This window comes from Euprymna scolopes, chromosome 36 (assembly GCF_053919585.1).
Source record: "Euprymna scolopes isolate OS-2025 chromosome 36, ASM5391958v1, whole genome shotgun sequence".
Classification (NCBI taxonomy): domain Eukaryota; kingdom Metazoa; phylum Mollusca; class Cephalopoda; order Sepiida; family Sepiolidae; genus Euprymna; species Euprymna scolopes.
The window spans coordinates 49,648,442-49,720,530 of record NC_136517.1 but is presented as its reverse complement, the minus strand read 5'-3'; the positions used below and the strand labels follow the sequence as shown (position 1 = coordinate 49,720,530).

Here is a 72,089-nt window from a genome sequence, read left to right as displayed (position 1 = left end):
ACCTCTCTCTCTCTCTCTGTTTTTCTCGTTCCTCTCCCCCTCTCCTCAAACCTTTCTTTCTCCTCTACCCAACCCATCCCTCTTTAGCTGGACATGCATACACATACAACTCTCCTTTATATGATAGATTCCTGGAAGAATACGTTTGACATTTTCTTTCAAAATAAGTGCATAATAATTCTGTAAAGTGGATCCCTCCCCTACGAAATGTGGCCCAGTTGATCCCCAGAAAATAAAGCAACAGTGATCAAGAATATACCAAACTTTGTGGATCTTTGTTTTATAGCTTTTGATTTTTAGTTGGATATCCATTGATATATACATACATACATACATACATACATACATGATGATGGCAGCAAATTCGTTTTCGTACATTGGCATTACTTGATATAGCACAAAAAAAAAAGGTATACAGAAACACAAAAACATTCAATGATGGGCCACACGAAGGTGGCTTTTAAGCCCTGCCAAGCTCTGGCATTCCTTGGCACACATTGTGCAGACATGTGCGCCACTAGCAACACGTTCTTGATGTTCTCTTCTATGTATAATCAAATGCCGCTTCAAACCACCTGCTGTTTTGTACATCCGCCCGCAGTTGACACAGGTTAGCTCTGGCAACACAAGACTGCTTTGTGGCCCCACTGCGCCAATGAGTAGTCTGGTGGCTCATCAGCCCAGTTCTGCTCAGACATAATCTTCCGTACACCTCACACTCCAGACCAATTTGCGCCCCCTGCCCATCTACAGCTCTTTTCGCCCTCCCTTTCTGGATATCACACTTCAGCCGCTCATACTGGGTTTGATCTGCCTCAAACTTGCCCACACCTCCCTGCAAGGTCCTTCTCCACTCTCTGTGATCCAAAGCAAGACTCTCCCAGGTTCTTTCATCTATCTCACATTTTTTTAAGGTCGACCTCAAACAATTTTAGGATTTTGAGCCATACATACATACATACATACATACATACATACATACATACATAGACAACTGTCTTTTATATAATAGATATGCAGGAGAGAAATGAAGGTAAGAAAGAACGAAATATATGTTGTGTCGCAAATAACTGATATTTATGAGACTTAACTTGCCATGTGGATGTTTCGTCTAATTAACAGTTATTGAATTCTACATATTTTCTGTGATACTAGATTATGTGAGAAGAAAGCGTTTTCCTCAATTGCTGCTTCTACCCAGCAAATTCTCCACATGCAGCGTGCCATCTCCTACATCAACTCAATAACACACATGGATAAGCATGACATGGGGCAGAGAAGACCGTGGAAAACCTGGCTTGAATGCTTACCAAGTGACTTGACTGCTTGCAGCATGACTGGTGAAATCCTATCCATTGGACTGCATAGAGAGCAGGCATGAGACATTGCCTGGTGTTTCCCACTCCAGAGTCTGGGATACACACAGCATCTTAAATACCCAAAACCGGTTGCTGCTGCTAACGATGATGATGATGATGATGATGATGACGACGTTGTTTTCTGCAGCCTGTTGTCCAGTCGTAGCAATGTTGAGCTAACTTACAAGGTACCTTCAATAAGTTTCCAGACTTTTTTTTTTTTTCGTATTGGCACTGTTATTGATAATAACACATGAAACTCTAGTCCCCTTCGAAATAATCTCCTCCGGCTGCAGTGCACTTGCTGTACCGTTCCAACAACTTCTAGAGGGCCCATGGAAGTCCTCTTGTGTGAGTTTGTCAATGACCCTAGTAGTGATGTCAGGACAAAAAAAGGAAGAATGTTTAAATGTGTGCAGACTTTTTTTGACCAAGCTTTAAGGTTGATTTCTTCATCAGGTATATAAAAATAGAATGACCTTTGGAACCAATGCCAGTGAAAAGAGGTTAAATTCTGTTTTGCATTTATTTTGTTATTTTTTACTTATTGCTAAGTGGCCCGTAATAAGTTTTTCCCCAATAAACCACAAACATCATTACAATTGGGCTCATTAAAACGAAATGTCTTGTAACGATTTTTATAATTTGCCCAATTTTGTATAATGTCCTTTTTTTTTTATTGTATTTTACACAGATTTTGTGAAATGCTGGACACCTATTTCTTTATATTGTGCAGCATTGGCACAATAATTAGTTGTTGACGTGATAATGATTTTGTCCTTGAGTTTTTATTTACTTGTCTTGTTTGCTATGATATCTCAATTCAAAATGGCGGTTTCTATGCTTTTTTTTGTGCCTTTTTTGTCTTGCCGACATATCGGTAAGATTTTATCATCACTCATTTCAGCAGGATTGGAACAAAAAATGAATACAACGAAACTATCGTTAAAATGAAGGGCGGTAAAAACAAAAAGTAATGATTTTTTGGATATGGTAGATTTTCTTTTCTATTCTTCGAAATATGATTTAAACTTCTGTAAGATATGAATTAGTTTTCTGACACCATTATAAATTCAACATCTGCAATTGATTTTTTCAGCACAATCCTACTACATATTTATTAAATTTCTGATGTTCTGTTTATCCGCACATGACAAATTTGTGTTCCAGAAATGTTATGTTCCTCCTTATTACACAGTGTGTGTCGAATTTTACAGTTTAAAGAGGACAGATCAACAAGAACTTGTTAACATTAGACTTGAAAACGATCATGCTGTAGTCGACTGGGAAGCAGCCCCGTGGTATTGCATTTCGCAGTTCTTGGTAAGAAACTCTGCTCATGGAAGTTCAGCTTAGCTTACGGTACACAGAGGAAGAAAGGCAATTCCTAAAAATGGTTGTATAGCTAGACGAGTTTGTGCTGTGAATGTTTTAAAGCAGACATTGGAGCTCAGTCGAACACCTACCATTAAAATGACGATGGAGTAGAGATAAACTAGCAACGTCTCGTCTGTGAGAAAGAGGCTGCTTTGATGAAAATTACACTCCCTCCTGATCTCATGATCACACAGAGTGCATTGCGGGGTTGGTCATTTATTCCACTCATTTCTGCAAAAGGGCACATCCATCATCTCTGGTTCTGGTTTTGGTTCTGGTTCCGGTTCCGGTTCTGGTTCCAGTTCTGCCTTGTCAGACGAACTATAGCCAATATTCTCTGGCGGAGGGGGTTCACTGATCGCGTTAGTCAGCAGCTCATCACTAGATGAGTCATCGCTTTCCTCTGTAGTTGTATGATGTATCTCGGCAGTCGGGCGAAGGTCGCATACATGGCAGTCTACTTGCTGTGGCGTGTAATGATATTAAAAAAACAGGAAATGGCTCGAGAAAGTTAATATGTGGGTTCGCCACAGATATTTTTGTAGAACTTTTCTCAGCTGATTCTTTTCTATAATCCTTTTTCAACAGATGTCTGTAGTAGAACTCCTTCTCAAAAGATGTTTTAATTCAACACATCTATAAACTAGAATCAGTATCTGTTGTTAATATTGTTCTTAATATGAGGTAATGTTTAATTATATTTCACTAGTCATCTATGGCACATATAGGCCCATATTCTTAAAAAGAGAAAAATTATATTTCGAACCAAATTTAATATTTAATCGTATCGACTTTATTTTTGACTACTGATATTAAAGCGATAGTAGGAGAATATTTTCTCTCCAATGAAATGCTATAGCATAAAATACACAGAATTTTTTAAAAAAATAATTTAATTACAGAATTAAATTCACCTGATTGTCTTTTGGATAGTTTAATCCTTTGTTCATAGAAGAAAAAAATAGTAAGAACGACCTTGTAAATTCAAAAGGAATTTGTAAGCATTTGAACTGGCAAATAAAAGTAAATTTCTGTCTTTAAATTCTTAGCAAATCTTCATGTATTACAAATTAGGAAACTATTTAGATCCAGTAAATTTAAACATAGACGTTAAAACATTTAAGAAAATTAGCTTTATAACAATTTGGTCCAATTAATAATTTCATAACTAAACGGTATCGTAATAATCAAATTTAATCGTCAAAATCTTCTGTTCATCTGACGTCACTTTTTTCTCTTGTTCAGGGGTCAGACGCTTTCTGATATTATGCAACTTCATTTCTCACGTTTTAACAGGTTAGTACTCTTCAAGTTCCACTGTATGTGATCTTGTTCAATCACTTACTTCCAAATTTTCCTTGGCCGGCTAAGCTTCCTGCGATTTAGGATATTCATGCTTCTACAAAGTTTTATCCGAAAGAATGAATGTTTCAACGACCATCAGTTCATCCTTAGGATAACATGGGCAAATGTAGTGCTTTCAGCAAATCCTTTCACCTGATGTGTTGGGTTTGATCAGATTTCACATTGCAAATCCTCATGGATCTGCCATTGTGCTGCAAAGAGATGAGAGAAGATTGGACAAGATCATATTTAAAACAAGTGAAGCATGCATAGTCTCCCGTGAGTGCACGGTGAAAACAAGGCATAAAAAATTACTAAGTTCAGCACCCCCCCCCCATTTAGCCCTAAACGTCCCCAAGAGGACGTCAAGTCCAGGTGAAAATGAACAAACGGCCCAATTGTAGGCCTTAACATATGTAAATTTGAGTTCTGCACCATGCAAAAAAAAAAAAGAAATGACTAAGTCCATCATTTACCCCTCCCCCATTTAGCCCCAAAAGTTTCCAAGGCCGTAACATATTTAAATTTGAGTTCAGCACCATGCAAAACTGCTAAATAGACATACACAGAAAATTTTGGACAAGTATGGTTAAATAGTCCCCACTATGGAGTGTTTTTATTAGCTCTAAAAGAGCCCTTGGGGCACACCTAAGAGTTATCACGAAGTATAGACAAACAAAATTATATAGAAATCAGTTAGTTACAACTTTTCAGAAAGTTTTATAAAAATCCAAGATATCAATTTTTTTTTTAATAAGCACAAAAGTGACAATTTTAGCCATTTTAATCTGAAAGGCACCCCTATGGGGGCAACCAGAGTTTTCCCGGAAAATCTGTTCTGTTACTTTTTTTTACACATATCTAGTTTAATGATTGTGCAAAATTTCCAAACATTTCAAGACGTAGTTATTGAGAAAAGTGCAGACAGACAAACGGACGAACGGACAAGGGTAAATTTACAGGTCCACCTTCCTTTTTGTCAGGGAACCAATAATAATCTATATATTAATATGATAGTGTGTGTGTTATTTTGTGTGTCATGCTTATGTCTTTTTCTTCCGAGTTACTTTCGTTTAATTCTTATGGATTTCGATTTCTTGTAATAAATAATTTTACCAAGAATTCTTCATAAGTTTTGGTTTTGGTTTCGATTATAGCTGATGGCACTCAAGTCATCTATTTTTTTAATGAATACTTTTAGCAAGCATTCTTCATAAGCTTTGGTTTCGGTTTTGATTATAGCTGAAGAAATTCAAGTTATATATATATATATATATATATATATATATATATATATATCTTTTTTGTCATAAGTTTGGGTTTCAGTTTCGATTCAAGCTGATGCACCCAAGTCATATGAATATATATTTTTTATTTTTGAAATCACAACTTTATACTATATAAGAATCGATAGAAAACAGACTCTATAATAATATATATGAAATCTGCATATATTAAAATATCATAATTAAGCATACTTTAGGACCAGGCTATGTGGGGTGTCCCTGCTAGCTTAGATAACTACTTTTGCAGTTTTAATAAAAGAGCTACAATTATATTAGGGTATCTCCATTTACACTGAAAATCCACAGAATGCCAACATCAATATATTACATGTGAAAGAGTCTGCTGTGGAATTTCCACAGGTCCCGCTAATAATAATAATAATAATAATAATAATAATTTGGTAAAAAAAATAAACAAAAGAAAATGGAAATAAGAAGATTTCCAGGCAATGCCAGGTAGCACAGCTAGTTTATTCTCTCTCTACCATGCTAGGAAATCACTCACACCTGAGAGTATCCTATACCTCTGCAAAACCAACATTCGCCTGTGCATGGCATGTTATTACCACATTTGGGCCACTAGTTTCTCTCCCTTAGGCAGTCTCAAATTCAATCTCGCACTATCGACTCAGCTTCAACCATCTGTCCCATCACTGCAATATTGCATACCTTTGCCTGTTTTACAAGTACTTTAATGGAATGTACTCTGATGAACTCATAGCACTTATGTCTCCTCAACGTACATACTCACGACCAACCCTACAAGCAGCAAAATCCCACCTCTTCACTGTTGAGGTCTTTAGATGCCAGAAAGTTTTCTAGTAGTTTCTTACTTCGGACAGTTAGATTTTGGATTTCCCTTCCTATTTCCTGCTTCTCTGACCATACTGCCATGCAGAAGTTTAAATGTAATGTGCACAGACATCTTGCTACTCAACTTCCCACAATTCTCTGTTAGACATGATCCCAACTAGTAGTTCCTCATGTTCAACTGGCAATATGCCTTGTTTGGGGTCAATATCTATATATCTATATATCTTTTTTTTTAAATTCATCATTCAATAAGATAAAAAGCTATAGCAAACATCTAAATGAATATTTTAACCATAGTTCCTGAATTCAAAAAGCGAAAAATTAAAAGATTCATCTGCCTTACTTTTAATGCTAGGTTTATTTATGGTGTCTTTTAAATTCAATAAAAACCCTTCAAAATTTACTGACGAGGAGACCTTGCTTATTAAAAAACTATATGTAATTATTGTACATAACTTGATGTATACCACAATAAAAAGCATTGTTTTCCGAAACGATCATACAGATAATTGATTTTGTTATTGTTCCTTCTTATGAAACGGATTTTTAATTTAATTATAATTTGATTTTTAAATTTTAAATTATCAATCACATTACTTAATATTGAATTAGCTCTAGGACATTTAACTATCGAGCTTATTATATATCTAAATTACAACGAGCACTTTCTATTTCCTGTATTTTAATTAAACTAGTAATTTCACTGTTACATTAAAATACACCCAGCTCTTTAGACTATTGTTCTAATCTCCTTTAAATTATATATATATATATATATATATATATATATATATATATATATATATGAAATTTTTGTGGCAGGAGGTATGCAATCTCCAAGGTGGCAAGTGAAATGTATGTACAGGACGGCTGGAAACAAATGCCGAGAATTCCCAAATGGTCACCCATCTGGTACTAACCAGGTTCAACGTTGCTTAACTTTGATGATCTGATGAGAACTGGTGTGTCAACATGATTATGCCATATATGATGAGTCGTAGACGACGAAACACGTGTCAGTGGATAATTACATTTTAAAAATAATATATACTGCTCCCCATGTGGGAGTACCAAATTGGTTAAAAGGGAAAATTATTCCCAGCGCGCATTTAGGTTAAAATGCGCTTTTGTAAATAATTTAATTCATTCAAAACATATCGCTAAAACCAAAACAAACACCATATATATATATATATATATATATATATATATATATATGAATAAAATCATCAATTTGTAGTAATGCACCACATTGATAATCTTAATATATCGATGCAGACGTGGTCAACTCAATTTGAAATACCTCAAACAATAATGGAGGCATTACTAACTAGGCTGACAATCAACCATCTTAATCCTCTTAGTGCAGCTGTGATAAAATTATAAGTCAATCACCCCTAACATCAGACGATACTGCATGTGCATTTTCTGCTAAACTGTTTTATTTGCAATATAAAAAAGAACATCCCAAATATGAACAATGAGAAGAGTTTGCTTTCGGCTGATGTAACCTTCGACCTTCTTCAGGTGTATCTTGTTATCCTTATACTCTGGTAGTTTCTTCTCTTGGACTGCCAGACTTTGTAATTCTCTATCTATTTCCTGCTTCCCTTTACTGTACTGACATGCAGAAGTTTAAAGTCAATGTGAACGGACATCTTGCTATTCAACTCCCCACAGTCCTCTGTTAGTCATTATCCCAAATAGAAATCCCTTACATTCAAGTAGCAATATGCCTTGTTTGAGTTGAAATACACACACACACACACACACACACACACACACACACACACACACACACACACACACACACACACACACACATATATATATATGAACAAATGATTAATAAAATATGTTAAAAAACATCTTGAAAAAGAGTTAAAAACATATTTAATTTTAAAAAGGAAGCACAAGATAAGTGGATAGTCCTTAATCTGCGGAGTTTTGAAGAAATACTCTCCTTCTCATCAGAGGGCAAGGATTAGCAAAATGCGGGATCGGATTTTGCATGTAAAAGTATTTAATGAAACCACAAGTAAGTCACAGATCTTACTTGGTTAAAAAAAGAGTGAGGTAAGGGGAATAGGAGGTAAAAGAAAAAATGATAAAAAGATTTCACATGAATGGATAGTCCGGTGAAGGGTAAAAAATCCAAGAATGGTAAAATCCAAACACGGTCGAATTAAAAACTTCCAATCCAACAGGTAAGTTCTAAAGGAATCGCGTAACTGGAAGATGGTCCAAAATGATCCAAAAGGCAGAATTCCTTGGAAAAAATCACAAATGGAATGAGTTCAAAATCATTAAAAGAAAAGTTCAAATGTGCACAGAAAAGCACTGGAAAGAATATTTAAAACACGTCTGCCAAGGCCGGAAGAATTCTTTTAATGATTTTGAACTCATTCCATTTGTGATTTTTTCCAAGGAATTCTGCCTTTTGGATCATTTTGGACCATCTTCCAGTTACGCGATTCCTTTAGAACTTACCTGTTGGATTGGAAGTTTTTAATTCGACCGTGTTTGGATTTTACCATTCTTGGATTTTTTACCCTTCACAGGACTATCCATTCATGTGAAATCTTTTTATCATTTTTTCTTTTACCTCCTATTCCCCTTACCTCACCCTTTTTTTTTAACCAAGTAAGATCTGTGACTTACTTGTGGTTTCATTAAATAGTTTTACATGCAAAATCCGATCCCGCATTTTGCTAATTCTTGCCCTCTGACGAGAAGAAGAGTATTTCTTCGAAACTCTGCGGATTAAGGACTATCCACTTATCTTGCGCTTCCTTTTTAAAATTAAATATGTTTTTAACTCTTTTTCAAGATGTTTTTTAACATATTTTATTAATCATTTGCTCATATTATAAGCTCTTTTTCCTTTTCAGTTTTATTGAGCTTTTACATCTGGTTGAGATTACTTTACTTGTAAATATTAACTCTTTAATATTTATAATATATTTTAAGTTTACCATTTTGATTACCTTGGTAAACTTATTGTAATTTTTATTTCTTTTATATATATATATATATATATATATATATATATATATATATATATATATATATATATATAAATATGAATAAAGCCATCAACTTTTACTAGTGTGCCACATTAATCATCTTAATGTGTCACTCGGTGTAATTGTAGTTCACTCAGTTTGAAATACTTTGAACAATAATAATAGTAGTATTTGCAATATAAGACACAAAAGCACAAATATGCACAATTAGGAGAGTTTGAATTACCTACTAGACACCATCCTCGGTCTCTCTGTACAAGGGAATATGTGACATAATAGCATTGACACACCGGTTCTTATTAGATCACCAAAGTTAAGCAACATTGAGCTTGGCCAATGGCAATGGGTGACCATTTGGAAATACCAGGCGCTGTATGTAGGAGAATGTCGACACTACTCGGCAGCTCCTATCTCGACCTTGTTCTGCTGCTGAATCAAGAGACGAGAGTGTAGGGCTGGCTCTGCACAAACCAGCTTCACTTTAAACAAACTCGCAGCATCTGTCATCCATCATTTAGAGGATGGTCCTCGTCATTCTAAAGAACGAACTACTACAAGCGTTTGTCAGGACAACTTGACACGAGGATATTTCACCCTACAAATAAACTCTATATATATATAACTATATAATTAATTTCTCATATTAATTAATTGTGGCCTAGGGGTTGAATATATATAGATGCTGTAGAGTCAAAGGTTACTTTGCAACTGGGTTCAAATCCTTCGACCAGTTTATACACCAGGCGGGAAGAGGTAAGTCATGGTGTACACCTTCTCTCCTCTGGAAGTGACACAATAGTCATGACAGAGGCTAACCATGGTCAACTATCAGGCCTTGATTAAAAAAGAAGCCAAAGAGCAAAAAATTCTTCTCATGTTGACACAAAGAAAACATATGCAAGGTTGCTAAAGAGAAGGTTTAATTTTTATGGAGCAATTCTGGTTTCTGATTGGTTGCTAGCAGAACGTGAATTAATTTGATTCGTCAGTTTCTAGCATTATTGTTTATAAATAGAATCTCCCGCTTGTGAGGGACTATAGCCCTCATTAGTAAAAAATATTGCAACATCCCTATCATCACTAATTCTAGCAATCAAAAAACACAACATTAGAGGGTTAAAAGCTAAACTATGGTCAGTTGCAGAATAGCTACCACTATTTAAAGTGAGAAGTGGAGCAAAACTTCAAACGCGATCTTACTGAGAAGATAAAAAAGTAACTAACCTTCCAGAAGACAGCATTAAACATTGGATCTGAATGTTAACAAACCCAACTTCCGTATCTTGGAATTTGGAACAAGTTTAAGCCTTAAATTAATGGTATTTCACCAATAACTATTTAATAAACATGTACTCCGATAAGTTCGTTCTTCTTTTGTGTGTATTGATATTAAAATTAAAAAAAAAACTTTTCTATTTATTTGTGTATTTATTTGCTTCCCCACGAAAGCAAATTAGACACAAGGTCGTTTTTAATGAGGGGGTTAAACCAGCTCCCCTAAAACAAGGGTAAAAAGGGTCAATCTGGCAGTATCCAAAAAAATAGTAATTGTCTCAGTATAAAAGGTTTCCCCTACATTGACCAAGAACCAACCAACTCATGTGCAGCGTCTGCAGAACAGACACTACACCTCGATCCCGGCCCGAATGCCAAGAATAACAGAAAAAAGGCAACCTTTTTTTCTATTTATTTAAAAAGAAAATACAATTTTCTTATATATGGGTTGTGGAATTGCATTCACTAGCAAAAGATCTAACTAATTTGCATATTCTTTTAAACATTCATTTTAATTAATTCTCTATTAGTTTTTTCGGTTTTCTAATGGGATGATCATCTTTAGTTTACTGTTACGTGTTATTATATTCATGCAGACATTCTACATGATTTATAATTGCGTAATATTTGCGTTAAAAATTTATAGCAAACACAAAATTGTTTCCATATATATTTATGTATGTGTATATATTTTTGTTTAACAAATTTTGCCTACCCAACTCCTCCTAGAGTTTTTGGTTTACAGACATGAAACTTCATATATAAGGTATTTGAATCTATGCAAAACTTTATATTTGGGTTTTAGCCCAGAAAAATCGGTGCAAAAGTGTGAAAATTAAAAAAAAATGAAATTTGCCAGGTGAAGGTCGAACGCCGGCATTACGAATGCATAATGTAGTAGCTATTGGTTCATGTTTTAATTTTTAGCCTTGCAATAAACATGTTTTCATAGCCCAGTCATTGGCGGCAGAGGCAAAATAAATCATGAGCTGAACGTTTTGGTTTTGATTCTCGGTGGTGGCGCATGAGTCTTTTTTTTTTTTTTGATACTTTTTAAATCATTACTATATATTGCATCCAATCTATCTATATATCTATAAAAGTTAAAATATCTGTCTTTCTTTTCTCTATGGTTGTTAGGGAAGACTATTATACAGAAAGGCATTACTTTATATATTCATACTTTTTAATATATACCTATGCACATAATCTTATGAACAATACATAGCAAAGCCGGGCGGAACTGCTAGTGAAAATATATTTTTAATACATTTTATTAAGTTTTGGATTGTCTGCCTTACATTGTTTGTGAAGTTTATCGCATTTTTCTAAGCTCTGCCTTTGAAGTACAAAATGGCCGGTCGTCTATGAATATTTAGGGAATTTCCCTAATAAAATAAAATAACACAATTCTATGAACAAATGACAAACAACTTCTTCAACTTAACAAGGGAAAGGTTTATTCGCAAAGCGTACTTTAGAAAGAAAGGAAGGAAGAAAGTAGAGTCGGGTCTCCACTGCCTTACGAGGTAGTTACAGCCAGTGGCTGTCGTCAATACCTTTCGTAGGGGCAGCGAAGCGAACAGACGTCTAGCACCGTCGAAGGCTGGTAGCGTAAGAGCGAGAGTTTTCTTCTGGGACCGGAAGCTGTCTGGTCCCTAGGGGTTAATTCGTATTCATGTGCAAGTCGTCAGATTGGACAGTTTAAGGCCGCATCACTCACTCAGAGGAAGCGAATGCGCGAGAAGAAAAGGGGTCTATTTGTGTCTGCTACAAATAGATGGTATGGTTCTTTAGGGAACAGTTTTTTTTTGTGGGAAATGCATAAAAAAGTTTTTATACTTTTTTATTCTTTGCTGGTGATTTTTTATCCAGAAATGATCTGATAATGTTCTAATGAACTGCACGAACGGAATATCCTTGTAATTAGCTAGTTATCCTTGGTTGTTCGTTTTTGAGCGAAACAATTGTGAAGAGCTGCATTGTTGTTGTTATTTTTTAATTCGCAAGCAAAAAATATGAATAAAGAAATCGTGGTCATTGGAATTTAAAAAAAAATACTATTGTTGTATAAGCAAAGATGACATTCGGTAATCTGAGACCTATTAACACGTGTAATTTATTGTCGAGACAGACCACTCTCATTCTCCCATTAATATATTTCATCCCCTCCTCTTTGAATCACAGATGTAAGCACATATATCCAACTAAAACAAATTGAAACACACTTTATAGATATTCAAGAGGCATAGATATATATAGATATACATACATCATGTAAACATATACATTATATAGATATGTGCATATGCGCACATTATACTAATATTCAAGTTAGAATATCCCCACATTTAAATTACTGGGTAAAGGAAAAAGAAAGAAAAAAAAAAATGAAGAGACCTTTTTACATCAAAATTTCACTACAAATTCTAGATTTTCCCCTGTATTTAAATTAATAGATTATATATATATATATATATATATATATATATATATATATATATATATATATATATATATATATATATATATCAATGTGGTAAATATATATATATATATATATATATATCAATGTGGTAAATATATATATATATATATATATATATATATATATATATATATATATATATATATTAAAACGAGTATAAATATTCATACTAATATTTATAGGGTAATCCTAACCAGATGAAAAAGCTCAATATTCGATAAAAAGCACTGAAAATCAACTTAATCTTTGTAAATTAGAATTTACAACATTTATTACTGCGACAAGGAATACAAGTTTAAAATTTTAAATTTCCTTATTTCATGGAGTTTCAAAGAATGGCGCTTATCGTCAGAGTAAAAAATAGTTAGCAAAATAATATTTATAGGCAAACTATAATTTTTCTGGTTAGCACATAAATTGAAAACTTCGTCATATTTCTATAAAATCTGCTTCAATTTTCTGTCACTTTGACATTTTATGCTTAGCGAATTTGTTCTAAGTATAGAACGTCTGTCTCTCCCCTTACCATTCCATATTTACTATATTAGTTTTAACATAATTCATTTTAAATTTCTCGTTCGATGGAAAAGTACCAGTATTTTTTTTTCTCCCAAGTTTGTGCGACCAACAGTAAATTATTTCGTTCAGAACCAATTTTCCAGTGAAAAATTCTTTTAATGCACCATTAAGAAGCCATCTCTTCCTCTGAAATTTCCTGGAGCTTACCAATTGACTTTCAATCATTCTGCTTATTACAATTATTATTGGACGCTTTCGCTCGCAGTTTTTTTTTGTTTTATTTTTTCTATTACATTTTCACCCAAAACAAGGCAAATTGCCACTTTGGTGTAGGGGGCTACTATCAGAGGCAACAACTACTGGGGTACTATGTAGGGATTTGGGCAGCAAGATGTCGGTTCACGTTACACTTGAACTTCTGCACGTCAGTACTGTTAGGGAAGCAGGGACCTGGAATGGAATTCCGGAGTCTAGCGGTTCTGGGGAAGAAACTATTGGAGTAAAAAGATCTTTTACATCTAGGGATCTCTACAGTGTGGGGGTGAGATTTAGCAGCCTGTCGGGTTTGTCAAAGGTGCTCCCGTCGTGGGGGCACAAGTGATTGCAGTTCGTCAGAGCATTCACCACTAAAATACTTGTAGAAAAGGCAGAGGGATGCAACATTTCGTCAATGGGACAGAGGCTGAAGCTTAGATGCCAGTTCAGGGCCTATCAGGTTTGCGACTGTCTTTTGAACCTTGTCAAGGAGCGAGAGACTAGTAGCAGATGCACCAGCCCAGATGTGGCAGCAATACTCCATACATGGGCGAATGGTGGCCTTATAGAGGTACAGGATACTTTCGGGTGTTAGTAGTTTTTTTTGTTTTTTTACAAGGGAATCACCACTTATCAAGGCCCAGAGGCCACTCGAAGATAAGGGTTAAAGAGAGTACAGTGGTCAAAAGACAACATGTTATATAATGGTGTACCAAAAACGGCACCAAATGCGTTATGTTATCTAACGTATACGTTTCCTGTTTGTTTGTGACGTATCGTAAATGTGTTACTTTTTTTTTTTTTACATAGGCGTCACCACTTATCAAGGCCGATAGGCCACTCAAGGATAAGGGTTAAAGAATGTACAGCAGTCAAAAGGACAATATAGTAATCGATAGTAATGGAAATTCGGTAAATTTGTTAAGTTAAGTGGAACGGCTCATCAGAAACTTGTTCACGTTGGACTTGAAGATAACCATATTATAGACAGCTGGAAAGCAGGAAAACTAAATGTCTATTAGTGGTTCTTTACTTTCTGAACCCGTTTTACGTTTCCTGATCGTCTAATGTTCATATGCCTGCGTGTTGGGTCATATGTTTATCTTTGACATACCTTTATCTTCTCTGCTCACTAAACCTGGTCCATCCTGACTTCATCTTGTTCTTGGAGGGGGCTGGAACCTTTTGGATGAAACACATTGACTCCAAGACGATGATTGGTTTTCATATTAGTTTTTTTTTTTTTTTTTCATTTTCCAGGATGTTGCGCAGAAGAATAGAAAGTGAGTTTCTTTGTTTGTTGTCTTAACAGTCTACATTTAGAGACACGTCACTCCCTCCTATGAGGGGAGGAGAGACAACCGTAAAGCTGAACTGCTCTGCTTCAATTCCAAGTTCCAACTCCTCGATCTCCAGCTAACCTGATCACATGACTCACACATAGATCCAATCAGCTGACCAGACCTTCCGGTAAACTTGTCTATGATCTAGCTTTGTCATATTTTGACAGGTTTTATGAAAACATCATCATATCTATCTCTTGTCTAACTCTCCAGTTAGATAGATAGATAGATCGATAGATATAATTTATTCTGTTCTACCTATTTCATAACAAATATAGTAATCGTAGAAGCGTAAATTTGGTAAATTGGATTACTTAAGGGGAACGGCTCATCAAGAACTTGTTAATGTTGGACTTGAAGACGGCCATATTGTAGTCAGCTGGAAAGAAGGCAAACGAAAGAGAGTTCCACAAGTATGCAGTTCTAAGAAAGAAGCTTTATTCATTGAATCTATGTTTAGGTTTAGGCACAGATAAAGAGTGGGGGAAATTATTGACAGTGTTTTCAGCCAAACGAGTGTTTCTCATGAATGTTTAACCAACCACCAATACTAATTCCTTTGAATTGTGCCACATTTTTCAATTTTGTTCATCGAACTTGAACTTCATTTGGAATATCTATTTGACATATGCACCAATGCATTGTCATCAACTTTTATAGAAATATAACTTATCTCATATTTTGCATTTTATAAGTTACCAATAAATATTTTGTTAACTATTTTTCCTCTGAGGATAAGAGCCAATTTTTGACACTTCATGGAATAAAGAAATTTTAAGTTTTCAATTTGTATTCCTTGTCGAATATTAAATGGTCTTCTGCATTCGAAACTATTCTATTTCAATTTATATTCCTAAATAAAGGTTTTATCGTCTTTCAAATTGTGAGTACATTCTTACACTTTTAAGGCACTCCATATCACACCATTTCAGTGTTACTAGACTAGAACCCATGCCAAACTAGGAATCGAACCTACAACCATGTAATTGATAATCGGCAGTTCTACCCCAAGGTCATAGGATTAGCGCTTGTAAATCATCTAATTGGTGTCTTTATGTAAACATTGACCACCATTAAAGTGCTCTAGTTGTACTCTACCAAAGAAGGGAGCTTTTATAATCATCTACAGACGGACTATTTCACTGTATCACAGCTGTTCTGTGCAGCTAGACTAGCACCAATCTCAAGTCTATATATATATGTGTGTGTGTGTGTGTGTGTGTGTGTGTGTGTGTAATTTAACAATTGTGAACAGTCAGAAAAAGACCACACCACAATTGAAATTGAAGCCCTTCTTCCGTCCACATCATGTACAGTGGGCTTCTAGAAGGCGGGAAAGAGTATCAGTTGCAATTCTATGAGATAATAAGTAACTCAATATCTAATGAATTGGACAGTATTAAGAAAAAATGTAAACATGACAAAACAATGTAAAACAGACAGATAAACTATTCTTTTGGGTTTATCTTATATATCGTTGGATTATCGTCTGACAGATTCCGTTTTTCGTTTTTTTATTAATGTTTCAAGGCCAAAAGTCTCTCGAGGATAAGTGTTCATGAGATTTTCAGTTGGATGATGGAACAGTACTATGAAAAGATTGAAAACTATCATGTTGGTGCAAAAGTTTTTATCGGTTTGTGGAATAGACATTTTAAACGATTGTAATTTAGTTATTGTATATTATTATTATTTAAACATGTCACCATAATTAATTTATAACTTTTTTCTTTCAGATTATTAAAGCATCACTAATATTTTTCATGTGGTCAGCGGAAGCAAAAAATAACAAGTCAGACAACCCTCGGCAGCTAAAGTCAATTCGGAAAGAAATTTTCCACTCTAAATAAAGTCAACAGCCGATGTATTTTCTTTATATCCGAAATGATATCAAGTCGATGCATAAGTTTTTGCCAGTTTGTAGAAGGGGTATTTTAACCCATGGTAATTTATTTTATGCATCTTATCAATACTTAAACATATCACCATGATTAATTTATAACTTTTTCTTTCAGATTATTAAAACATTGTTTATATTTTTTCTGCAGTATTCTCGCCAATGTTGACCTGAAAACGATCTTTTTATAGCCAACAGAAAAGGGGGAGGGAGTCATCTTCCAGCATGATAATGCTCGGGCTCTACTGATCAAAGATCTAGAAGAATTTTGTTGGCAAATCTTTCCTCCTCCTCCTGCATGAATAGTACAAGGGTGATACAAATAAATAACAGAAAAGAAATGCAAAAGTTGTAATTGTAAGGGGTGGTGTAGATAAATAAATGACCTAAATAAAGAAGAAAGCAGTAATCTTAAAAGTAGTAGTAGTAGTAGTAGTAGCAATATCGCAAAAGAATAGTGCAAGAGTGGTGCAACTAAATAACAAGAGAAATGCGGAAGTAGTAATTGCGTAGTGAAGCCAAGACTACTACTACTACCATTACAGTATACCCTCGCCATTTCTCTTTCTCTCTATCCTTCCCTTTTCCTTCCTTCCTTCCTTCTTTTCTCTCTATGGGACCAGAGGTTTAAGCCAATCAGGATGGAGGACAGTTCTGGAGGAAAAGAGAAGAAGATATAAAATACTCGCCAAATTATGGCAGTTACAATGATGTAACTTTTGTTGGGTAGGTCACCATTTTGGCGGGTCCCCCTGTTGAGGAGTCGTCAAAATCAAAAAGAAGACTAGAGTGTCGGAACGGTCTAGAAGCAGACCTGAGGGTAATAATAACAAAGAAACAAGGCATTTCAAAAACGAAACAGTTTTTATATACGTTTCAGCATCCAGAGTTACAGTAAGCCTGTAAGTCGTATCGGGTCATAGAAAGTTAGAGATTTTTCATTTTGTGTAATGACTCGGGAACAACTTGTCTCTTCGTCTTGGTTTCAGCCGCCGTAATTTGGCGAGTATTTTATATCTTCTTTTCTTTTCCTCCAGAACTGTCCTCCATCCTGATTGGCTTAAACCTCTGGTCCCATAGAGAGAAAAGAAGGAAGGAAGGAAGGAAAAGGGAAGGATAGAGAGAAAGAGAAATGGCGAGAGTATAGGTCTCATACTAGTAACCAAATTCCAGCCTCCATCCCATGACTAAAAAGTGACATCTCTGTTTGACAGATATTTTAATGGAATGTGCTCTGATGAACTCAAAGCATTTGTACCCCTTTAAATACCCCCAACAAATCCGACAAGCAGCAAAATCCCACTCCTACATTGTAGAGATCCCTAGATGCCATAAAGCTTTCTACTCAATAGCTTCTTCCTTCGGTCTGCTAGACTTTAGAATTCCCTCCTGGATCTTTGCTTCCCCGACTGTATTGACATGCAGAAATCCAAGTGTAATGTGAACAGTTATCTGGCTGCCCAACTCCTTGTAAATTTGGTCCCAAATAGTAGCCCTTGCGACAAAATGGCACTGTGCCTTGTTTAGAGTATATATATATATATCTTGAGAAACTTCCGCTTATTATTTTCAAAACTGTATATAAATTCTGTACCTCTAAACATTTATTTAAATATATATATGGATGACTATATATATATATATATATATATATATATATATATATACTCGGGTTTTTTTTTATATTCAAAAGTAATGGACTAATGAATTCAACGAGGTTGTTAGATAGTGCTCAATAAAAAGAGCTGATAATACTTGTTTATTGTTATATAAACATGCTCACATCCCGCTGCTACAAATAGCCACTTGTTTCAATCAAACAACAGATATCATCAGGCAGCGACTTGACTATTCATTGAACTTTTGAATAGTCAAGTCGCTGCCTGATGATATCTGTTGTTTGATTGAAACAAGTGGCTATTTGTAGCAGCGGGATGTGAGCATGTTTATATAACAATAAACAAGTATATATATATATATATATATATATATATATATATATATATATATATATATAGTCATCCACATAGAGTACTGTTTCACTGTTTCACAGCTCTTCAGTGTGGCTAGACAGGTAACTACTAGGTGTGTCAGAAATTTCGTGAAAATAGTGAATAATTCCACCTCATCTTTCCAAGCTTATAACTCTTCGAAAAATGAAATTCAAGCCCTAATTTTTTTTTTCAATTAAAGGAGCAAGGACCAAGGTTTCATTAAAAAAAAACAAAACAAAAAAAAAACAACGTGTTTTAAAAAAAAAAAAAAAAGTTTTAAACTTCGGACTTTACAGGTAAATTTCTAAAAAACAGTTCTTTTTTTTTTCTTTTAAATTTGAATATATTATTTATTGACCTTTTCTCTTCAATTTGTGATATATAAGACTTTGGTACATAAATTAATTATTTACTTTTTAATAGACATTTCAAAATGGGAGGCGTGAATTATTCGACCCCCTGTCTTTCCCAGCTTATAACTCCTCGAAAAATGTAATTCAAGTCCTATTTTTTTTTCAATTAAAGGTTCCATTAAAAAAAAAAAGAAAAAACAAATAACGTGGTTTAAAAAAAAAAGGTTTTAAACTTCAAACTTTACAGGTAAAATTCTAAAAAACACTACGTAAAAATTGTCTTGAAGCTGGCTGAATGGTACTTTGACCAGACCCAAAAGCGATGGCAGAAAGTTTTGAAAAATAATGGTCTTTATTTTGAGGATTCAGTTTTTTTTTTTTTTTTTTTTTTTTTTGTTATTAATTGGCGAGTAAAATTTCAATTTTTGCAAGTGTTTACAAACTTTTGGGACAACCTAATAATATATATATTTCATAATTTCTTTAAATTTACACAAAATTTTATGTAGTAGCTCAATGGTGCACTATACTAGAGCTCTTAATTTATTATCATGTAATAAAAAGTTATTCAAAAGACATTCTATAGCATTCTATAGCATTGGCGCTACTCCAAAACACTTTATTATCAGACAGTTTAAGATACCCTGCAAACGTGACTGATTATGATATTTTGTATATCATGAAAATGAATATTTTTGAAATAGGCAGAAACAGAAATATATATATATATATATATATATATATATATATATATATATATATATATATACAATTGTCAGATATAAAGGTGTTGTGGAATGAATAATTATATATATATATATATATATACTATTTCATGTATACACATACTATATTAAATTATATTATATTGTGTATAGATTTTCAGTATTTACTTCAACCTGAGCATAGCTTAGTAGTAGTATGAAAATATACTATAGCAATAGGCTACATTGTGTAGCGTAACTGCCATCATATATATTTCATACTTTAGGGTATATATATATATATATATATATATATATATATATATATATATATATATATAAAGTTGATTTTTTTTTTGCTCTGATATTGAAAAAGCCTACTTTTTCTATTTAAAAACTATTTAAACGGGCTTCTTAATATAGTCAGTCATGGATATGCGAGCGACTACATGAAGATTAATTAATTTGCATATCCTTTGAAAAACGAGCATTAATTAATTACTTATTCACTTTTTATGTTTTTTTTTATTAGATAATTGGTTTCATCTCACTATTAAGCTCAATTCTGTTTATGTTTAGTTTCTACATATTCTGGTTTCGATTCTAACTTTTGAAATCATTACTATACATCTATTATATTATAAAATCATATTCCTGTCCGTCTGTTTGTTTGCTTTTTCACAATTTAATTAATATATACAAAAGGTACACTGTTTAAAAAATTAATTTTCATACTGAAAACGGACTTGAATACATAGTTATTCCAGTGTGATTTCTATGTATATTATTTATTCAAAAGAAAATCTACATTTAAGAAGTAATCTCATTTGCATATTATATAAAAGAAAATCTATTTTAATAATTAGCTCCATGTTATTAATTATTTTTTTTGTAATAGAATTGTTTTAATTGTTCTATTTAGAAATATTATTTAAAGTTGATATATTTAATTTATTTTGATGTTAATTTATATTTAATTTAATTTATTTTTAAGTTAATTTATATTTGATTTAATTTATTTTCAATTATTATTAGCCTAAAACCAGTTGCCTTTAAAAACGGAAATAAATAAGTTTATTTATTTATGCTGTGAGAGTTAGTTCCTCTTTAAGCTATGAGAGTTATTTCCCGTTGAATTTTCATAGACAAAAATTGATGTGTTTTATGCTTCTATAAATCCAATGTGGTTCACTTTCAGGAAAATCGTAAAAAGTTAGGATATTCAGTGTATCTATGGAAATTCGACAGCGAACTCTTTCCTATGTAATATATTGATGTTGGCATTCTGTGGATGCTTAGCCTAAATGGAGACGCCATGTAGCTCTTTTGTTAAAACAGCAAAAGTATTTATCTAAATTGGCAGTTCCGTTCGGCATAGCCTAGACGTAAAAGACGCTTAAATATGATATTTTAATTTATGCAGATTTTTTATATATTATTATAGAATCAATTTTCTATCGATTCTTATATATTATAAAGTTTAGATTTCAGAAATAAAAAAAATATATCCATATGGCCTAGGTGTATCAGCTTGAATCGAAACCGAAACCAAAACTTATGAAGAATTCTTGGTAAAATTATTTATAAAAAAATAGATGACTTGAGTGCTATAAGATATAATCGAAACTGAAACCAAAACCTCAGGAGAATTCTTGGTAAAATTATTTATTACAAGAAATGGAAACAATTAAATGGCAGTCACTCAAAAGACAAAAAGATGTAACACACGCGCTATCGTATTAATATATAGATAATAAATAGTAAATTTGCATGCATTAAAATATTTTTATGCATATTTTACGACCAGGCAATGCTAGTATATATATTTCAAGGTACAGCACAGAGTTGGTGCATCAGAAAGTTAGGCCTGAGTTAGTTGACTGTTAGGGTCAGTCAATAATCTGCCCTGGTAATGATATGTGCTGACCATTAAATGGCAGGAATGGAAAGACTGTTGGTCATTCACGACTGAAACTTAGTGGACAAGTAAGGCATAAACTGAAGTTTTTATATCACTGACGAAAAGATTGTGAATTTTATTAATGATTCCCTTCAGGACATTTTTTTTTTGGGGGGGGGGAGTGGTGATAATAATGTCATCCTGTAAATCTGTATAACTCTTTAAAAGTGGACAAAACTTTCATTACAATATAATATATTAAAAAACGATTTTCCTTTCTTTTTCTTCTTGCTTTGTTCAAATAAATGTAATTATAATTTTATTATTGGATAAGGAAAATTAGCCCTATTATAAAACCTAATTTTATTGCCTAAATGGTGAGATTGTACTTTAGACCTGGTATGATTTTGTTGAACCAATCATCGAAAGTGTTGTTTTTTTGTTTTGTTTTTTTTTAATTTTCTGTATCGTAACACAATTAATTTGATGTATAATGTCACATAATCTCTAATTACATCGTTAAAGTAGGTTCTAAAAAGAAATAGAAATTTCGAATTTAGGAAAACTCGTCCCCGGAAAATTAATTATTAAAGAAAAGAAGCTTAGTCTTTGCAGCATTTCACCTTACCATCCATTAACATCCTCATTCTACTACAGGCTGGAGAACTTCCTCTAAGGTTTTAGTAATTTTCTTAAATATTTGTTCATTCGTTTTCCCCTCATATTATAGAGCATGGTGCTATCAGCAAATATACCCGTCTCGGAAACAATTTTATTATTTATTAGCGAGGGGTACCCGGCGTTGCCCGGGTGTTTGGGGGGGGGTAAAAATAAAAAGTAAGTATGAGGATCGAACCCGAACCGTTGAGGCAAAGTTGTGAAAAAAAAAAGTGCGACGTTAACCATTGCCCCACCGCGACATGCTTACGGAAACACGTTTGAATTTATTTAATTACTTGGATTTAGCAGGTGCGCGTTTTAATGAGTTAATGAGGTCAGTTTGACCGCGGGATTTCATTTACTGCTGAACGCTTTTTTCCTCACCCCCAAGATGTTATAGGAAAAAGACTAACCCACATGCGGTGAGCGACAAATATTGAATATTTATCTTCCCGAAATCGAGCAAATTAAATAGACAGGCGAACTTTGTTGATAACTGTGAGATATTACCATTTATATGTGATATAAAAAGTTTTAAAAAGTTGTGAACCGACCGACTGCTTCTCTAAAAGAAGCCTTTTGTAGACACCCAGAAAAAGCGAACACACATACATACATACATACATACATACATACATTTTTGTTGTTATATTTATAGATGAATATGAGGAATAATAAATGTCTGAGGATCGCTCCTTGTGGCACACCCACATTTATATCTTGTTGTTGTCAAGTACAACCATCGAGGATGACCCAGATTTTTCTCTTATTTAAGAAAGATTTGATTATGTTTAGTATTCATGCAGTAATACTGTATGATTTAATTTTCCTGAGATGATCATTGTGCCATACTCTGTCAAAGGCCTTAAATATGTCTAGAGCTACTTCCCTAGTCTCTCATGCCTGGTATATACGTTCACAGATTACAGTTAGCGTATCTACAGTAGAACAGGCTTGCCTAAATTCATACTGTCGGTTGGAAAGAATTTAGTATCTATGAAGTGGTGTACTAGTGCTTGATTAATTAAGAACTCAAACATTTTGGCTAAGAGAGGGAGGAGGCTAATGAGGCGTTAATTTAGTGGGTCAGTTCTTTTACCAAAATTCTTGAAGCAGTTTTCCAGCAGTCAGAAAAGCAAGATTCGGTAAGGCAGTTTGGAGAAAACTGGGGCAACCTCAGTGGAGCATTTTTTAAAAATTATATAGCTGGGATGAAATCAGGCCCACATACCTTTGACGTGTTTAGGTCTTTTATGATATCACTAACTCGTGAAGGAATGTGGCTTCTGTTCACAAAGAAAAATTTGGAAGGGAGTGGTTTGCTGGGTCCAAAGTGGAGTTGGAGGCAAATTACTTAGCCTTATTGGTTGCTGTGCAAACAACCTTAAGGTTGTTTGATAGTTGGGGAATTATTAACTGTCCATTATTTACTACATTGTTATAAATTTTACAAAGATGATGAGATGTATTTTCTGGTGATTTCGGTGTATCTTCTCTTGGTTGTGGCTCTTTCACTCTTACAATTATTTCTTTTTTGACTATTTGTACTGAACTTATGTCAGATATGTCTGCGAAATGCTTGCTGCCTTTAAGCAATGGTTGCTGTGAATTAAACCATTAGGGAGAATGAGGCTTGCTGCTATAGAACTTCTGTGTGGAAACATGTGCTTTAGTTGGTGTTTTGAACACTGTTCCGCAGGAAGAGAAAAGATACTACCCTATGGAGCATCTTTGATGTGACCTTTGATGGCTTCCCAATCAGCCTTCTTGGAGTACTTTTGAGCAATGGTTCTTCAACTTGGAGTTAATAGTTTAGAGTGATGTCTATCAATATCACAGCATGATCAGTATTTCTGAGTAGAAAATAGACATTGGTTACACAATCCTATAGAACTGTGGTCATAAATAGGTCTAAAAGTGAGGCTTGCTGATCCTGTCACTCTGGGAGATGGGGTTGGAACTGTGTCAGGGAAAGGAATATATAAAAGCTATGTGTGATATTACCAGCTGTGTCTGTGTAACTAGAGAAACTATTTACTGTGATAGACTTTAAAGTCACCAAATACATGTACTTGGGTGCTAGTATTTAGAAAGAACGTTGCATCTATGCTGTCGGAGACATGATTGATTAAAGTTAAGTCTTGGGTTGATGGGAAACAGTAGAGAAAATATAAGTAACTAACACTATGTTGCAGATTTTGTCTAAAGCACATGAAGGCCTGGTCGTTTGATTCTGGTTTGGATTCCCTAGTGAAGGGGATGGTTTTATGAATATAGACTCCAAGTCTATGCATGTGTCTGTCTGAGTTCTTACAGGAAAATGGGAGATAACCAAGAAATGTTAAAGTGGTAAGAGGAGTGTAGGTTAGTTTCACTTAGTGCTAAGATATCCTGGGAGTTTGCTAAGAAAAATCATTCGATATCATCTAAGTTAACGTCAAGGATGAGAGTTCATATAGAAACGTTGTTTTAATTTGAATAAAATCTGCATCAAGTGCGCTTGAAAGCCAAATCACAACGTAATATTAGGAAAACAAACAAATATTTTACTTGTTTGAAATTTATCACAAATATATTTCAGAGGTATACTCCATCTTCAGTGTGTTGTTTTGTTTCTTTTTTTTCCTTTTCTTCTTCCTTGCCATGTTGTAAATTTGGAGAAAGAAGTCTGTTTGTAAAGAGCCGCACGTTGTATCTGGCGATTATATTTTGAAATGTTTGAACTGTGTGTACAAGCAGACTTCTTTCTCCAACTTTACAACATGGCAAGGCCGATGCACGTGACAGCGTAACGTCACTTCCTGATTAACTTGTAGGTATAGAAAGTTTCCGGCATTCAACCACGTGGTCACATTAACAGGCATAAAAAATATGGCTATCGATTGTGTTACCGATTGTCCATGGCTACCAAAATGTGTTACCGATTGTCCATGTATGTTCTAAAGAGAAAGAACAATTCTCCATTTGGATAATAATTCTTATGATTGCACATTGAGATAATTTTAATCTAACAAAATATAGAAAGTGAACTTGTTTTTGAACTTTTATTTCTATCGGAGAAAGTCGACTATTTTTCTTTTTTTTTTTTTGCTGCAAAACAAACAATTTTTATATAATATTTTTCAGTCCGTTCTTTCACTGAGTATTTCCAAATATTTTAAAGTTAGCATTTTTCATGGCAGTTTTTTTTTTTTTAACGATCGGTGAATTTTCAATGTTTTAACACCGAGCGTAATTTATTTATTTGAAATATATTTAAAACTTCAAGTTTTTGTTCTTTATAACATTTTAACCGTAAATAATTTACAAGACAGGTTTGTTTTACTATACACATAGATTCGAAAAAGTTGTAAAAAAACAAATATATAACAAATAAATGTTATCCAAGGCAAGATAAGTTACTTTTCTACCAAACTGGATAAAGTTTTAGTATTTTTATTTAATTCAAAGTATTTATTTGGCTTGAAAAACATACAGTGTTTACTGATGCATTTGAAAAATGCAAATGGCGGCATGCTTGCTGCTGCATACGGTAAGTTTGGGAAAACGAGTTTAAACAAAAAAATTATACAAAATAGAAACTCGCTCAATATATGTTAGCGTGACATAGGCGGACATATATTCGATGGGTTTCTAACAGTATTTTGTATAATTTGTTTGTTTTAACTCATTTTACCAAACTTACCGAATTCAATAGCGAGCATGCCGACATTTTCTTTTTAAAATATATCAGTAAACATTGTATGATTTTTGAAGCGGTTACACGTTTTAAAGTGAGTAAAATCACTAAAAACCTTTCGAGATAGGTAGAAGAGTAAGTTATCTTGCCTTTGATGACATTTATTTGGTATATATTTGATTTTCGACCACTTTTTCGAATCTATGTGTATAAATAATACAAATCCCTAAAAACATATCCAGTTAAGTAGAAAAGTAACTTATCTTGCCTTTGATAACATTTATTTGTTAATTTGTTTTTTGACAATTTTTTCGAATCTATGTGTACAGTAAGACAAACCCAAAATTTAATTTAACTTGGAAATAATAGTTAAAATACACGTGCATACACTGCACAAGGACCCTTATTATTATCATAATAATAATAGTAATAATAATAATAATAATAATAATAATAATAAAAAACTGGTGTAGATGACATCGACTGGCGCCACCCCAACTAGTTGTGAAGGCTCAGGAAGGATGGAAAGACCGAGATGGGAGAGTGCTAACCAAATCTCCACTGGAAGTGTGCAGTTCAAATCTGGTACCTTGGGGAGGCATTTTGTCATCCAAACCTCAGGAAACATCAATGGCCGATGCCAACAAGAAATCAGTGACAACGGCTGTTGCGATAACATGCAATCATCTGCACAAGTGGTCAAGAGGTGGAGAACACTGGGAATCTGAGAAGACTTGTTGTCACTTGGTCTCCAGGGAACACCACAAGTTACTGCCAGTGAGCGATCACTAATGATGGCTTGTGAGACAACTGATACGCTACACATTTTGATGAAAAACATGGGAAAAAATGGACATAGAAGAACAGAAAACCAAAACTTTAAATATAATTTCTGTATTTAAAGTAATAGTTATTTAAATATTTCAACATATCTTGTTGGCAAAATCCAGCTTCCCAATAAGGGGCACTCTGGATAGGAACAAAAATAATCTCAGCCATGAAAGATTTCTCCTCCACCAACCGAGGACAGAAAAGGTAAAGTGTAGCATCAAAACAGATACTACACTGTGATCTTGTTCCGAAAGTAAAAAAATATTTGTGTTTAATGTTTCTTTAATTGTTTGTTCCCTAAATTCATAATTCAGTTTTATCAGTAGTAAATTGCTTTAAAATTACTTAATTTTACATAGATAATATTTATATTTTATATTGAATAAAGTTCCGTTTCAGTATTAATCGAACTGTGTTCCTTTTTCTTTTTAAAAATGTTTTATTGCTCTTTTTCAAATGGCCCTCATATAGTACTGACAGTCTGACAAATCTTACCTACATTGCCTGCAGACATTTTTCAGTTAACAGGCCTTCTTCTTACTCTCGGTGGCCGTGCTAGTACACATATATGAGTTAAAAATGAACAATGGGTGCTTCGTTTCCACATCCTACACGGTTCCACCCCATGCCCCCGCCCATCCCCCACCCCGTATCCAATGTAGCAATTCCTATAGAATAGATATTTTATGACAGAGGTGACATGTTTTAAATTGTAGGACTCTGAAATTCGTAGCATTGTTTAAGTAATCATACCGGTGAGGCTGTAAATATGTCACTAGACCTCCAACCTCCATATCCTCCAAACCCACCCCCATGCTCACACTTTATATGTGTTTGTTTGTTGGTTTAAGGAGTGGACACAAGTGAAAAAATAATACCCTAACCCAGCCCCCCCCCCTGCGAACACCACAAGGTTTATTATCACTATAACAATCGAGATGATGTATGAATGTTACTAAATATCATGTTGTAATCTATCAGTGATTGTGATAGCCATGGTCAATAATGATAATAATGATAATAATGATAATAATAATGATAATAATAATAATAATGACAATAATAATAATAATAATGATAATAATGATAATAATGATAATAATAATAATAATAATAATAATAATAATGATAATAATAATGATAATGATAATAATAATAATAATAATGATAATAATGATAATAATAATAATGATAATAATGATAATAATGATAATAATAATAATGATAATAATAATAACAATAATAATGATAATAATAATAATAATAATAATAATAATAATAATAATAATAATAATAATAATGTGAAAATTAACACACAGGTGCAACAAGCAAACTGCTGCAAAGGCAAAACCTGAAACACTACATGGAACCAAGAACACTGAAACCGCATATCTATAAGTTCTCTAACCCAACCCTACCCCCATCCCCTCATTGCCACATCACTGCCCCCCACCCCGAAAAAAAAAGAGCTAGACCAAAAAACCAAGTAAAGTCAAGGGGGAAAGAAAAACCGATGAACTGAACAGACCTCAGCAGAATGTGCAAAGAGAACTCGGACCTTGGGGAGGCTTATTGCCAATTCAAATTTCAGTCACGACCAATGGCCGCTGCCAGCGAGAAATCAATGGTAAGCGGCTGTTGCGATAATGCAAATTCATTTGCAAATGATATCAAGAGGTGGAGAGTACTGGAAAACTGGGGAGACTTGTTGTCACCCAGCTTCCAGGGAACACCACAGGTTGTTTTCAATGAGAGATCCTTTATGACCTGTGTGAAAGCTCCTTGTGAGCCAATAATAATAATAATAATAATAATAATAATAATAATAAACTTTGAAAAAAGAATGGGAGAGATTGGAATCAGAGGGATGGCTGAGAATATACAACAAATAACAATAATGAAAACTGCAGAAATATTAAGGAAAATCCTTGAATGCAGACACCAACACACATTAGCTACATACACAAACTGGACATAAAACACAAAGTAACACCACATAGAATCATGAAAACTGAAACAGTATAATTGTAAGTTAAACCCCTTCCTCTTTGCCTTCAGTCCCTCCCCCTCCCCCGCTTATTTTTGTGCATGTGTCCCTATAAACTGGCACCATACCAAATAAGTGAGGAGGGTCTAGAAGGATGGAAAGGCCAAGGAGAAAAAGCACTAGCCAGACCTCCACTGGATGAGGGCAAAAAGGACTAGGAGCTTGTGGAGGCTTATTGCCACCCAAATTCGAGTGAAGACCAATGGTTGCTGCCAGTGAGAAATCAATGGTAAGTGGCTGTTGCAATAACACAAAATCATTTGCAAAGGTTTTTGAAAGAGTTAAAAAGTACTGGACATTTGGTGGGGCAGGAACCACCATCATAAATAATCTTTGATGATGACCTGTGTGAGACATAGCAGTGAATATAACTACAAATACAACACCACTAATAGTCGGGGCGCTAGTAACAATACAGAAAAACTTTGAAAAGAGAATGGGAGAGATTGGAATCAGAGGGATGACTGATAAGATACAAAAGATAACAGTAACGAAAATGGCTGAAATATTAAGGAAAACCCTTGAATGCGGAGACCAACACACATTAGCTACAGGCACAGACTGGACGTATAGAAAATACTACAGATGAAAACTGAAACTGTATGATTATAAGTCAACCCCTCTGCGCCCCTACCTTCTTCTACTTCACATTCATTTTGTGTGTGTATGTGTGTGTCACCAAAAAATTCACTCAATACCGTGACATAGGCGGACATATATTCGATGGGTTTTTAACAATATTATGTATAATTTTTTAGATTGAACTCATTTTGATTCTACCAAACTTACCGTGTTCAAGTAAAAGCTCGTCGCCATTTGTCTTTTTTAAATATCGATTAGCACTGTATGATTTTCGAATCGATTACATGTTTTAAAGTGAGCAAAACCACTAAAAACTTTTCCAAATAGGTAGAAGAGTAACTTATCTTGCCTTTGATAACATTTATTAGTTATATATTGTTTTTTTTTTTACCACTTTTTCGAATCTATGTGTATAGTAAAACAAACCCAAAGATTATAATTAAAGAATAATGGATGGGGTAGATAAGATGAGAAAATTGGAGTATAATTAAAATGTATCAATTTGACTGTATCCTCTTAAAGAATACATATAATTGAATGTTCAAATCAATGGTAACCGACTGTTGCGATAATGCAAAATCATTTGCAAAAGTTATTGAAAAAGTGGAAGAGTACTATACATTTGGGAAAATTTGTTGTCATCCAAACTCCAGGGAACACCACGGGTTACTATCAGTGAGTAATCTCTGATGATGAGCTGTGTGGGAATGTCTAGGGAATATAAATAATAAAATGATGAAGAGGAAGAAGAAGGATCTCATTGAGAAACCTTGCATTGCACTCCTTAGCAGTATGTAATAAAAAAGATAATCCAGCCGTGAGACTGTTTACCTCTGCCTGACCCAAGGATGAAGCAAAGTCTTCTTTAGAACCGTACTTTTTGAAGTATTTCCACAGTTTTGCCATGGAAATCTCAATACCTCGAAACTATTCATCTGATCCGGTTGAAATTTTGCATCATGGTTACCGTTTTGGAAAAATCGTCGGATCGATACATCAAATTTGGAAAAATCTGAAGTTGAAATTCCACCAAAATTTTGACTACGGTCGAACTTTTCAACATCAATGTCAAAGGTCAATATCAAGGTTTTATAAGATACAGGACTTCATTAGCTACAGTATGGGCCAATTAGCGAATCTCTGCAATAAACAGAACCGAAGATATCGCCAAAAGTTACAGTTTAACCTTTTTACGCGACCTTGACCTTCCACCTAAACATCACAAAATGAAATCAGTTCTAAGTTAAATCATGCCCAATATTTTGATCAAGTTTGGTGACGTATGGTCACGCGAGGTGAACGCTAGGTTGTACACAGATAAAACAAATAAATGAACAAACGTAACTTCCTTGGCGAAGGTAAAAAAAAAAATCAAGTTTAACTTTGTACAGTGCCGGCAAAAAGAAAGTCTGCACTTGTAATTTTTTCAAAAACTGCAAATTTAATCCAAATTTAATGTAACTGTTTAAAAACCTATACCTCATTTGATTCGTCTTTTATTCCTCTATAATTTTACCTATTCATAGTTGACTTTTAATTGAAATATTCTAGTGTTCACGTCAATTTAAAAAATAACTTCAAATTGAGGAGGCAAAAAGAAAGTCCGCAGCAACAAATGTGCTTAAAACCAGCTTAAATTATTGCCTCCAAATCAGTTTAAAATATCCACTAACAGGCAACAAAGCATCTCTAATCGTAATTGTTGTTGTTTCAGGTTATACAACGGAACATTAAACCATATGCCACGACTTTCTCTCAGTGATCCTCAGGAGCTCATTTATCTCCACCTTTCTGGTTTATCCAATCAAGAAATTGGCTGCAGATTGAAATGTGATGAGAAAACAGTACGAAAGACTGTGCAAAAGCACCAAAACACAGGCAGTGTTCGTGATACCCCTAAATCTGGTCATACTAGAGTTACTTCTAACAGGGAAGACAATGCTATCAAGATCCGCAGCCTAAGAAACAGATTTTAAATGGCTCCCCAACTCCAACAACAGTGCAATCTTGTTAAAAAGTGCTCTCTCTTTCTACTGTCAAAAACAGATTAAAGGAATTTAATTTGTGATGATATGTTGCAAGACGCAAGCCAATTAATTCTGTAAAGAATAGGAAGCGCTGTCTGAACTTCGTCAGATGCAATGAAGATCATGACTCGTCAAAAGTGCTTTTTAGCGATGAAAGCAAGTTCAATAGGCTAGGAAGTGATGTTAGGCAGTACATCCATCGGAGGAAAGACGAAGAATTTAATCCTAGGTGTTCAGTTTCAATGCTGCAAGGTGGCGGAGGTTCAGTGTTGGTGTGGGGCATTATTAATACCAATGGTCCAGGGCCTATAGTTCGCTTGCAAGGTTGGATTAATTCGACGAAGTATATTAATATGTTGACTGAGCATTTTCTACCCTACTTTGGTCGGAATTTGGATGATAATCCCATCTTCATGCAGGATAATGCTCCCATTCACACAGCTGGCAATGTCAAGAGGTTCCTAGAAGAGCATGATATTCTGTGTTCGGATTGGCCTGTAGAATCTCCAGACCTCGAAAACTTATGGCATTACATCAAAAAACAGATGCGCAATGATAAAATTTCAAATTTGGAAGAACTTTGGACAAAAATTAAAGAAAACTGGGATGCCTTTTCCCCGGAGTATTGCTACAGTCTAATTCAAGGAATTCCGAAAAGATTGCAGGCTGTCAAATTGCAGAAGGGCTATGCTACTAAATATTAACTAGTTCATTGTGTTCCTGTTGTATTTGTGTTGCATTAATGTCCTAAAGTTACATTTAAATAACAATTTTCTATTGTGAGGACTTTCTTTTTGCCTCCTCAATTTGAAGTTATTTTTTTACATTGACGTGAACACTAGAATATTTCAATTAAAAGTCAAATATGAACAGGTAAAATTAGAGAAATATAAAAGGCCAATCAAATGAGGTATAGTTTGTTCAAACAGTTACATTAAATTTAGCTTAAATTTGCAGTTTTTGAAAGAAATTACAAGTGCGGACTTTCTTTTTGCCGCCTGTGCCCTTAAGACAATTTCATACATAACCGAAAAGCGGTACACATCTATCTATCTCTCTCTCTCTCTCTCTCTCTCTCTCTCTCTCTCTCTCTCTCTCTGTGTGTGTGTGTGTGTGTGTGTATGTGTGTGTGTGTGTGTGTAACATTTAGATAAAATCAGACAAAACAGAGATGAATGGGAAAATAAAACGGATAGAACAAAACAACTTATGTGGCTGAAAAATTACGAATATTTTATATTCAAACTTTTACATTTTAGCGAACAATTTGCTCAAAAATATCTTTCCCCATACACGTGGTCGGTATTTTACGAGTGTGGTATCGTGGCTAACACATTAACACATCATAGATAACCGCCCCCCCCCTCACACACACACCAGGATGAAGAAACACTCAAATTTGAATACATACACATTTATTCAAAGATAAATGGTTTGTCAAGGACGAACTTCAAAAGGGGACACATAACATGTCCAAGTTATCTCCCCTGAATTATACCGAGCAACGGAGAACGCGTTCTTCTATTTCTAAAAATATTTTTTATCTCTAAATATTAATATATAAATTATGAAATACTAGAGAGTTGTCGAATCAAAACAGACAGTTAAGATACAGAGAACTGACTTCTTAAGTTAATTATAAATTACGGCCATTTAAAACAATTAATAAAAGTTTTTTTTCAATCCCAGAACTAATGTAATATTTGTATGTATTTTGCGTTATTAAAGTATGCCTTAGGGAAACAAACGTTGATTAACTCACATTTAGTATAATACTAGACGGCGGATGATATTAAGAAATAATTACTGAATCAATAAGTCAGTCAATTGGTTTAGTGTCATCTCTCTCTCTCTCTCTCTCTCTCTCTCTCTTAATCTTTTCTCTTGCTCTCTCTCTCTTACTCTTTTTCTCTTACTCTCTCTCTCTCTCTCACACACTTTCATTCTCTCTACCTTTCTCTACTGCCAGTATCCCCTACGTACTTTCAAATGCACCGCAATGCAGGTAAAAATTTGACATAAAACAATGTCATGATTATGAGTTTGCTTAAGGGCTTCTTGTGTAAGCCTATTAAAATATTTGGCCAATGTTTTTATTGAAAAGGGCGGATAAATGTATTTAAACCCGAGGGACGGTAATTGATTTGTCTACAAATAAAAATTATGGGCCATGATACTTTATTTTACTAAATCGCCAGACTATAGAGATTATTACGCCATGAATTTGTTTACTGTCGGTATCATGCAGAAATTCCACTATTATCTCTATAATAATTTTGTTTGTTGCTCCCTTAGTTATTTAGTATGGTTGTAACGAGGGCAATATGCATAAATTAATGACATTTTCTTTCGTTCGTTAAACTTAGATTTAAAATAGCGTATTCGCCAGTCTGTTATGCTTAAGATTGTACAAGGGGCGTGCAATAAGTAATGCCGCTGACCCACTTCCCATAGAAGTAGAGCAACGAAACTTGGCACAGTTATTAGTCTTTCTCTACATAGGAACCACCCAGAGTTATGCATTTCTCCCATCGTTTGATGCAGCTCCGGAGACCGTTTTTGTAGAACACCCCAAGTTGGTCCTCCAACTATGACGTGACTTCAGAAATCAAGGCTGCATCATCTGGGAAACGCTTTCCTTTCAAAAACAACTTCATGGCTGGAAAGAGGTGAAAGTCAGGAGAGTAGGGAGGATAGGGGAGGATTTCATAACCACACGCCCGTGCTTCTGATCTGGCAACATGCGAGTTGTGGACCGGAGCGTTGTCCTGCAGGAGGAGGGTACCTTTGCTGATCTTGCCTCGCTTCTTGATTTTGATAGCTTCCCTTACTTTCCTCAAAAGTGAAGCATAATAGGCTCCTGTAATTGTGGTACCATTTGCCAGGAAATCTGTCATCACTACTCCGTCCTGCTCCCAGAAGACTGTGAGCATGACCTTGCCAGCGGAGGGCTGCACCCTTGCCTTCTTTAGAGGTGGTGAGTCCAAGTGCTTCCACTGCATTGACTGGGCTTTGGTCTCTGGATCATAGTGATGGACCCAGGTTTCATCCTGTGTAATCAGTCTTTTGAAAAACTTTGACTCATCTTCTTGGCTCATCTCCAAATTCATCCTCGAGCACTCAATGCGTTCTTGCTTCTGGAATGGTGTGAGCAACCTGGGAATCCATCTGGCAGACACCTTATGCGTATGCAAATGGTCATGAATGATAGTTTCCACAGACCCTGTACTAAGTACTAATCTTGACATCTTGGGCTATTCGGCGAATAGTAATGGGCCAATCTTTCAAAATGGCAGCCTCAACTTGACGGACAGATGCCTCATCAATGGTAGAAGGGGGCGACTAGGTCTGGGGGCTGTTTCCACAGATTTCCGGCCATGTTTGAATTCACGATGCCAGCGTTTTACAAGGTCATATGATGGGACATTATCACCATAAGTTTCTTTCATTTCATCAAAAGTCTCCTGTGATGTGCATCCTTTCAAATACAAAAACCGGATTACTGCTCGACATTCAGCAGGCTCCATTTCACACCTGACTCAGTTCAAACACCTGTAAAACAGAAACCACAATTAGTTCAGAGCTGTAATTTGCCACATAACTCGTAGAGATATAAATCATTGCACATGCAAAATTTCAGCTAGATCAGACAACTGGAAGTGGGTCAGGGGCATTACTTATTACACGCCCCTCGTAAAAGAATTTTCGTTGGTCTATCATGCTTATGTTTGAAAAAGAGTTTTCGTAGGTCTGTCACGTTTAAGTTTTAAATAGCATTTTGATAATCAAATTCACTGTTCTAGAAAGTATTTGACGTCTGATGCAATCTTTTACTTATAGGAGTTATATATATATATATATATATATATATATATATATATATATATATATATATATATATATATATATAGTCCTGGGGATTTTTAACGTTTAAAACTATATATAAAAAATAAAATATAAATAAAAATAATTTACTTTTAACCCTTCGTTGGAAAATTATTTTTTCAGTAAGTTAATTAATCTCCTGCAATCGCTGAATCAATTTGCTTTCATGAATTTACAACAGTTCTAATGTTATTTCAAGGATCATCAGTTGTTTACCATGAAACACTGTTTCGTGGATATATATATATATATATATATATATATATATATATATATATATATATATATATATATATGTATATATATATATATATATGTATATATAGTAGCATTTTTTTGCTCCTTACATCAAGTGGCTTCATGTCCTGTCCGGAGCAATTTCTCCTCTCTCTCTCTCTCTCTCTCTCTCTCTCTCTCTCTCTCTCTCTCCCTTTCTGTCTCTATATATATATATATATATATATAGACAGAAAGAGAGAGAGAGAGAGAGAGGGAGGGAGAAATTGCTCCGGACAAGATATGAAGTCACTTAATGTAAGGAATTAAAAAAAATACTACTTTATTTAAAAACCAGCCAATGATAAGTGAGAGATTGATAGATTCCGACGCAGAAAATACTTTCCCTTTTGTCAGAAAACTTGTTCATAAAAATGTGAGAGCTAAAGGACAATGAAAGACACAAGCGAAAATAATGAAACTGCCGGAAATAAACCAAAGTTTCACTTTCTACTCTCCTATTTATGTTTAAGATGAAGTACTGGCGTCATATCCACAGAGATGCCGTGTAGAACACTCGCTTTTTCTTGTACTTGCAGAGTATGAAATCGACTTTGCAATCTAATGGGGGCGGGGTGACCTCGTCTGTTATCTATAGGTATTTTCTTACAGAAGAGAAATTGCTAGTTTTTTCACTCTGTCGCTATTTCTACGGCAGAAGGTGCTCAGTTTCAATCTATGGTTCCTCTCCTTGAGACATTTCAAGCAAAAGCTCAATTTTTTTACCACAATTGCAAAGAACTTTCCTTTCTCCTCTCATGTGCTCAACATTAAATGGAATTTTCATGAACAAATAAGTAATTTGCAATTGTATTTTTCAGTCGCCCACACTGATAATTGAACCTTCAACAAAATATCATTTTTACAATTGATTTTTCCAACTGTGCCACTGTGCCACACAGTGGTTACAGTACCCATAGTGCAGTGGTTAGAGTACTTGGAAAAATTAATTGTAAAAGTGATATACTCCTGAAGGTTGAAGGTTCAATTCTCAGTGTTGGCAACTGAAAAATACAATTGCGAATTACTTCAATCCCATATCCAGTCATGGCTGATGGAACGAGACCATGCTACACCCGTGAAGTAAATAAAGGGTTCCATCCAGATTCCTGAGTTTAACAGAAACATTCCCGAGTTCGACAAGATGCACCTGAAGAAGGTCGGAGGTTACATCAACCGAAACATTGTAAAAATGACACTCAAGATGAGAACAGTAATCTGATTGATCCAAATAATACGAATAATCGATCCTCATCTAAAAAATTTAGAAACGTTTTTTTTTAGTGTTTGTTCATGTTAAAAAGAAAAAAATTAATTTGTTTTGTTTTATTTATTTATTTATTGCAATTATGAGTATTCCTGTTCAGAATATTTCTTGCATTATGCTCTGCAGTAAAAGTCAATTACAGATGGAAGCCATTTCTACTACAAGAACCCAAGTTTACCCAACTGGGCAAACTTGGGTCCTTGTACGGAAAAATATCCAGTAAATAAAACGCTGTTTAGTAAATCGTTATTTTTTGCATTTAAAATTTTTTATTTTTTTTATTTCCATACACCAAATATGGATATAAATATCACTGAAACATCCGCTGGGTCACAAGCTTAATTTTGGTACCTTACTTGTCTGGGTGGGTTGCCTCACACACACACACACACACACACACACACACACACACACACACACACAAAGTGACTTTATATGGTAATCTCCAAAAATACCGTTAGGGCTTACAACATGGCCGCCAGAAGAGTCACGTGATCCGGTTGATCCAAAACGTGAATCGTGCAAATGGAAAACGCAGCCTTGAAGGCAAACTTTGACAAACGATCACAATTTGTTTGTATTTAATTTTTTGTTGATATAATGTTGTTATAAAAATAGGCAAACTTTGAGAAACAATCTTAGGTTGTTTTTAGTTAAATTATTTATTATTATGATATTGAAAAACTGTTTTTGTACTTACTTATTATGCTTGTTTGTCAAAGTTTGCTTTAAATTTGCGTTTTCCGGTTTCGTAATACGGCGATTCATGTTTTGGATCAACCGGATCACGTGACTCTTCTGGCGGCCATGTTGTAAGCCCTAACGGTATTTTTGGAGATTACCCTTTATATAATAGATAGATAGATAGATAGATAGATAGATAGATACGGTAAGAAGACAGAATATTTATGGTTTAAAAAAAATTACAATTCTGCTTTCCAGCTGACTACAATCCGATTGTCTTCAAGTCCAACATAAACAAGTTCTTGATGAACCATCCCCCTAAGTAATCCAATTTACAACATTTCCACTACTTATGTATACTCATTAACCCTTATCCTCGAGTGGCCTCCGGGCCTTGATAAGTGATGACTCCTTTGTAAAATAAATAAATAAATAAATAAATAAACAAGAGACATTTGTTTTATTTTGTTAAAAAATATTTAACTAACGATAACAATTATTTTTTTTTATAGAAGAATAAAGAATCATGTTTCTCACACACCTTGACAAATATTTATTATTTCAAAAGAAAAAAAAATAACAGTAAATTGTAGCATGAAGCCAATTGCCGTAAGGAGCAAAAAACACCAAGGGCACACACTAGCCAACGACATATCTTACATGGATAGATTCTGATCCTGAAAACAGACAACTTTTCCGCATTTGTCAGAAACGTCGTTCATGGCATATGAGAAGAAAAGGACAAAATAAGGAATGCAAGAGTTACGCGACTGCCGAAAGTAAACCCAAGATCCACTGTCTACTCATCAACTTATGCAAATTGCTGTAAAGCACCATGAACAGCACCACTGGGCTCCACAACTACTTCTGGTGATTTCAGATTAGGCCGTTTGAATATATTGGCTTCCTGAGACGAAATGCATCTAACATTGATGCTTTGTGTTTTTCTACTTCCTTTTGCAAAACTTAATTATGTTCTGCAAAACCAAAAAACAAAAACAACAGCCCACCCTTTCTCCCTTTTCCTTCTTCCCATTTTCCCCTTTCTCTTTCTATCTCCCCCACTTCCTGACTGGTTTCCTGACTTAAAATGAACCAAACATCAATACTGTAACCCTTTTCCCTCTCCCATTCAAAACTCATTCATGTTCTGCAGGGCAATGAACAAAAACGATAAAATCCACTATAAAACAAACCAAACCAAACACTACAAAACTACAGATTGACGATGCAAAGAGCTTGAAAAATAAAAAACTTCTACAAAATAACTGGATGCAACATGAATACTATTTCCAAAATAACTGGATTCGGCATTAAATAATCTGAAAAGGGTTGATATGCCGTAAAACAAAACAACCAAACAACGAATCAACATATCTCAGAGCAACAGATGCCATAAAACAACTAAACCAAAGCAAACCACAACTACCTAAGTATATATTTAACAAATACTAACACAAAGGGTCATGAATAATCTAATATATATTAAAAAACTTAGGAAAGCAGAAATAACTTAATACTGACCCTTAAAATTGTAAAAGATTTTGATAAATCTAATTAATTAATTAATTAATCTGTTTACTGATGATTCACCAGTTATCATGGTTAAGAGCCACTCGAGGATAACTTCTAATGACTTATGAGGGCAGTGTATGACAAGCGTTTATTGACATTAGACTTGTTGGAGATCTCAGAGAGCAATCCTGTTCCACGGATGGGAATATCTTGGAAAGAAACACTGTTCATGGAAACTCCACCTGCGACTAGACACACAGAAAATAAATGGAAAGGCTTTTGCAGTGGTGCTAATGGGACAAGCTCTTGCTGTGAACGTTTTGGGGAACTAGATATTGAAGCACAATCAAGCACTTTCCATGGAAATAGCAAGAGAATATAAAAAGACAAGCAATGTCTCTTTTGGAAGAAAAATGGTTGAAGGTCACCTTCCACTAGATTTGTTGCTGAAATATAATAGTAAACATGATACATAAATTTAAGCAAAATATTTCAACATATTTTACTCCTGAGTAAAGCTGAATCCATCTGCTTGTGCCATTCATTCAGTTTATAATCAACATTAATTTTTTTATTTCTAATGAGGAATGCTGTCTTATAATTTGCAGAAAAAAATGAGAGGAAGAACAAAAACAAAAAAAAAAAAACCCAAAAAAAATGATGAAACACAGACTATAATTAGATCTCATTTTGTGACCCTGCAGAAAAGGTCATGTGTTACCTATTGCTGCTCAAGCTTCCCCTGTCCATGTTGTCAAGATTAATGTCCATTGTCAAAACAATTTCTTTATGCTTTAGCTTGTTTTACCAAATATTTTGCCCTGTATTCATAAAATATACAGCTTCCGGTTAAATTCAGCTCAAAGCTGAACGAACTTCCTGCTTAAATAACACACGTCCTGCTTTATCGTTTTCGTTAACAAAATTGCTGCTTCTAGTTTCATAGAGACGTTTATTTTTATGGCTGGTATTTTGTTGCTTAATTTAAAGGGAGAATTTGTGAAATGTTGAAGTTATTTTGTCCTTTGCTATTAGAACAAGTAAATAATACTTTTTAGTTTAAAGAATGTACAGATATCCACTTGTCACGTGTATTTAGTCTGTGCATTTATTGATTGAAAAGTCTATTTCAAATTTAAGCATGGCGAACCAAAGAAAATGCTATTTCAAGCGTAAATGTGGCAGACCAAAGAGAATGATACATAATTTTTTCGGCTTAATGAATGACGTACCCATTTTTTCTGCTCTTTCTAAGGTAAATAAATTCATGTTTTCTGAAGAGTCTACGATAAATAAATTCAGTATTGACATGCAAATAACTAATTGGTTTTACATAACGAAACATTATATATATAGTGAATGAATGACAAAAGTCTATATTCCAAAGTTCATGATGTTGACCATCTTACAATTTATTCCTTTAATTCAGTTGACATTTACAATTCTTGACAATATCTGTTTCGTAGCACAAAATCAATCACTTAATTATTATATCAATTAGTGAATCTATTTTGCCCTTTACTCACCAGAAGAAATAGCAACAATCAATCCATCAAAAGGAAATAAAGTGCGTTTTGACATGATTAAAATCAGAAAATTAGAAGAGAAGCTGTAAATACCTTATGCATATGTATATATATATATATATATATATATATATATATATATATATATATATATTCAAATAAATATTAACAATTATTTTTGTATCTACGGACACTAATGTTTCATGCTTATGGAACCATTAAGGTATGAAGTAATAATTACTGCTCCTCAGGGAATTTGAAGCCAGTCACCAAGTCACACTTGACTTCATAGACGAGTATCTTTCCTCCAAGCCACCTGCAACTGAGGGGAATTAAGTGCGTATGAATGCCATATCGACAGACATACATAGTAGAGAGCATTCAATGACTGGAAGTTTGAATATTGCTTGTTAACAATTATTTTATACCTATAGCCACTAGTGGCTCATGCTGATGTAATCATCAGTATAGGATAATTACGGCTGGTTGGGACATATATATGTATAAATATTTGTCTGAACGTATATATATATATATATATATATATATATATATATATATATATATATATATATATATATATACATATATATATATATATGGCGTTGTTTTAAGAAATTTAAGAAATCTCATGTATGAGAGCTCAATTTGGAGCAGATCATACATAGAGGTAAAAAGAAAAAGTTCATTTCAAATTAGTCCAATCTCATTATAAATCTATTTCAACCCAGTCCAGGCCTCATCAGACGAGACGAGATTGTCAGGTCTGTAGTTGACTTAAAGAGAGTCAGTTTTAAGTCAGTTACAGTCCTGACTAGCTCGTCTCATCTGATGAGGCCAGCACTGAGTTGAGATAAATTTATAATGAGATTGGACTAGTTTGTGTTAGATATTTTCTTTTTACCACACACACACACACACACACACACACACACACACACACACACATATATATATATATATATATATATATATATATATATATATATATATATATATAACGATAATATTTTTTAATATTTTAAAATAAATATTAAATGTGTTTTAAACTCCCATTCTTATGAGCGTAGGAAATGATTCGCCAGTCGTCCTGGACTCAATAGGCTGGTATTCAACCTCCAGGCTACCGGTAATTAGCACAAGAATAAGGGAAATTAAGTTTTATTAATAACGATTATGCAGGTATAAACAACAAACAGTCAGATAGTATTCAATGACTGGTGTCAAATTATTGTATTAAAGTTGATCACTTATTCTTAATACCTGAATAGGGTACAACTTTTTCCTGAAAGGAGCCTTATAATAATAATATTTTAAAATAAATATTAATAATTATTTTTAGAACTAATGACACATGTGTTTTGCTCTTCCGTTATTCTGAAAATACGGGAGCTCAAAGAAAGTGGACGTTTGTTAATAGTCGAGTGGAAAATAGTATGGTATGCCAGCATGTGTAGGAATTTAAATGATCTGTGTAGATTATGTCTGAATGAAAAATTCGTTATCCTAAATTTTAAAGAACCAACAAATTTATTAAACTGCAGAAGCGAAATAGCAAACACATACGCACGCAAAATAAATTAACTGTAAGATAATAGCACATAAATAAATAAAAGTAATAATAAAATGAATAAGTAATTAAATAAATATAAGTAATTAAATATATATAATAATAGCAACAACAATAACAATAATTATAAAATAATTATAATTATAATAAATAAACACGTTAAACAGTAAGCCTCCTTTTAATACAGAAAGAAAAATGACTCACTCTCCCCCAAACTAAAAAACTAAAGAGGGAATTTAAAAAACAACAACTTTTCTTGATAAACGCACAACTATTAGCTGCTGAAAATGCTATATATATATATATATATATATATATATATATATATATATATATATATATATATATATATATATATATATATATATAGTGGAAATGGTGGTAATTAATAAAAACTGAAGGAAGTGCTCAATACTATTGTAGAGCAAATATGCGTTTTATTTTTTATTACCGTATCTTTCTGTTAAGTTACATTATTGTTTCAGCTACCCGGCCGTTTTTTTTGGCCGTCTGTAGCTTCCTCAGTCTTTTATAAAAATGTTCGTTATTATGGGATGAAAGAGTGAAAGAGTGAATGAGGTCGGGGGGGCGAGGAGGGCGGAAGAAAGAGAGGAAAGGAACAAGGGGGAAGGTGGGAGAGGGCGTTTGGTATGTCGGTAATGTTTTAGTTTTGGAGTTTAAGGAACTTGTGGGGGAGGGTCTGGGAAGTTTATTTCTGGTGTGGCTGAGGGCATAGGGATACATGGGTGGAAGGGGAATATGTGGGGGTAGGAGGGGGGTTACTTTAAAATTCGAGTCTTAATGTTAAAGTTTTTGGCGTCTCGTTGGTGAGATGATTTCTTGGTAAGTATGTCTTGACCTGTTGGGTGTTCGCTTATGTTTGAGGCGGGGGGGGGGTATGATTCGGTTTATTTATTTAGTTTTTATTTTGTTGTTAATTGTTTGGAGAGGGTTAGGTAGCGGTCGCGGGCGTGAGAACACACATGTGCACGTACACATCTATATACTGTGTACGTGCGCATGATACAGTAATAAAAAATAAAACGTATATATATATATATATATATATATATATATATATATATATATATATATATATATATATATATATATATATATATATAATCACCGAAACAATGTTTCATGGTAAACAATTGATGATCCCTTTAAGAACATAAGTACTATTGTTTGTTCATGTAAGTAAAACCTATTAACGATAAAGGAGATTAATTGACTTACTGACAACGAAGGACAATGTTTGAAATAAAAAAAAATTAAAAACAAAATTTTAAGGCCTTAAAGAAACTTCCAAGACTATATATATATATATATATATATATATATATATATATATATATATATATATATATATATATTCAGGTTTGAGGTGTTCAAAAGTCGGGACTAATGTGGTGTCGAGAGGTTTCAGGTCGCCTGAGGAAATCTCATTGACTGAAACAGGTGGCTATTTGTAACGACTATATGTAACTGTTTACCCTCAAATAATATATATATATATATATATATATATATATATATATATATATTTATATATATATATAATATAAGGAAGTATATATATATATATATATATATATATATATATATATATATACGGAAAGAGAAAGAGAGAAAGAGAGAGAGAGAGAGAGAGAGAGAGAGAGAGAGAGAGAATCATAGACTTTCCTTAATGTTTATTTTATCATTACTCATCCGATCATATCAAATAAGATTATTTTTTAACTTCTTTTTTGTATTTTTAATAACATTCAAAATTCTTCAGATTATGACCGGTTGCCTGTGTTAGTCAAGGAAGTGTGTTATTTAAGCAGGAAGTTCGTTCAGCTTAGTTTTTTTCTTTTTTAGTTGAACTTAACCGGAAGTTGTATTTCCTTTATGAATGCATGGAAAATTATTTGGTTGAACAAGCAATAATAGACAAAATTATTCTAGCAATAGTCATTAATTGTACTGATTTCAATTGACACGTTGCCCCCCAAATATTTCACAGTTTAAATAACAATAAATGTCATATTTACTGAAGAATGTTGAGAATTTATTTTAACATCATAAATTCATATTCCTGTTTGGTAATTTAGAGGTTTAAAGAACCACATTGTAATATTGCTTTACCACACACACACACACACACACACACACACACACACATACATACATACATACATATATATATATATATATATATATATATATATATATATATATATATATATATATATATATATATAAGACACAGATAAAAAATCAGGTGAAATATCCTGATAGATATTACTTGAGGTAATACTTTTAGAGTGATCCTAGCCAAAAAGGAGAAGCTCAATATTTAAGAATCGAGCAATATATAAGTTTAGTGGTTAAAGTTAAATTCTGAAAATCAAAATATAGACACATACATTCGAGTTAAGAATTTATTGTTTAACAAAAGGAATATATAGAAGGGGGTTATGTTAATTTCCTTAATCCATGGATTTCCAATAATTGCTCATATCATCAGAGGAAATGAAATTCGGTTAGCAAAATGTTCAGCTGTGAATAGACATGCATTTTGCTTTTCAGCACAAATATTGAAAAAGTTTTTTGGGTGGTGAATCATAATTATAGGAAAATAATTATAGAAAAAGGAATTTCATACAACCTGGGCAGTCCATTATCGGAAGGAGTACGAAATCTTCCGGGGTATTATTGCCAGGTAGACAGAATATTGGTCCAGGGGTAAAGGCAGTAATCCCATATAACAAGAAAGCATGGTTGCTTAATACTGATTTTCCGAAGGGTATACGGAGCGGCCATATTCGTTGGTGAGTTGAATATGTTTTGGTAGATGTGATCCAAAGTCTTTTTAGGTGTTGAACGTTGTATCAGATATTGGATTAATGTTCCATTCCATTGCATATATTCCCTTTTCTCAAACAATAAATTCTTAACTCGAATATATGTGTGTATATTTTAATTTTCAGAATTTAACTTTAAACTTATATATATATATATATATATATATATATATATATATATATATATATATATATATATATAGTGTCATCTATATGGATATCACTTCACTTTTCAGTAATTCTTTTCAAGTTTCCTTGGTTTCTATCTTCGTTTCTTTGGTGATATTTGTTGTAATATTTGTTTGCCTCTGATGAGTTGTTCGATGGCACAGGGAAGTATATCTCCCATCTATACAACGAAACATGTGTCAGGTATTTATGAAAAAATACAGGCATTCAATTATCAGTAAAATAATTTGAAAATAATAAAGATAAAAAAAATAACAAAAATCACTATTGTCGACTGATACCGTTTTTTTTCTTTTGTTGTTGTTTTTGGTCATTCGAATGTCACCCACTATATATATCGTTTTTTGACGTTCAACTTCAAGTCAAAAAACGACATTATTTTTGCACAAATCTACTATATATATATATATATATATATATATATATATATATATATATATAAATCTAATTGTGGGTTCGTTCGTTATCAATAAAACGATATTTCTACATTACCAATTTAATTGAAATTTTCAGACAGTCTATCCTTAGAGTCAAGGAATGTTTTTATGTTATTAAAATAAATTAATATTGCAAATTATAAATTAAATAAAATAAAAATATTTGTCATAAATCGATTCTGCGTGACTATTTGGTTTTTACTCCCGGTAGTTCTTTCAATTCATTCACCACGATTTGAGGACTCTAATCGATAATTGAAAAAAAAAAGTCCTCTATTTTTAAATTTTAAATTCATTTGTTTATCTTCTCAATTTCTTAATTAAAAAAAAATTGCTCGCCAACAGGTGCATTTTGAGTTGACACATAAAAGTCAAAGAACCTTAAGAAAACCATCTTTGTCGTAAAAATCATTTTTTAACAAAATTGGCAGCACACGTTTTTTTTTTTTTTTACAGTTGTTTCTATATAAGAAAATATGAACTTTTTTATTATTAAAACTATATATTGTTAGGTGAAAGTACAGTTTTTTTCGAAGAAAATTCACGGTACATATGCATTTTTGTAATGTGCCTAAATAATATCTTTTTCTTATTTTTATTTTTTTTCAGCTATTACTACCATGGAGAGGAGTGGGTGTTTTGTAACTATTCTGTGCTTTCAACTAACAATTTATTATTAAAAAAATAATTTTTTATTTACAATTTATTATTAAAAAAAAGATACTGTGAAATTATAAAAAAAAGATATCGTGAAAGTTGAATTTAACTTGAAAAAAAAACAATGCGATTAAGGTCCGATTAAGATTTGACTGTTTTGTTTTTGCTTTTTTTTTACCGTAAATTGTTAGGTTAAAGTTTTTTTTTTTTTAAGAAAAGAAATAGTCCATGGGTCATCTGGCTGACTGGTACCATCTGGAGGTACTAAAAGGCAATTTAACCAGACATCCAGTATGGTATCCCATTTAAAAAAATATATATAAAGTTAGTATTTAATCAAGTTATGTTTCTGTCTTTGCATCTGACAGATAAGTATGGCTTCTGATGAGGACTATTATCCAAACCTTGGACCTCCAGAAAAGCGACAAAAGACAGATACTGCGCTCTGTATACTGTGTAACAAATATGTGCCACGGAAAAACTTGACCAGACTAAAGAGTATTGATTCATGGAGGACACTTGTTGATGCTGCTAAGATAAGAAGATTTGGACCAATACTTGAAATTGATTCACAATCAGAAGAAGTTCCAAACATATATTATGAAACAACATGTCGTAACAACTTCACACACAAGAAATCTTTGAATAAGCTAAAAGCTGGATGTGTTGATTTCGGACAGTTAATTTCTCAACATCAAAGAACATCCCGAGAGCCTGGAACTAGTAAGTCGCGCACTTATTTTGCAAAATACATATTCTGTGACAAAGACTCCAAATATATTAGAAGAAGCCATAGTCATGAAAAACTGACTCAGCCAGTTGAGTTTCAAGCAGACAAAACAATATTGGAATCTGACTACAGATATTTGACTCAATAACGGTCTGAAAGCCAGAAGAAAATTGATGAACAAATCATGGCCATCACATCACGTGAATTAATATCTGCCGAAGCACACTACCACAGATCATGCTATCTAGAATACACGAGACAGGAACCAGAACAACCTCCCATCTGTGAGGACGATGAAGACAATGAAGAAGAAGCATACACTCTATCTAAGTCATATGTTTACCAACAGGTCTTTGACTACATCAGACAAGAATTGATCACCAAACACCAAATAGCATACATAACAAACTTAACGGAGAAGATTGTGTCATTTATACATGCTGATGGAGTAACTGATATCAAGGTACATACTAACAAGCACATACGACGCAGACTTGAAACAGAACTTGGACCATGCATAAAGATCATCTATGGAAATAACAATAGACTCCTCGTCATTCCAGACAGTATCACCTTTGAAGAACTTTCTAGAGAAAACATGACACTGAGAGAAAGGCTTGACCTATATTCATCTCATAATCAGAGTATGGAGCATGCCATAACTAAATCTGCAATACTTCTTAGAAATGTCATTAAGGCAGAGGAACATGAACAACCATGGCCCCCTCACCCAGATGAGCTTGATGAGCAATATGTTAGCAGATGTTTTTTGACCACCCTTCTGACTGGACACAAAGGTTCTGAGGCGACTATAACTCGGACACAAAAGCTAGTATGGTCGTTTTCCCAAGATCTTATGTATGGAGTTACAATGGGGCAGCTGAAGACCTCAAAGCATATTTTGCTCCCATGGGTTGTGAAGACCTTTACTGGAAATGTTGAGATCATAAAGATTTTGAACCTTTTGAACCATGGAGTATCATACTCAACACTGGAAGAAATAGACACAGCACTTTGTCTGCAGAAACAGGATCAGCAGTCTGGATTGGGCGTCTTGTTACCGACACAGACACATGGTGGCGTTCCAACAGTACTAGCATAGGACAACATAGATAGAGAAAAAGAAACTCTCAGTAGAGCGGAAACATCCCATCGTGTGAATGGAATCATCGTTCAACCGCAGGTATTGACGGTCCTTCCACGCCCTCACCAAACAGTCATAAAAAAGACAATAAACGATCAGTTTCTGCAATAGCACCTATTCGATCATACCACGATTGCAGTGAGAGGAAATCCCCACCTGCTATAACTCCAGATCATCCTGTAGATGCACACAATGAGGCCACTTTAGCCAAGAACAAAAACCTTCCATGGTTGTTAGTGCAGATGAGTGACTCGACAAACAAACAAATGAGCTCATGAACAGGCTTTAACATCCTGACAAGTGACAACATGGACATAAAGCCTGACACAGTTGGATACTTACTGACAATCGATTCCCCAGCAACTCAGATGTCAACTGTGCACCAAATACTTGACCAGACAAAGAAAATAATGACTGCACTTAATCTTCCAGAAGTCATCTGCGTTTTTGATCAAGCCTTGTACTCCAAAGTGGCGGAGGTCGTCTGGCAGAATCAGGAAACCTTCCAGAACGTGATCTTGTGAATGGGAACCTTTCACACAATATGCAATCTCCTGTTCATTATGGGTAAGCGGTTTGGAGAAGCTGGACTTTGAGATTTGGCAGTCGAAGCTGGAGTCATTGCAGAAGGGTCAATCAACAGTGTGACTGAAGGTCGACAGTGCAACTGTGGTATACGACTCCACAAGATCATTTATGAAGCATTGATGCACCTAATGTGGAAAGGTTTCCAGGAGTGGATGGAAGAAAATCACACAAGCGAGATGCCACCACTTTGATGCCTGATAAACCTAGCTATTGAAGTACATGCCAAAACCAACAACCAAACTTTATCTGCACTCATCCACAAAGCAAATCATCGTCCGTTTTGCAGAATATCAAGATAAACCTCGACACATCCATGGACCACTGGCATCATTCTGGATGTCCTATCTGGATCTTATGGAAATTCTGCTGGCTCTCATTTGTGCCTCCAGGGAAGGCAACTGGGTACTACACCCTCATGGAATACGCAGCATGATTCCTTGGTGTTTTGCTTATGACAAGCAAAATTATGCTCACTACCTATCAATATACCATGCTCAAATGACAAAACTCGAGGAAGATCATCCTATGAGTTACCAACACCTTTTGGAAGGCAGATTCTCCGTTCAGCTTAGTGAGAACAACACATTTGGACATATCACAGTCGACCAAACAGTGGAAGAGACTGTCAATTGTGACACGCAGACACCTGGTGCGACAAAAAGTTTTAGCTTGAAGCCAACGGCAGTATCAAAGTACTACCTGACTGCAGAACATCGAAGCACATGTATACGACAATTGCATGCTTTGGTTGCATCTTGAATGATCTTAGAGTTCATCTCGTGCAAATGTGCGAAAATCTGTCAGCTTCCAAAGTGTCAGTGCCTCGTCAGTGGACTCTCATGGACAGAAGAGTGTAAGCTGCAAACCTGTATAAGCATAAAAATACCCCCAAAAACTGGCACATCTATAGACTCCGATGATCTGGACGAGGATGGCTCCTTCTGAAAACAAAATACAAATTATGTACATGGTACCAGAAATAAATTAAAAGATAATAACTTTTTAACAATCAATTGCTACAAATTCTCTAATGAAAGGCCTATACTATTACATACAACATGATTAATAGTGAACAACAACAACAACAACAACACTGCAAATCATAATTTGCCCAAGTGTTCAGAGAAATACTATATTCAAACATAAGATCCAGAAGCATCTTCAGTTACATAAATAACCTATTTTGGAAAAGATCTATTTTGGAAAAGAACCTATTTTGGCAAAGATCTAGGTGACACAAAAGTCAGTGTTTCAAATGAACTCTTCAATCATATGAATAATGCTTTCACAAAATATAAGTCTCGTTTTGTATCTCTGATTGGTACCTGTCGACAAAAAAAAAAATGGCCCCTGGCCCATGGACTAATATGTTAATAAAACATAATTGTGGATTAGCTTTTTTGTTTTAACTGGAATGAAAATTTCAGCCCGGCATTGCCCGGGTGTTTGGAGGTGTATATTGAGCAAAAAAAAAAAAAAAATTTTTAAACTTCGACCCCTATTATGACTCCTTAACATTTATTGTTTTGGGCTCAAATCAAGTTATTAAGTTAAATCCCTGTCCAAGGAACCTATATCTAAAATTTCAAGTGTTTAGACCGAAAATTGTCGGAGGAGTCTAGTAGAGTTCTTAAAGGTCCACTCGTTGAACTTTGACCCCTTAACGGCCAAATTTCTGTCCGAAAACCGATGAAAAAGATTTTATCAAATCTCAGTACTCTGTATATCAAATTTCGAGTCTGTAGACTTAAAATTGACAAAGTTATTGCGTAGGGAAATCTACATACACAGACACACAGACACACGCACACAGACACGTTCACCTATATATACTAGCATTTCAGCCCGGCGTTGCTCGGGTGTTTGGCGGTGTATGCTGAGCAAAAAAAAAAACAAAAACAAAAAAAAAGTCAATTGTTTTAAATTTGACCCCTATTATGACCCGTTAATATTTATTGTTTGGGGCTCAAATCGATTTATTAAGTTAGATCCATGTCCAATGAACCTGTATCTAAAATTTCAAGTGTTTGAATCCAAAATTGTCGGAGGAGTTTGGTAGAGTTCTCAAAGGTCAAATCGTTGAACTTTGACCCCTTAACAGCCAAATATTTGGCCGAAAACCGATCACGTAGATTTTCCCAAATCTCAGTAACCCTGTATATCAAATTTCGAGTCTGTACACTAAAAATTGACAGAGTTATTGCTCAGGGACATGTACACAGACACACAGACACGTTCACCTTTATAGATATATAGATAGATATAGATAGATATTTTCTGAAGGCATCTTCATTGATTTTGCCTATTTTATAAGAAATGTATTCCTTTAAAAAAGTATAAATTGATTTTATATTCACTCAGGATCTCCCTCCTCTCTCTCTCTCTCTCTCTCTCTCTCTCTCCCTCTCTCTCTCTCCATATATATATATATATATATATATATATATATATATATATATATATATATATATATATATATATTATAATAGTTATGATATAAACTAATGGCATAGTACAATTGTGAGTTACTCCTCTTAAATAGGTATGATTCGCCAACAACAGCCATTCTTTTAAAAAGATTAATACATTTGTTTATTTCTCTCTAAAAACAAAATGGAGGAAATACCGAAACATGAATGACCATGAATAATTGCAATATGAAATGGTTCTCTGCATGTCGATTGTCGCACAGCCGTAAATAATAAAATAAAAAATTAAAAAAAAGAGAGAGAAAAAAAAAAAAGAATTTCTAATTTTGATTGGTTGAAAACATACATGCGTTAAATTAGTGGGTGTGGCTTGAATATATTAAGCTGTGCTGTGAGCTGCGTTCGTTTATGACACTAATCTTCAACTATAAACTATTTTAACTTCAGTCTAGCTAGAAATGAAAGAATAGGGGATTTAACGATTGACCTTGACTTGGCTTTAATCTATTTGTTTCATCCAAAGTTAAATAGGGTTATCTATTGTTAATGCTCAAAATCTATCAGACTTATAAAACAGAGCACACACACACACACACACACACACACACGTGCACACACACGTGCACATACATACACGCATGCGCGCGAAGATTGGAATTTTTCTTTTCTGGGGGATTTTTACTGATCTAAATTTATACTGATTATTTATTTATTTTATCTCTTATGTTGATCTTTTTATCTTCCTTGGATTATTTAATCCCACTATTTTAATTTAACTTGAAATTCTACCAAAATCACAATTTTAATCTCTTAATTTTTAGCATTCGATTGAAACTTTAATCCCAGAGCAAGAAATTATACTTAAAAACATTAGTTTATATATTTATCTATCTATATCTATATATATCTATAAAAGTGAACGTGTCTGTGTGTCTGTGTGTTTTTTTTTTTGTTTTTTGTTTTTTGCTCAGCATACACCTCCAAACACCCGGGCAACGCCGGGCTGAAATGCTAGTATATATATAAAAGTGAACGTGTCTGTGTATCTGTCTGTCTGTGTATCTGTCTGTGTGTCTGTGTGTGTATATTTCCCTACGCAATAACTCTGTCAATTTTTAATCTACAGACTCGAAATTTGATATACAGAGTACTGAGATTTGGTAAAATCATTGCATCGGTTTTCAGTCAGAAATTTAGCTGTTAAGGGGTCAAAGTTCAACGATTTGACTTTTGAGAACTCTACCAAACTCCTCCGACAATTTTCGGTCTAAACACTTGAAATTTTAGATATAGGTTCCTTGGGCAGGGATCTAACTTAATAACTTGATTTGAGCCCAAAACAATAAATTTTAAGTGGGTCATAATAGGGGTCAAAATTAAAAAAATAAACCGCTTTTTTTTTTTGCTAAACATACACCTCCAAATACCCGGGCAACGCCGGGCACCCATGCTAGCCTTTCTATCTATATATCTATAAAAGTGAACGTGTCTATGTGTCTGTGTGTCTGTCTGTCTGTTAAGGGGTCATAATTAGGGGGTCAAAGTTTCAAAAATTGACCGTTTTTTTTTTCTCAGCATACACCTCTAAACACGTGGGCAACGCCGGGCACCCATGCTAGTATATCTATAAAAGTGAACGTGTCTGTGTGTCTGTGAGTGTGTCTGTTTGTGTGTGTGTCTGTGTACATTTTCCTTCCCAATAACTCTGTTAATTTTTAGTCTACAGACTCGAAATTTGATATACAGGGTACTGAGAATCGTGAAAATCTATGTGATCGGTTGTCGCCCAGAAATTTGGCGATTAAGGGGTCAAAGTTCAACGATTTGACCTTTGAGAACTCTACCAAACTCCTTCGACAATTTTCGGTCTAAACACTTGAAATTTTAGATATAGGTTCATTGGACATGGATCTAACTTAATAACTTGATTTGTTCACAAAACAATAAATTTTAAGGGGTCATAATAGGTCATAATAGTTAAAAAAAAATGACCTCTGCAGTCCCTTCTAAATTACTCAGACAATTTCTGGTCTAAATATTTGAAATTGTACATAAAGGGTATTCAGAGATAGAGCAAGCTTTTTCATCCGTTTTGATCGAAAATTTTTAGTTACCAATATATAAATGTATGTCTGTTTGCATGTCTGCCTAAAACTTTCGACAAATGCGATGGATTTTATCGAGATCAGTATCGTTTTAACATTCAACCTTTCATAGGACAAATTGGCTAAAAACATTAATAATCTTCATCTTCAACTAGGCACTTTTCTACAGGGGGAGGGGTCGCTTTTCTGTCGATATTTTTTAAAGTTATCCTCTCCTTTCGATTGTCTAGCCTTAATTTAAACATAAGTAACTTCCGGTTGGGCGTTGGTCGTAACCACAAAGACGTCAGGGTTTTTTCCATTCTTTTCCTGCTTCGTGGTGCGTGTTCAACGATTTGATCTTTGAGAACTCTGACAAATTCCTTCGACAATTTTTGGTCTAAACACTTGAAATTTTAGATATAGGTTCCTTGGACATGGATCTAATTTAATAACTTGATTTGAATTCTAAACAATAAATTTTAAGGGGTCATAATAGGGGTCAAACTTTAAAAAAATTGACCACTTTTTTCTTTTTTTTTTTTTGCTCAACATACATATCCAAATACCCGGGCAACGCCGGTCACCCATGCTAGAATACCTATAAAAGTGAAAGTTTCTGTGTGTGTGTCTGTCTGTGTACATATCCCAACACAATAACTCTGTCAATTTTCGGTCTACAGACTCGAAATTTGATATACAGTGTATTGAGATTTGGAAAATTCGAAGTGATCAGTTTTCGCCCACAAATTTGGCGATTTAGGGGTCAAAGTTCAACGATTTAACCTTTGAGACAATTTTGGGTATAAACACTTGAAATTTTAGATATAGGTTCCTTGGACAGTGATCTAACTTAATAACTTGATTTGAGCCCAAAACAATAAATGTTAAGGGGTTATAATAGGAGTCAAAGTTTTAAAAAATTTGACCTCTGCAGTCTCTACCAGTCTATTACTCAGACAATTTCTGGTGTAAATATTTGAAATTTTACATAAAGGGTATTCAGAGATAGGGCAAGCTTTTTAATCTGTTTGGGTCGAAAATTTGAGCTACCAATATATAAATCTATGTATGTATGTTTGCATGTCTACCTAAAATTTTCGACAAAGGCGACAGATTTTCACAAGATCAGTATTATTTTGAAGCTCGACCCTTCAGACGACAAATTCTGAAAAATTGGCTAAAAGCATTAGTTTCTTCACCCTCAACTGGGCACTTTTCTACAGGGAGCGGTCTCTTTTTTCGCTGATATTTTCGAAAGTCATCCCCTCTTTTCGATTGTCTCGCCTTAATTTAAACCTATATGACTTCCAATTTGGTGGTGGTTGTAACAGCAAAGACGTCACGTTTTTTCCCCATTCTTTACCTCCTTCACAGTACGGGTTCGAGCCTGCCTTCCTACTACCACTTTGTTTTTGCTCAACACACACCTCCAAACACCCAGGCAACGCAGGGCACCCATGCTAGTATATATATATATATATTTTAATTTTAAAAACTTTTTGTCCACCTCAAACAAGGCACATTGCCACTGAAGCGTAATGGACTACTGTAATAGGGTCCATATTTACAAGGAAGTGGGGGTAAGCTGAGCAGCAAGGTGTTTGTCCTCATTTCGTTTAAATTTCTGCATGTTGATGTGGTCGAGGAAACAGAGAGCAAGAAGGGAATTCCAAAGACAAGTGATCCAAAGAAAGGAGCTATCAGAGTAAAAACATCTTCCGGCATCTACAGACCTCTTTAATGAAGAGGTGGGATTTTGCTACTATGTAGGTGGCAAGAAAATATTTAAACTGAGACATGTCATTTTGATAAAATCATTCTGGGAAAAGAAACATCAAATTAGCAAACGATTTGAGGGAGCATCGTTCAAGAATAGCATGTGTTTTTCTTAGGAAGCCATTCTCCCAGGCATCACAGCCTTCGTTTCTTTCTTTAAGTGGAGAGATCGGTTTATTTACTTTACCCCTGAGGCGTCTTTATCCATAGTAAAGTACTGATGGAACCATGCAGATCATTTTTATTTCTATTCAGTGCCCATTTTGGGGAGTTCGCTTTTCTCTGCATAAAAAAAAACCGATCTTGTGTCTAATTTTTCCTTCATGAGGATACAAGCAAAAAGGAAAGTTCAATAGGACGACGACCAAAAGGATGGGTAGACCAGATATGAGGTATGCTGCTCCTGTCAGCTGAGAGATAACTATTCCAAAAACCGTGATAAGTGGCAGAATTTCGTTCCCAAGCATATGGCGAAGCTCTCTAGAGTATGAACAGAAGTCGAGATTTTGTTCTTGGTTGAAGATCGTACCCAGTCCTCATATTGTCTCCATTTATCTTTTATCGATTTCAACGATATCATTTTTAATAAACTCTCTTAAACGGAGACACATTTTTTTATGTATTATCTTTTATGGTTTAAACAAACTTTTATGTCATTCTATTGAATTTTTATAGTTTTTTTTTAATTCAATTTATAAACAAACTTGCTTTAGAAAATAAAAACAGCGGGCAGACGTTTTTTTCATATGTTAGTAAAATCAGTTTGAATTATTTGCCATTTTAAATTTTTGTTTGACGTTGATGTCTTTATTTCATTTTATTTTTATTTTAAAATATTCTGTCGAATTTACCTTTTTTTCTGTTATTCAAAGTTCCAATTTTGTTGACGGCCATAAAATGATGTCAATCAGTCTCACAAAAACATGCGAGAAATGCAATCTAACAAGCACGGAAGATCTATCAGAAATATAACGTTTGGCATTTTATATAAAAATAATATTATAGATTAGCGGGGGGGGGTTGCCCGGTCGTAAAATACGTTTAAATATGATATTTTAATTTGTCCAGATTTCATATAGATTCGTGATTTCAACAGTAAAAAAAAAGGCATTTAGGTGCCATCAGCTAGAATCGAAACCAAAACTGTAGCATTCAAAACTAGTGACGTTACCACAGTAACGACGTAACACACATAAGATTAAAAATTAAAAATAAACTAAGATGAATGCATAAAATGTGTGACGATTTTTTCAATTTTGACCCATTTTTAACCCCTAAAAAACTATTTTTACCGGCTAAAGACCCATAAAAGAACGGCCCGTAAAAAATACAATCATTTGAGGCCCCTAGCACTGCTCTGCGACTTTTAGTTTCAGAGGAGATAGAGTTTGAAAATATAGAGACAGACAGACCGACAGACAGACCTACAGATAGACAGACAGACAGATCGACCGACAGACAGACAGACATACAGCAGTTTATATATTAAATTTGCTTTAATATCTCCTTTTCGTGTCTTATTTTTTTGTTTCTCCTGGTCTAAATTTTTCCCATGCCCTCTCACCGGAAGCTACTACCACTCATTTTGGAAATCAATCATTCTTCTATGTGTAATTTGAACGGTCAATATCATTCGAACAATTGTTTGGTATTAACTCACCCTGTTTTTCAGATGTCACATTAAATCTAAGAAACAAAATGATAGCTTAGTTACTTCATCCCAAGGTCAAGTGTGGTTTTGAAAAGCAGACACATTAGGCGAAGTGCATTTTGGTTAACAAAATTGCTTGAGCAGCCTCATCCTCATTCCTGGATAGCAATTAAGAATAAACTAACCCCTTCTCAAAGAGAAAGTAAAACCTAGGAGGTGGACCTCCTAAAATTGAACAGAACTGAAACAATTCATCTCCATATCTTTATAAAATATAAACAGAAAAATCTTGTTTGGAGTACTTGTAAAAAGAAAAGAAATCTTGTTTGGAGTACTTGTAAAAAGAAAGAAAAATTTGTTTGAAGTACTTTTGAAAAAAAAATCTTGTTTGGAGTACTTTTGAAAAAAAAAATCTTGTTTGAAGTACTTGTAAAAAGAAAAAAAAATCTTGTTTGGAGTACTTGCAAAAAGAAAAAAATTTGTTTGGAGTACTTGTAAAAAGAAAAAATAAATTGTTTGAAGTACTTATAAAAAGAAAAAAAATTGTTTGGAGTACTTATAAAAAGAAAAAAAATCTTGTTTGGAGTACTTTTGAAAAAAAAAATTGTTTGGAGTACTTATAAAAAGAAAAAAAATTGTTTGGAGTACTTATAAAAAGAAAAAAAATTGTTTGGAGTACTTATAAAAAGAAAAAAAATTGTTTGGAGTACTTGCAAAAAGAAAAAAAATTTGTTTGGAGTACTTATAAAAAGAAAAAAAATTGTTTGGAGTACTTGCAAAAAGAAAAAAAATTTGTTTGGAGTACTTGTAAAAAGAAAAAAAATCTTGTTTGGAGTACTTTTGAAAAAAAAAATTGTTTGGAGTACTTTTGAAAAAAAAATTGTTTGGAGTACTTTTGAAAAAAAAAATTGTTTGGAGTACTTTTGAAAAGAAAAAAAAATCTTGTTTGGAGTACTTGTAAAAAGAAAAAAAAATTGTTTGGAGTACTTTTGAAAAGAAAAAAAAATCTTGTTTGGAGTACTTTTGAAAAGAAAAATTGTTTGGAGTACTTTTGAAAAGAAAAAAAAATCTTGTTTGGAGTACTTGTAAAAAGAAAAAAAATCTTGTTTGGAGTACTTGTAAAAAGAAAAAAAATCTTGTTTGGAGTACTTGTAAAAAGAAAAAAAAATCTTGTTTGAAGTACTTGTAAAAAGAAAAAAATAAATTGTTTGGAGTACTTATAAAAAGAAAAAATTGTTTGGAGTACTTTTAAAAAGAAAAAAAATCTTATAAAAAGAAAAAAAATTGTTTGGAGTACTTGTAAAAAGAAAATGAATCTTGTTTGGAGTACTTTTGAAAAAAAAAATTGTTTGGAGTACTTGTAAAAAGAAAAAAAATTGTTTGGAGTACTTGCGAAAAGAATCATCACATTTACAACAGACAAAGGGTATATGAATGAATCAAATAATAAGCAAAGTATAAACTTGGTATCTCTGGATGCATTAGACATGACTTTTCTATATGGGATAAAATAAACCGAACAGATAATACCTAACATTGGGCGAGCTATTTTTGTTTCCTCTGAAGGACCAAATTTACAGGGAATATAAAATTCAAAAGCAGTCCCCAGCTACATGTATGTCCCGGTCATGGGAAGATGACATAATGAAAATGAAATGAAATGAAACTTAGGCAGATTTAAACGACTTCCTCCGAAGGGGGAAGTTTCATGGGAGTATGAAATTCACAAGCGGTCCCCAGTTGCTTGTATATGCCCGTTAGGGGAGATGACGAGATTAGGTTTTAATAATTCTTACAGACAGGTGTCAACATCCTCCTACATACAATATGTGGAATTCCCAAATTGGTCATCCATCGGGTGCTGATGACATGCAGTGCGTAACATTCCCAAATTGGTCATCCATCGGGTGCTGATGACATGCAGTGCGTAACATTCCCAAATTGGTCATCCATCGGGTGCTGATGACATGCAGTGCGTAACATTCCCAAATTGGTCATCCATCGGGTGCTGATGACATGCAGTGCGTAACATTCCCAAATTGGTCATCCATCGGGTGCTGATGACATGCAGTGCGTAACATTCCCAAATTGGTCATCCATCGGGTGCTGATGACATGCAGTGCGTAACATTCCCAAATTGGTCATCCATCGGGTGCTGATGACATGCAGTGCGTAACATTCCCAAATTGGTCATCCATCGGGTGCTGATGACATGCAGTGCGTAACATTCCCAAATTGGTCATCCATCGGGTGCTGATGACATGCAGTGCGTAACATTCCCAAATTGGTCATCCATCGGGTGCTGATGACATGCAGTGCGTAACATTCCCAAATTGGTCATCCATCGGGTGCTGATGACATGCAGTGCGTAACATTCCCAAATTGGTCATCCATCGGGTGCTGATGACATGCAGTGCGTAACATTCCCAAATTGGTCATCCATCGGGTGCTGATGACATGCAGTGCGTAACATTCCCAAATTGGTCATCCATCGGGTGCTGATGACATGCAGTGCGTAACATTCCCAAATTGGTCATCCATCGGGTGCTGATGACATGCAGTGCGTAACATTCCCAAATTGGTCATCCATCGGGTGCTGATGACATGCAGTGCGTAACATTCCCAAATTGGTCATCCATCGGGTGCTGATGACATGCAGTGCGTAACATTCCCAAATTGGTCATCCATCGGGTGCTGATGACATGCAGTGCGTAACATTCCCAAATTGGTCATCCATCGGGTGCTGATGACATGCAGTGCGTAACATTCCCAAATTGGTCATCCATCGGGTGCTGATGACATGCAGTGCGTAACATTCCCAAATTGGTCATCCATCGGGTGCTGATGACATGCAGTGCGTAACATTCCCAAATTGGTCATCCATCGGGTGCTGATGACATGCAGTGCGTAACATTCCCAAATTGGTCATCCATCGGGTGCTGATGACATGCAGTGCGTAACATTCCCAAATTGGTCATCCATCGGGTGCTGATGACATGCAGTGCGTAACATTCCCAAATTGGTCATCCATCGGGTGCTGATGACATGCAGTGCGTAACATTCCCAAATTGGTCATCCATCGGGTGCTGATGACATGCAGTGCGTAACATTCCCAAATTGGTCATCCATCGGGTGCTGATGACATGCAGTGCGTAACATTCCCAAATTGGTCATCCATCGGGTGCTGATGACATGCAGTGCGTAACATTCCCAAATTGGTCATCCATCGGGTGCTGATGACATGCAGTGCGTAACATTCCCAAATTGGTCATCCATCGGGTGCTGATGACATGCAGTGCGTAACATTCCCAAATTGGTCATCCATCGGGTGCTGATGACATGCAGTGCGTAACATTCCCAAATTGGTCATCCATCGGGTGCTGATGACATGCAGTGCGTAACATTCCCAAATTGGTCATCCATCGGGTGCTGATGACATGCAGTGCGTAACATTCCCAAATTGGTCATCCATCGGGTGCTGATGACATGCAGTGCGTAACATTCCCAAATTGGTCATCCATCGGGTGCTGATGACATGCAGTGCGTAACATTCCCAAATTGGTCATCCATCGGGTGCTGATGACATGCAGTGCGTAACATTCCCAAATTGGTCATCCATCGGGTGCTGATGACATGCAGTGCGTAACATTCCCAAATTGGTCATCCATCGGGTGCTGATGACATGCAGTGCGTAACATTCCCAAATTGGTCATCCATCGGGTGCTGATGACATGCAGTGCGTAACATTCCCAAATTGGTCATCCATCGGGTGCTGATGACATGCAGTGCGTAACATTCCCAAATTGGTCATCCATCGGGTGCTGATGACATGCAGTGCGTAACATTCCCAAATTGGTCATCCATCGGGTGCTGATGACATGCAGTGCGTAACATTCCCAAATTGGTCATCCATCGGGTGCTGATGACATGCAGTGCGTAACATTCCCAAATTGGTCATCCATCGGGTGCTGATGGCATGCAGTGCGTAACATTCCCAAATTGGTCATCCATCGGGTGCTGATGGCATGCAGTGCGTAACATTCCCAAATTGGTCATCCATCGGGTGCTGATGACATGCAGTGCGTAACATTCCCAAATTGGTCATCCATCGGGTGCTGATGACATGCAGTGCGTAACATTCCCAATTGGTCATCCATCGGGTGCTGATGACATGCAGTGCGTAACATTCCCAAATTGGTCATCCATCGGGTGCTGATGACATGCAGTGCGTAACATTCCCAAATTGGTCATCCATCGGGTGCTGATGGCATGCAGTGCGTAACATTCCCAAATTGGTCATCCATCGGGTGCTGATGACATGCAGTGCGTAACATTCCCAAATTGGTCATCCATCGGGTGCTGATGACATGCAGTGCGTAACATTCCCAAATTGGTCATCCATCGGGTGCTGATGACATGCAGTGCGTAACATTCCCAAATTGGTCATCCATCGGGTGCTGATGACATGCAGTGCGTAACATTCCCAAATTGGTCATCCATCGGGTGCTGATGACATGCAGTGCGTAACATTCCCAAATTGGTCATCCATCGGGTGCTGATGACATGCAGTGCGTAACATTCCCAAATTGGTCATCCATCGGGTGCTGATGGCATGCAGTGCGTAACATTCCCAAATTGGTCATCCATCGGGTGCTGATGACATGCAGTGCGTAACATTCCCAAATTGGTCATCCATCGGGTGCTGATGACATGCAGTGCGTAACATTCCCAAATTGGTCATCCATCGGGTGCTGATGACATGCAGTGCGTAACATTCCCAAATTGGTCATCCATCGGGTGCTGATGACATGCAGTGCGTAACATTCCCAAATTGGTCATCCATCGGGTGCTGATGGCATGCAGTGCGTAACATTCCCAAATTGGTCATCCATCGGGTGCTGATGACATGCAGTGCGTAACATTCCCAAATTGGTCATCCATCGGGTGCTGATGGCATGCAGTGCGTAACATTCCCAAATTGGTCATCCATCGGGTGCTGATGACATGCAGTGCGTAACATTCCCAAATTGGTCATCCATCGGGTGCTGATGACATGCAGTGCGTAACATTCCCAAATTGGTCATCCATCGGGTGCTGATGGCATGCAGTGCGTAACATTCCCAAATTGGTCATCCATCGGGTGCTGATGGCATGCAGTGCGTAACATTCCCAAATTGGTCATCCATCGGGTGCTGATGACATGCAGTGCGTAACATTCCCAAATTGGTCATCCATCGGGTGCTGATGACATGCAGTGCGTAACATTCCCAAATTGGTCATCCATCGGGTGCTGATGACATGCAGTGCGTAACATTCCCAAATTGGTCATCCATCGGGTGCTGATGACATGCAGTGCGTAACATTCCCAAATTGGTCATCCATCGGGTGCTGATGACATGCAGTGCGTAACATTCCCAAATTGGTCATCCATCGGGTGCTGATGACATGCAGTGCGTAACATTCCCAAATTGGTCATCCATCGGGTGCTGATGACATGCAGTGCGTAACATTCCCAAATTGGTCATCCATCGGGTGCTGATGACATGCAGTGCGTAACATTCCCAAATTGGTCATCCATCGGGTGCTGATGACATGCAGTGCGTAACATTCCCAAATTGGTCATCCATCGGGTGCTGATGACATGCAGTGCGTAACATTCCCAAATTGGTCATCCATCGGGTGCTGATGACATGCAGTGCGTAACATTCCCAAATTGGTCATCCATCGGGTGCTGATGACATGCAGTGCGTAACATTCCCAAATTGGTCATCCATCGGGTGCTGATGACATGCAGTGCGTAACATTCCCAAATTGGTCATCCATCGGGTGCTGATGACATGCAGTGCGTAACATTCCCAAATTGGTCATCCATCGGGTGCTGATGACATGCAGTGCGTAACATTCCCAAATTGGTCATCCATCGGGTGCTGATGACATGCAGTGCGTAACATTCCCAAATTGGTCATCCATCGGGTGCTGATGACATGCAGTGCGTAACATTCCCAAATTGGTCATCCATCGGGTGCTGATGACATGCAGTGCGTAACATTCCCAAATTGGTCATCCATCGGGTGCTGATGACATGCAGTGCGTAACATTCCCAAATTGGTCATCCATCGGGTGCTGATGACATGCAGTGCGTAACATTCCCAAATTGGTCATCCATCGGGTGCTGATGACATGCAGTGCGTAACATTCCCAAATTGGTCATCCATCGGGTGCTGATGACATGCAGTGCGTAACATTCCCAAATTGGTCATCCATCGGGTGCTGATGGACATGCAGTGCGTAACATTCCCAAATTGGTCATCCATCGGGTGCTGATGGCATGCAGTGCGTAACATTCCCAAATTGGTCATCCATCGGGTGCTGATGGCATGCAGTGCGTAACATTCCCAAATTGGTCATCCATCGGGTGCTGATGACATGCAGTGCGTAACATTCCCAAATTGGTCATCCATCGGGTGCTGATGACATGCAGTGCGTAACATTCCCAAATTGGTCATCCATCGGGTGCTGATGACATGCAGTGCGTAACATTCCCAAATTGGTCATCCATCGGGTGCTGATGACATGCAGTGCGTAACATTCCCAAATTGGTCATCCATCGGGTGCTGATGACATGCAGTGCGTAACATTCCCAAATTGGTCATCCATCGGGTGCTGATGACATGCAGTGCGTAACATTCCCAAATTGGTCATCCATCGGGTGCTGATGACATGCAGTGCGTAACATTCCCAAATTGGTCATCCATCGGGTGCTGATGACATGCAGTGCGTAACATTCCCAAATTGGTCATCCATCGGGTGCTGATGACATGCAGTGCGTAACATTCCCAAATTGGTCATCCATCGGGTGCTGATGACATGCAGTGCGTAACATTCCCAAATTGGTCATCCATCGGGTGCTGATGACATGCAGTGCGTAACATTCCCAAATTGGTCATCCATCGGGTGCTGATGACATGCAGTGCGTAACATTCCCAAATTGGTCATCCATCGGGTGCTGATGACATGCAGTGCGTAACATTCCCAAATTGGTCATCCATCGGGTGCTGATGACATGCAGTGCGTAACATTCCCAAATTGGTCATCCATCGGGTGCTGATGACATGCAGTGCGTAACATTCCCAAATTGGTCATCCATCGGGTGCTGATGACATGCAGTGCGTAACATTCCCAAATTGGTCATCCATCGGGTGCTGATGACATGCAGTGCGTAACATTCCCAAATTGGTCATCCATCGGGTGCTGATGACATGCAGTGCGTAACATTCCCAAATTGGTCATCCATCGGGTGCTGATGACATGCAGTGCGTAACATTCCCAAATTGGTCATCCATCGGGTGCTGATGACATGCAGTGCGTAACATTCCCAAATTGGTCATCCATCGGGTGCTGATGGCATGCAGTGCGTAACATTCCCAAATTGGTCATCCATCGGGTGCTGATGACATGCAGTGCGTAACATTCCCAAATTGGTCATCCATCGGGTGCTGATGACATGCAGTGCGTAACATTCCCAAATTGGTCATCCATCGGGTGCTGATGGCATGCAGTGCGTAACATTCCCAAATTGGTCATCCATCGGGTGCTGATGGCATGCAGTGCGTAACATTCCCAAATTGGTCATCCATCGGGTGCTGATGACATGCAGTGCGTAACATTCCCAAATTGGTCATCCATCGGGTGCTGATGACATGCAGTGCGTAACATTCCCAAATTGGTCATCCATCGGGTGCTGATGACATGCAGTGCGTAACATTCCCAAATTGGTCATCCATCGGGTGCTGATGGCATGCAGTGCGTAACATTCCCAAATTGGTCATCCATCGGGTGCTGATGGCATGCAGTGCGTAACATTCCCAAATTGGTCATCCATCGGGTGCTGATGACATGCAGTGCGTAACATTCCCAAATTGGTCATCCATCGGGTGCTGATGACATGCAGTGCGTAACATTCCCAAATTGGTCATCCATCGGGTGCTGATGGCATGCAGTGCGTAACATTCCCAAATTAGTCATCCATCGGGTGCTGATGGCATGCAGTGCGTAACATTCCCAAATTGGTCATCCATCGGGTGCTGATGACATGCAGTGCGTAACATTCCCAAATTGGTCATCCATCGGGTGCTGATGACATGCAGTGCGTAACATTCCCAAATTGGTCATCCATCGGGTGCTGATGACATGCAGTGCGTAACATTCCCAAATTGGTCATCCATCGGGTGCTGATGACATGCAGTGCGTAACATTCCCAAATTGGTCATCCATCGGGTGCTGATGGCATGCAGTGCGTAACATTCCCAAATTGGTCATCCATCGGGTGCTGATGGCATGCAGTGCGTAACATTCCCAAATTGGTCATCCATCGGGTGCTGATGACATGCAGTGCGTAACATTCCCAAATTGGTCATCCATCGGGTGCTGATGACATGCAGTGCGTAACATTCCCAAATTGGTCATCCATCGGGTGCTGATGGCATGCAGTGCGTAACATTCCCAAATTGGTCATCCATCGGGTGCTGATGACATGCAGTGCGTAACATTCCCAAATTGGTCATCCATCGGGTGCTGATGGCATGCAGTGCGTAACATTCCCAAATTGGTCATCCATCGGGTGCTGATGACATGCAGTGCGTAACATTCCCAAATTGGTCATCCATCGGGTGCTGATGACATGCAGTGCGTAACATTCCCAAATTGGTCATCCATCGGGTGCTGATGACATGCAGTGCGTAACATTCCCAAATTGGTCATCCATCGGGTGCTGATGACATGCAGTGCGTAACATTCCCAAATTGGTCATCCATCGGGTGCTGATGACATGCAGTGCGTAACATTCCCAAATTGGTCATCCATCGGGTGCTGATGACATGCAGTGCGTAACATTCCCAAATTGGTCATCCATCGGGTGCTGATGACATGCAGTGCGTAACATTCCCAAATTGGTCATCCATCGGGTGCTGATGACATGCAGTGCGTAACATTCCCAAATTGGTCATCCATCGGGTGCTGATGACATGCAGTGCGTAACATTCCCAAATTGGTCATCCATCGGGTGCTGATGGCATGCAGTGCGTAACATTCCCAAATTGGTCATCCATCGGGTGCTGATGACATGCAGTGCGTAACATTCCCAAATTGGTCATCCATCGGGTGCTGATGACATGCAGTGCGTAACATTCCCAAATTGGTCATCCATCGGGTGCTGATGACATGCAGTGCGTAACATTCCCAAATTGGTCATCCATCGGGTGCTGATGACATGCAGTGCGTAACATTCCCAAATTGGTCATCCATCGGGTGCTGATGACATGCAGTGCGTAACATTCCCAAATTGGTCATCCATCGGGTGCTGATGACATGCAGTGCGTAACATTCCCAAATTGGTCATCCATCGGGTGCTGATGACATGCAGTGCGTAACATTCCCAAATTGGTCATCCATCGGGTGCTGATGACATGCAGTGCGTAACATTCCCAAATTGGTCATCCATCGGGTGCTGATGACATGCAGTGCGTAACATTCCCAAATTGGTCATCCATCGGGTGCTGATGACATGCAGTGCGTAACATTCCCAAATTGGTCATCCATCGGGTGCTGATGACATGCAGTGCGTAACATTCCCAAATTGGTCATCCATCGGGTGCTGATGACATGCAGTGCGTAACATTCCCAAATTGGTCATCCATCGGGTGCTGATGACATGCAGTGCGTAACATTCCCAAATTGGTCATCCATCGGGTGCTGATGACATGCAGTGCGTAACATTCCCAAATTGGTCATCCATCGGGTGCTGATGACATGCAGTGCGTAACATTCCCAAATTGGTCATCCATCGGGTGCTGATGACATGCAGTGCGTAACATTCCCAAATTGGTCATCCATCGGGTGCTGATGACATGCAGTGCGTAACATTCCCAAATTGGTCATCCATCGGGTGCTGATGACATGCAGTGCGTAACATTCCCAAATTGGTCATCCATCGGGTGCTGATGACATGCAGTGCGTAACATTCCCAAATTGGTCATCCATCGGGTGCTGATGACATGCAGTGCGTAACATTCCCAAATTGGTCATCCATCGGGTGCTGATGACATGCAGTGCGTAACATTCCCAAATTGGTCATCCATCGGGTGCTGATGGCATGCAGTGCGTAACATTCCCAAATTGGTCATCCATCGGGTGCTGATGACATGCAGTGCGTAACATTCCCAAATTGGTCATCCATCGGGTGCTGATGGCATGCAGTGCGTAACATTCCCAAATTGGTCATCCATCGGGTGCTGATGACATGCAGTGCGTAACATTCCCAAATTGGTCATCCATCGGGTGCTGATGACATGCAGTGCGTAACATTCCCAAATTGGTCATCCATCGGGTGCTGATGACATGCAGTGCGTAACATTCCCAAATTGGTCATCCATCGGGTGCTGATGACATGCAGTGCGTAACATTCCCAAATTGGTCATCCATCGGGTGCTGATGACATGCAGTGCGTAACATTCCCAAATTGGTCATCCATCGGGTGCTGATGACATGCAGTGCGTAACATTCCCAAATTGGTCATCCATCGGGTGCTGATGACATGCAGTGCGTAACATTCCCAAATTGGTCATCCATCGGGTGCTGATGGCATGCAGTGCGTAACATTCCCAAATTGGTCATCCATCGGGTGCTGATGGCATGCAGTGCGTAACATTCCCAAATTGGTCATCCATCGGGTGCTGATGACATGCAGTGCGTAACATTCCCAAATTGGTCATCCATCGGGTGCTGATGACATGCAGTGCGTAACATTCCCAAATTGGTCATCCATCGGGTGCTGATGACATGCAGTGCGTAACATTCCCAAATTGGTCATCCATCGGGTGCTGATGACATGCAGTGCGTAACATTCCCAAATTGGTCATCCATCGGGTGCTGATGACATGCAGTGCGTAACATTCCCAAATTGGTCATCCATCGGGTGCTGATGACATGCAGTGCGTAACATTCCCAAATTGGTCATCCATCGGGTGCTGATGACATGCAGTGCGTAACATTCCCAAATTGGTCATCCATCGGGTGCTGATGACATGCAGTGCGTAACATTCCCAAATTGGTCATCCATCGGGTGCTGATGACATGCAGTGCGTAACATTCCCAAATTGGTCATCCATCGGGTGCTGATGACATGCAGTGCGTAACATTCCCAAATTGGTCATCCATCGGGTGCTGATGACATGCAGTGCGTAACATTCCCAAATTGGTCATCCATCGGGTGCTGATGACATGCAGTGCGTAACATTCCCAAATTGGTCATCCATCGGGTGCTGATGACATGCAGTGCGTAACATTCCCAAATTGGTCATCCATCGGGTGCTGATGACATGCAGTGCGTAACATTCCCAAATTGGTCATCCATCGGGTGCTGATGACATGCAGTGCGTAACATTCCCAAATTGGTCATCCATCGGGTGCTGATGACATGCAGTGCGTAACATTCCCAAATTGGTCATCCATCGGGTGCTGATGACATGCAGTGCGTAACATTCCCAAATTGGTCATCCATCGGGTGCTGATGACATGCAGTGCGTAACATTCCCAAATTGGTCATCCATCGGGTGCTGATGACATGCAGTGCGTAACATTCCCAAATTGGTCATCCATCGGGTGCTGATGACATGCAGTGCGTAACATTCCCAAATTGGTCATCCATCGGGTGCTGATGACATGCAGTGCGTAACATTCCCAAATTGGTCATCCATCGGGTGCTGATGACATGCAGTGCGTAACATTCCCAAATTGGTCATCCATCGGGTGCTGATGACATGCAGTGCGTAACATTCCCAAATTGGTCATCCATCGGGTGCTGATGACATGCAGTGCGTAACATTCCCAAATTGGTCATCCATCGGGTGCTGATGACATGCAGTGCGTAACATTCCCAAATTGGTCATCCATCGGGTGCTGATGACATGCAGTGCGTAACATTCCCAAATTGGTCATCCATCGGGTGCTGATGACATGCAGTGCGTAACATTCCCAAATTGGTCATCCATCGGGTGCTGATGGCATGCAGTGCGTAACATTCCCAAATTGGTCATCCATCGGGTGCTGATGGCATGCAGTGCGTAACATTCCCAAATTGGTCATCCATCGGGTGCTGATGACATGCAGTGCGTAACATTCCCAAATTGGTCATCCATCGGGTGCTGATGACATGCAGTGCGTAACATTCCCAAATTGGTCATCCATCGGGTGCTGATGACATGCAGTGCGTAACATTCCCAAATTGGTCATCCATCGGGTGCTGATGACATGCAGTGCGTAACATTCCCAAATTGGTCATCCATCGGGTGCTGATGACATGCAGTGCGTAACATTCCCAAATTGGTCATCCATCGGGTGCTGATGACATGCAGTGCGTAACATTCCCAAATTGGTCATCCATCGGGTGCTGATGACATGCAGTGCGTAACATTCCCAAATTGGTCATCCATCGGGTGCTGATGACATGCAGTGCGTAACATTCCCAAATTGGTCATCCATCGGGTGCTGATGACATGCAGTGCGTAACATTCCCAAATTGGTCATCCATCGGGTGCTGATGACATGCAGTGCGTAACATTCCCAAATTGGTCATCCATCGGGTGCTGATGACATGCAGTGCGTAACATTCCCAAATTGGTCATCCATCGGGTGCTGATGACATGCAGTGCGTAACATTCCCAAATTGGTCATCCATCGGGTGCTGATGACATGCAGTGCGTAACATTCCCAAATTGGTCATCCATCGGGTGCTGATGACATGCAGTGCGTAACATTCCCAAATTGGTCATCCATCGGGTGCTGATGACATGCAGTGCGTAACATTCCCAAATTGGTCATCCATCGGGTGCTGATGACATGCAGTGCGTAACATTCCCAAATTGGTCATCCATCGGGTGCTGATGGCATGCAGTGCGTAACATTCCCAAATTGGTCATCCATCGGGTGCTGATGGCATGCAGTGCGTAACATTCCCAAATTGGTCATCCATCGGGTGCTGATGGCATGCAGTGCGTAACATTCCCAAATTGGTCATCCATCGGGTGCTGATGACATGCAGTGCGTAACATTCCCAAATTGGTCATCCATCGGGTGCTGATGACATGCAGTGCGTAACATTCCCAAATTGGTCATCCATCGGGTGCTGATGACATGCAGTGCGTAACATTCCCAAATGGTCACTAGTCTGGTACTAGCCAGATGACACATCGCTTAACTTTGATGATCTTACAAAAACTGGTGTTTCAACGAGATTATGCACTTATGGAATTTAATACATGAAGTTAACAAACAATAAAAGCGATTTATCGGTAGTATGACTTGACCTTGCCAATGAGTACGGGTCAGTGCCACATGCTCTTTATAGATCAAACGACGGGATGCTTTTTAATCCCTAAAAGTAATGTTATATTGTCTATCTCTCTGTAACGATTTCTCGGTTTATCGCTCACGTACATATAATCCTGTCTGTTGCATTCCTACATTTGCATTTCTGTTAATTGCATTTCTGTTAATCATGTCTGTTGCATTTCTACAAAGATGCGTGCTGCTAGATAAATATATACACGCTGCTTGTTCCAACGGTTTTGACAATCTAAAACAAAAAGACGGTTTCATGATAAAACTGTTTTTATTTAATTATCATTTTTGCATACAGTGGTTGTCGAACGTATCAAGCAAAGGGTGAAGGGTGAGGTTGGGATTGATGAGCTAATGATGTAACGATCACGTGTCTCTCTCCGTCTCTCACTCTTTGTGTCTTTGTTCTTTGAAACTTCTGCTTTTATTGACAAATTCTTTCTTTGTTCCATCAGAGGTCAATATATGTGTGTCTAAGTCCGACATAGTATTTTCTTTGTTTCACCAGAGGTCAAAGTTCGTCATGGTATTTTCTTTGTTCTCTGCTAACCTGGAATTTGTGTGTGTGTGTGTGTGTGTGTGTGTGTGTGTTTGTGTGTGTGTGTGTGTACAATCTCCAAGTTTCTTTATCCAACAGTAAGAGATATAGTAAGGAAGTATTATGATTTGCTTCAGATGAGATTTGCAACGGGAATGAATACAACAGAGTGGTAATGATTAGAAGTTGGCATTGCAGCTGAATGCATGATATCTCGTATTCTATTTGTTCTAATTCGTTTGGAAATTATATTAAAAAATTCTTGTAAATATGATAATACTGCAGTGGCAAAATCACTGAGATAATTTCTGGATGTTATTCCTATGCAAACTAACGAAAGAACAAAAGGCAATTGATTGAGATTGTCGGACTGACTTCCTCATAAACAGAGAATCAGCAACTATGTCCCAGAGCCTAGCTGGAGTCCGAACATGGTACCCCCGTAATAATAATAAAGGGTTGGGTTCGAGACTCCTAACAAACGGTTCCCCAGTTTGATACAAAACACCTGATGAAGGCCGGAGGGAAAAACGGCCGAAACGTTATGACGATAACAACCAAGATGAGGAAGTCAGTCCGACAATCTCAATCAATGAAAACACCTCATCTAAAAAATACAGACAATTACCAACAAACGGCAACTAGAAAAATTTTAGAACGGTTAGATCAGTTGATAGCATGGTGAAGAATGACGTTTAAGAATGCAGAAATCAAGGAGTATCAAACTTCTGAAGGGAGTTCAGAAGGAAGTATTCGATTGAAGGTGAAAAACAATATCAACTGTTTAAGAAAAGTCAGTGAAAAGTCTTGAAAGAGTATATAATAGTGACGACGGACTTTATCAAATTCTTCAGTGGTCATCATCATCATCATCATCATCATCATCATCATCATCATCATCATCATCATCATCATCATGCAGTCCGTCAGAATCCAAACGTACACACTGTTATCATTAACCTGTAAATAAAAGGTGAATGAAAGAAAATGGTGTTAGTAAATGAATATGTTCATAAGTATGGACGAAGAAAAAAAGGTTAGAAAATCCACACAGTGTTAAATAAATGTCCCGTTAGTAAGGAAGAAAGAAGAACCTATATATAAATGATAGGATGAATGTCCTGTTTGTGAGGAA

The 72,089-nt window shown here is 36.4% G+C and overlaps 1 long non-coding RNA gene across 3 annotated transcripts in view; it reads right to left on the bottom strand.

Moving 5' to 3' along the window:
- The window catches only part of LOC145260462 (uncharacterized), a 46,314-nt gene extending 44,199 nt beyond the window's left edge, over nucleotides 1–2,115 (bottom strand). For all 3 annotated transcript variants that reach the window (XR_013864301.1, XR_013864302.1, XR_013864300.1), the window contains exon 1: nucleotides 1,311–2,115. This is a non-coding gene — a long non-coding RNA (uncharacterized LOC145260462). The remainder of the gene's footprint in view (nucleotides 1–1,310) is intronic.
- Nucleotides 2,116–72,089: the final 69,974 nt, after the last annotated feature.